We start from the raw sequence: 72,089 nt of genomic DNA, 5'->3' as shown, positions 1-72,089 counted from the left end.
GAGAGGCTTTAGATTTAAACCTAAAGTTCCCATTCCCGTTCATCGGGAAAAACGTTGTCGGGCTGAGGGATACGCTAGTGAAGGGGATAGTGATCAAACCAAAAGGTATAATTTGACCGGGGATCGTCTAAAAGACCGTCATGAGAAATCCTCAGATGAGGAGCGATCGAGCTCGTGTCGTAGCTCCACCGAAGATGACGATCCTAGGCCCGTTGTAGAAATTCACGAGATGTTTCATAAGGACAAGGAACAACGTGAAGCTCAGCCCCCGGCCGTTCAACCTGCTCAAAATGAAGTAGAGGCCAAAGTAGAGGCCGTTCCCAGTGTTGAATCTCGGGAAGGTCCCGATCCGGATTCAAATTTGAATCTGCCCACTGTCTCTGATTCTGCCACTCCTTCCGCTCAGAGTGTTTTGAGACCCAAGTCTACTGCCACATCTCGAGATCCTCCAGCTTCATCTTCTCAAGCCTTCCTGCGAACAGATGTTCTGTCTTCCTCCCGGGTCTCTAGATTAAAAGCCCCACCTCGTCTGCCTTTTCAACGTCCCAGTGGTTTTTGGGGGGCTATTCCCCGTAAGCCTGATCGCAAAACACTAGATCCTGCTGCTCTAGCGTTGGCCCAGTTAGAGCCTTTAAGTCCCTGGCACGTTGATTTTGTCCAGAATTTTACCTCTGCTGCCTTTTTCCCGAGGACTTAGATAGATTTAAGTTTAGCTTTGGTATACCCGAAGGGTATCAAATTATTCTCCCGACTGATAGTCAGAGGGTGAACAGTCCACCAAAGGGATTTTATCCCTTGTACTACGATGCCTTCATCGGGGGACTGCGTCTTCCTTTGCACTATCTCTTTGTCGATGTGCTAGATCACTATGGGCTTAGCCCATCTAACTTGAGCCCGAACAGTTGGCGAATCATGATCGGGTTCGTCGGCTTCTGCCATTCTTTGGGAGTCTTCCCAACCTTTGGCTTGTTTCATCATTTTTATTCTCTTCATCCTCACAGCCAACGTGGTTGGTTTTTTCTTTCAAAAAGAATATCTTCCTTTCAAGGAAACTTTCTTTTGAAGGACTCCCTCCCGTCCACCACCAAGAAGTGGAGGGAATTTTATCTTTTCTTCAAGCCACCTTCTCCCGAGCCTTTCCGTACTCAGTTCCAGGAAGTACCTAAAGAGAAAATTGAACGTTTAAATACCCCAGTCGTCCTATATCTCGAAGAGGAGAAATATGTCGACATCATTAACCAGGTGGACGACGATGAATTTGCAGTCCATGGGTATTCCATGGAGTATGAGTCGGCACTTCAGATATGGGGTTTCTCCCCAAGTAAGTTTTTGTTTTCATTGCTTTTCCTTCGTACATGCTGTGCTGACCTGATTATATCTTCTTTGTTTTGCAGTGAGTCATAACATTTCCAAGGATGATTTATTGGCTATGGCCCTCGGGAATATGGACGAGGCCAAAAAAAGAAAGCCTGTGTCGACCACCAAGACTTCATCCTCCGAGGTTTTGAAAACCAAAGCTCCCGGACAAAGCTCTGTACCTGCAAAGGTTGCTGCCCCTAAGGGCCAGGCTTCTTTGGAGGCTATGACAGTCGTGACCGAGAAGAGCCCAAGAAAGAAAGCTCCTGCTTCGGGAGATGAAAAACGAAAGGGAGAGGGACTTCCTCGTCCTCCAAAGAAAGTCCGTATTGACGAATCATTGCGCGAAGTAGCGCCTTCTTCTTCATTCAGTGATCCCGGCTTTGGGTCTGTTTTCGCGGACTCGGGATACGCCGAAAAATGGCTAAATCAGGCTACCAATAATGAAGATCAGCCTGTATCGAAGAACCTCCTGAATAGGGAGTTTTTTTATGAAGGATTCCGGTAATCATCTCCCGGGTCTCTTATTCTCTCCCGCCTCCTTTTTTGTATTCTCCGTCTAATCGTTTTCTCTTCAGGTACGTTACCGGAGCGGTTCATATCTTTTCTGAGTCCCTTCGCAGGGCTCGGGACCAGGCTAATCAACTAGCATTGGCCGAACAACTTCATGGGGAGTCGAACGTTCGGGCTAGTACCACTATAACTCGCGCGGACGAGGCGGAGAAGAGATTGAAGGAGGCCGAAGGAAAAATGGCCAAGTTGAAGAAAGAGAGGGACGACTTTTCCAAAAGTAAAGGTAAATACAAAGGAAATGTCAATGATCTTAAGAAGAAGCTCGGGTCCGTTACCGAGGAATTGAGGGCGTCTGAGGCTCTCTTGAAAGACGAGAGGGATGCAAACGTGCAGCTGAGGGACGAGATAGCAAAACTGAAGTCCTCGGGAGCGCAAATCTTCAGGCGAGATGTGCTAGAAACATACTTTGAGACCGAGGAGTTCAGGAAGTTATCGTTGGCCATTGATACTCCCGCCTTCAAAAGAGGATTGCGTATAGCTTTCAAGAAGGCATCAGAACAGACTGAATTCCCTCGTCCCAAGGAGTTGGAGAAACTTCTGGACCCTGTGATATATGATGAGCTCAAGCGTCCACGACCGGAAGGTCTTCCCGAACTCAAATTCTTCCCTTTCCCGGTTGCTACCGATTATATTGATCATCGTCCCCAGTCCCCTCCTGAGGAAGAAGTGGAGGAGGATAGAGAAGAAGAGGAAGCAGGTGCCAAGGAAGAGGCTGGTGAGTTTGGAAATGATGACCTGGAGAAGACTTTCGTCGAAGAGGAAGACAAAGGTTCCCCGACTGAGACTGCTGCAGATATACAGGAGTCCCTTGAGGGTGTGGTCGAGCCTACGACCGAAGAGAATCTTCCCGGAAGCCCTTCCGTAAAGATTGACTGAAGACCTTCCAGCTTTTTATCTTCCAACTTTTTGTCTAACTCTTTTTATTCCCAGACAATGTATCCTTTTGATGAATGAATCAAAGATGTTGCTGTTATAGCCTTGGTTATTTGTTGCATCCTTAAAAGTACAGTTAATTGAATCGGTGCGAATAGTCAAACGGGAATATCCCGAATGAGTTTTATCTTTTAAGAAAAAGATGTAAGTTCTTTTAAAAGGCGCAAACAAGTCCTTTTCAAAGGTGCAAATAACAATCGGGAAGGACCCGAATGTGTTTTATCTTTTAAGAAAAAGATGTAAGTCCTTATAAAAGGCGCAAATAAGTCCTTCTCAAAGGTGCAAATAACAATCGGGAAGGACCCGAATGTGTTTGAAGGACCCGAGTGTGTTTTATCTTTTAAGAAAAAGATGTAAGTCCTTATAAAAGGTGCAAATAAGTCCTTTTCAAAGGTGCAAATAACAATCGGGAAGGACCCGAATGTGTTTTATCTTTTAAGAAAAAGATGTAAGTCCTTATAAAAGGCGCAAGTATAAAACGGGATAGACCCGATAAGAATAAGAGCTACTGGTAGAACTTTCTTAAATTGGTGGAATTCCACGAACGATCGATCGGTTTCCCAGTCTCTATGTCTTTCAGTCGGTATGCTCCCGGCCTTGTTTCTTTATCTACCAAGTAAGGTCCTTCCCATGTTGGAGTTAACTTTCCTTGGTTCCTTGGATCTGAAGCCCCAGTTCATCTCAACACTAGATCTCCCGATCGGTATCTTCGACCTTTGACCCGAGAGTTATAGTGTTGTGCTGCTCTTTTTTTATACAACTGATTCCTTTTTTGTGCCCTTGTTCGGACCTCTTGCAAAAGGTCTAAGTTCTCCCTTAGGCCTTGGTCATTCGGACTTTCATCAAAAATGTCGTATCGTAACGATCCTGCCAACACCTCAACGGGAGCTAAGGTTTCAGTTCCATAAGCCAGGCAAAAAGGAGTTTCTCCAGTCAAGGTTTGTACCGTAGTTCTGTACGACCATAGAACACTCGGGAGCTCCTCGACCCACATCACCCGATTATCCTCCAATCTCTTCTTGATCCCATCTAGAAGTGTCATGTTGGTGACTTCTACTTGCCCATTGCTCTGAGGGTAGGCAACTGAGGCAAACCGATGTTCTATGTGGTACCGCATACAGAAGGATTTGAATCCCGCTCCTTCAAACTATTTTCCATTGTCCGTTACCAGGATCCGAGGTATCCCGAACCTATATATAATTTTTTCTTCGAAAAATTTTTCCATCTGTTTTTCTGTAATGGAGGATAATGGTTCAGCCTCGACCCATTTCGTAAAGTAGTCTATTGCAACCACCATGTATTCCCAATTTCTAGGAGCCTTCGGCAATTTCCCGACTAAGTCCATGCCCCACATTGCAAATGGTGTCGGGTTTGAGACGGGCATCATGGGAACTGCTGGTAACTTCGGGACATTAGCATGTTTTTGGCATTTTTCACATTTGCGAACATATTCAATAGCGTCTTTTTGCACGGTAGGCCAGAATATGCCCGAGCGCAATATCTTTTGTGCCAACGCCCTTCCGCCCATATGTGCGCCACAGATGCCCTCATGAATTTCAGCTAGGGCATAGTGAGCTTGGGATGGCCCGACACATCTCAAGAGAGGCTCTGTGAATGACCTTCTATATAGTTGGTCCCCGATAATGGTGAACCGAGCTGCCCTGGTTTCGATTCTTTTGGCTTCTTTCGGATCAGTAGGGAGAGCATCATCTCGAATGTATTCAACCAGAGGTGTTGTCCAGTCGGGCTCATTATTGATTTCAAAAGTTTCTACCTCTCGGATACTCAGGCTACTTAATTCTTCAATATAAACTGCCGAGTCCAAGTTTTTGTAATTTGCCAAGGATAACCGGGAGAGTTCATCTGACTTTTCATTCTCCTTCCTGGGTATCTGTCAATAAGTTACCCGATCGAAGTAAGCCTGGCACTGTTCAACCTTGGCCAAATACTTAGCCATTCTTTCATCCTTCGCATTGTACTCTCCCTTGATTTGATTGACAACAAGTTGGGAATCACTTCGTATTTCTAATTCCCGAACCTTTAGTGCTCGAGCCACTTGTAAACCTGCTATGACAACTTCGTACTCAGCTTCATTATTTAAAGCCGGGAAGTTAAATCTCAGTGCATAGTTAATGGTGAAGTCTTCAGGACTGCTGAGCATCAAGCCTGCTCCCTATCCTGAAGTACTACTTGAGCCATCAACATGTAGGATCCACAAGTCTGATGTTCCAGTTGTGTCCGCCTAATTCTCCCTTTGGGGCAAAGTACTTTCCACAATGAAGTCGGCCAATATTTGAGCTTTTATGGCCGTCCTTGGTTTGAACTCGATCTGGTACTCGCTAACCTCCACCGCCCACCCGACCATTCTTCCAGCTACGTCAGGTCTTTGAAGTATTTTTTTTAGTGGGAAGTTGGTTGGGACTGTTATCGGGTGCGCTTGGAAATAAGGCCTCAACTTTCGTGATGCCACAAGAAGTGCTAGAGCCTGCTTGTCAACATTCGGATACCTTGTTTCAGCATCTATGAGTACATGACTCATATAATACACCGGGTTCTAAGTTGCCTCCCCTCTTACTAGTACAGCACTAACTGCAGTTGGTGATATAGCTAGATATACTGTGAGTGTCTCCCCGGTTACTGGTCGGGCTAAAACAGGTGTTGTCCCGAGAGATGTTTTTAATTGCTCAAATGCCTGTTGGCATTCTTCCGTCCATGTGATCGCTCCCGAGTTGGATGTAGTTTTCAAAGCTTTGAAAAAAGAATTGCACTTTTCCCCGGCTCGGGAAATGAACCGGTTCAAAGCGGCTACCCTCCCGGTCAAACATTGGATTTCCTTTATTGTGACGGGTGGTGTCATCTCGATCAGTGCCTAGATCTTTTCCAGGTTGCCCTCTATTCCTCTCTGAGAAACCATGAACCCGAGGAACTTTCCCGAAGAAACTCCAAAGGCACATTTTTCAGGGTTCAGGCGCATTTGGTACGTTCTAAGCATAGTTCCTCGCATAGAACAAAATTCCATCGAAACTTGCGAAATTTCCACCGAAATTTTCCATTTTGGAAAATGCGAAACGAAACTCATGAGGACCAAAAAAAAGTCCTTAGTTTCTATCGAAACTGTCGAAATCTCGTCGAAACTTGTCGAAACCTCGAAACCTATCTAAACTTGTTGAAACTTGGTTCAACCCAGTTGGACCAGCTGGTTCATGAGGAAAAAAAATTCCCAAATTTCGTGGGAAACTTGGGAAATTTCGTGGGAAACTTGGGAAATTTCGGGGAAACTTGGGAAATTTCGTGGAAAACTAGGAAATTTCGTGGAAACCTGGGAAATTTTGTGGAAATTTGGGACTTTTTTCCTGTAAATTTTGTAGCTTCCCAAATTTTCAATTTTTTTGTTTATTTCATGTTTCCCCAAATACCCCCTCCATCAGGACTTCTCTGTCCAAAGTGCGTATTCCCTCAGGTTGGTTATCTACTTCTTTTAAGCATATTGATGACCACACTCATAAAGTTACAGTTGTCGATTAACTTGACAACCATAGGCATAAAATGTCATGGGATGTCTATGTTCGTTGGTTGGAGGAGAGGATGTTACAGGCATAGTACTACTCAGCTCATAGGATGAATCCACTCTTGGCACTCCTCTTAACACTAAGTTGTATTTTCCTTTATTGTCAACTATTTTGAAGTTAGAAATTATATATTGAATGTTATGTACTTAAGTAGTTAAGTTTATAATGTACTTTTGGACAACTCTACATTGATGTTATGTACATTGAATGACATATCTACATTGATTTTTTTAGCAAAATACAACAAATGCATTATTTATACTCTAATTAGCTTAAACACAGGATCCCACCCCAAAATACTCTCTAAAACCTGTCGAAACTTGTACGGAAAAGTCCTCGGTTTCCTCGAAATTTCCCAAGTTTCCACCTAAGTTTCCCATTTTCACCTGGTCGAAACTTGAGTTTCCCTCGAATTTTTTACCATGGTTCCTCGTGTCGGCGATATATCGTCATGTCGCTGGGGGGGCGACACGACACCCCCCAGCGACACCGATAATACCAGAAGTTGGCGATATATCGCCGACAAGTCGATATATCGTCGAAAAATCTACGATATATCGCTACATTCGCCATATATAACAGCCTTTCGTTTGTTTTTCGCCGATTTTTCGTTCGTTTTTTGCCAAAGTGAAGCATGAGCCATACTCAACATAATGTATAATGAATTGTAAACTTTAGTACATCTCTTCACTAATTGTGTATTTGTGTTCTCTTTGCATATTTACATTAGTTTATATGAATTTTCCAAACTTCCAGTTTTGTCCGCATATAGCCGGACATGTGCTAATTATAAACTTTAGGTTAGGTGGTGTTTTAGGTCAAAATAACACTCCCAATGTGTTTATTGACCTCAAATTAGGTTACACATCAAATTTCAGGTCCAAATGACCTAAAATACCCTTCGAAATAGGGGTTCGATTTTTTATCGAACGCTTGCCAAAAGCCTATCGACTTTTGGCGACTTGTCGCCGTGTTGCCAGGGTCCGACACGGCGACACGGGCCGACATGTCGGACCTTGGTTCTAAGTACATCAAATGTTTCTTCCAGGTCTGCTAAATGCCTTGCCCGAACCAAGCTCTTTACAAGCATGTCATCGACGTAAACTTCCATGTTCTTCCCGATATGCCGTTGGAAAATTTTGTTGACAGTTCTTTGATAAGTGGCCCCTGCATTTTTCAAACCAAAGGGCATCACTCGATAGTAGTAACTTTCCCGATCAGTCATGAATGAAGTGTGTTTCTCGTCCTCTCGACTCATCAAGATCTGGTTATACCCTGAATAAGCGTCCATGAAGCTAAGGACTTCATGCCCAACAATAGCATCGATCAGAAGATCAGTCCTCGGGAGGGGATAACAGTCTTTTGGGTAGGCTTTGTTCAAGTCTGTGTAGTCAGTACACATTCTCCATTTCCCGTTTGCCTTTTTGACCATCACTACATTGGCCAGCCAAGTTGGGCATTCAATCGGTTCTATGAAACCCGACTTCTCCAATTTCTCCACCTCGACCCTGATTGCTTCATGCTTTTCTATCGCAAAGTTCCTTCGCCTTTGGATGACCGGGGTAGCACCCTTCTATATCCAGAGTTTATGCTCTGCTACCCGTCTGTCTATCCCGGGCATGTCACTTGCCGACCATGCAAAGATATTTGCATTATCACATAAGAACTAAGTAAGCTCTTTCTTGAAATTTTCCGGGTGCTCCGAGCCGATGAACGTCCCTCTGTCGGGAAGGGATTGACTGAGTTGTATCCTTTCCAGTTTTTCTACAGGCTCTGCTCGCTGCATGTTTTCTTCGTCCCGATCATCTCGGATTTCAACATTCAGAGCTGTTCCCAAACTTTCTGGCCTACGCTTTTCCTTCAAGTAATTGGTGTAGCATTGTCGGGAAGCTGATTGATCTGAACAACATTCCCCTACTCCAGCCTCAGTCGGGAACTTTAGTTTCACGTGTCTTGGGGATACGACTGCCTCAAGCGCATTGAGTGTCGGACGTCCTAGGATCACATTGTATGCTGATAACTCCTTCATGACCATGAAATTGACCCGAACCAGCGTGTCTCGGGGTGACTTCCCGATCTTAAGATCCAAATGGATCGTTCCTTCAGCCACTGTAGAGGACCCTGCAAAACCATATAATGGAGTTGATGAAGGGGTTAGCAAATCATCAGCCAATTTCAATCTTTTGAAAGCTTCGTATGAAATTAGGTCAACGGATGAGCCCGTTTCAACCAATACTCGGTGAACTTCCCGGTCGGCTATTTTAACCTTGATGATTATCGCATTATCATGAGGTGCTATAACTCCATCCAAATCTGCATCTGTAAAGGTTATGGGTTCCGGACAGGCTGAATTTTGCCTCTTTTTAGGCAAGTGAACAGCCCCCACGAACTGGGCCTTTTGCTTTGCCTTCCAGATTGATTCCCCAGTTGGTCCTCCCATAATCACGTACACAGGTGTTTCTTCTTGATCCATTTTCTCCTTTCCCTTGTCCGCTTTTTTGATGGTTTCTTTCGGGCTAGGTGATCGGGCTCTCTTTTTTGGTTCTGGTGAGTAGGTACGGGACTTTCCTGATTCCCTCACATATTGGCCAAGTTTACCTTGCTGGATTAGCTTCTCTATCTCAGATTTCAGAATTCGACAACCATTGGTGTGGTGGCCATAGTCTTTGTGGAATCGACAGTACTTTGTCATATCCCGGTCCTCCGGTGGTGAGCGTAGCTTCCCGGGCCACTTTAAAGAACTCTTGTCCCGAATGTTCATCAGGATCTCCGATGGCTTTGTATTAAGAGGAGTATAACTCACTCTCCCTTGGTCGCGCTTCCACTTGCTTTTTGATCCCTGATTTCTTTCATTCGGGGAACTCTTATCTACATCCCGGTCAGCTTTTACCCGAGCATTTATCACTTCATAAACGCTGGCTTGCTTCTGGCATTTGCGTAACAGTGTCCCATACGTTTTGGGTTTGTCTGTTAGCAAGACTTCTGGAAGTCTTTGGTGTGTGATGCCGCTCCAAAGGGCACTGTACGCAACTTGATCATCAAGCTCCTCAATGTCGATGGCAACTTCATCAAATCACTTCAGATAATCCCGAATAGATTCATTTCTTCCTTGTCGTATGCCAAAGAGGCTATTAGATGTCTTCTTACTCCCGATTGCGCTTCAGAATCGGGCTGTGAATTTCTGAGCCAGCTCCCCGAAATTATTAATGGATCCCGGTTGTAGGCTACTGAACCATTTAATGGTTGGTCCTTTGAGTGAAGCCGGGAACGTTCTGCAGAGCAATTCGTCCTCCCGACCCAGTACAGTCATTCCTGACTTAAAGTAACTTATATGCTCTTTAGGACTTGTCTTCCCCTCGAATGGGGTGAATGTTGGCATGATGAAGTTCCTAGGAAGAGGCATGTTCATGATCTCATCTGAAAAAGGTTCTCGGTCAACCACGTCCAGATCCTCATCATGATCTCGATCCTCCAGTTTTCGCTCGACCTCTGCTACCCGCCTTCGAAGCCAATTCTGTCGTACTTCGTCTTCATCAGATTTGGCATGCTCTTTACCACGATGGTGGGTAGGTGCTTCTTTTCTTCGGGGATGTGCCCGGGACGTTGATACTCTCGATCGTGACGGCTGAGGTTGACTTTCTCCTTGGTGCTCCTTATCCTCGATCTCTTCCTGTCGACTCCTTTGGGGTAAAGACCCTGTCTTAGGTGGTATCGAAAGACGATCCAAGGCACTGATTCTCGTTCCGTTGGGAGTAGTTTGGCGTTTGCTTCATTCGGGATGAGCTTCCTTTTGTTCACGAGTTATTTTTAACCTCGGGATACGCCTTGCTCCCCGGGAGCCTTGTGCTGTCTTGAAAGCTTTCATCAGCCTTCCCGACTGGGTACTACGTCTCGGTCCTTGTTCGACTCCGATTTGGTGGACCAAGTTACGTAGCACTTCCTGCATCTCGAGCATACCCTTTCTTAACTCGTCCATATCAGCCATAATGGTGTGGCCTTGAGGATCCTGGGAAGTTCCTTCGCCATTCGGGTTCTCCAGAACCAGATTATCCTGATGTTGCTCTTGCTCTACATGGGTTGAAGGGTCAACCGTATCCTCGAGGATCATTCGATTATCCCCGGTGTTTTCTTGTCGAGAACGTCCATTAACTCGTCGCACCATGACTTCCAGATTTTGTCGTTCCCACAGACGGCGCCAAACTGATGCGGATCAATTATACTTCAGGATCAGACTGAGCCTCCTCTCGTATCCGGGATGATGAGTCCTGCAAGAAAGGTTAGATGCGGGCCGGCTTGTGTCCGGGGCAGCAGCCTCCGATGGCAAAGTCAGATAATGAACCGAGTCAGGTCTCGTGCAAAAGCTACACAAGATTATATTCAGTGTGTATTGGATGCTTACCGGAGGAGTATGTCTATGCTTTTATACTGTAAGTGTTACCTTTTATGTATATGGTAAGTCAGCCCGACAAAGGCCGTTATTTCTCCTGAGATCAAGCCTTTCTGCTATTGGTTCCAGCTCGATCTCCGACGGAGTTGACTTTCTCAATAAGGAATGACTGCCTTATTTGTTGAGCGTGATGTGCGCTTTGGCCAACTCAATCGGTTATGTCCCGATTGAGTGTGGAGCCCCACTCGGGCATAGCCCGTTGATATAGGAAGAATGTGCCAATGAGATGGCCCGTCTGGATCTGTTCATCAGTCCGGGTTACACCTGGTTGGGTATAAGCTTCCCGTATCAGGTATATATTCCTAAATGGTAGGTTTGCTTGAGGCTTTGGAAAATTGCATTGACTATCTAAAAGTGAAGTCTGACTGTCGACAACTAGTCAATGCAGTCTTGGATTCAATATCTGCTGTTCCAACTTGGATATTTACCTATTGTGGAAGATATTTTGTATTTTTCCACCGAATTCTTAGCTAGGTTTTAGATTTTGTTTCATCTCTAGAGGATCAGATGTTTATAGCCAATCTTCTAGCAAAGAAGGCCTTCTCAGTTTTAGGCCCAAGTTATTGGCCGTCTTCCACTAATTGGTTGCTTGAGCTTTGCTCAACACCTCTTCATCCTGGTTTGAATGAAGTTGTTGATTACCCAAAAAAAAAAAAGAGTATACATTGTTAAATGTGGTTTCTCACTGGTGCATGGACCCATAGCTTGTTTAGACATTTGATACTCACTTAAGAGAGAGAGAGAGGGGGGGGGGGGGTAAGGTAGCTGGTGGCTAGCAGCTAGCTTGGGGGGTGGGTGTTAAACGGGGTACCTTTTTATACTCAGATATATTTTGTCTTGAGTAGATACTTGTCTATACTTATTTAAAATAAAATTTGCAAAACAACAAATTTAGGCAATATTGTCCTGAAAATAATATGGAAATAGAAAGCTAAGAATAGCGGAAGTTTTATGGGTTGTAAGGGTAATAGACAGAAGGGCCTGGTAGCTCGGAGGGGTGAGAAAATCAGCAAAAAATGTAAGTGGGTTTGGGGTGATGGACCCTGATGGTCCCATATATCCCATGGGCTCGAAGGAAGATTGGATTGGAGGGGGTAGGCGTGGACGTGGGCGTGGGCGTGTGACGGCTACTTGGGGTTGGAGGGCACATAGGCTAAGATAGATATATATATATATATATATATATATATATATAATAGCCTTGATACGGTTAGGGTTGAGACTTGAGAGTTTGGGAGGGAGGGAGGGAGAGAGGGAGGCGTAGTAGGTCTGGGTCCAAGTTCTAGATATTTGCTTGGCGTCATGGTGCGTAGAGAGATTTTTCAGTAGGGGTGTTGGTTTCTGGCGAAGGTGGACCGTTCTAGAGAGGTGTATGTAGAAGATGGGTGAAGGGATTCCTTAAGGGTTAGGTATAAGAGGGTTTTAAAAGGGTATTTATGTTATTTGACTTTATGAGGGTAATATGGTCATTCTACTCATGACTTAACGAAATCATAGATGAAATGTTAGGATTGTGCAACTTGTAATTACTAAAGTGTACAATTTATAATTTAGGGCACTCAAACGTGCAACTTGGAGGTTAAACCTTACTAAAGCTTGTAATCTGTAATTTTTCTAAAAATAATTTTTTTTGTTTCATTTTTTTCGGTAGAAAACATATTTCATTAACTAAAATGAGTGTAAAAACCTAGCTAGCCTAATCAAGAATCTGAGGAGTGGATTGGGGCCAAATTGTGGCACTCATTAACGGTAGGGAGTTGGGATCACCTTGTTGTCAAGGGAGCGAGGAGCAGTATGTGCTCCCCAATGCTTCTTTCACCACAAATTTGAGTGGAATCCATATAAGACCCACAATAGGTTTTACCTTTAAGTTATTTTATTATTTAGAACAAATTACACTAGCACCTTAAAATGGAGGCCTTAAATGATGGTCACCCCATTTTATGTTTAAAAAGTACAAAGACCCCAAAACTGGATTTTCATTGGATATATTTGTCCAATTTGTTACTGAAAACCTTTTAGACACCATTTATTGTTGGGATATTTTTGAAAAACAATTATTTAACTATTTTCAATGATAAATTTGACAAAATATGTCCAATTAAAATTCAATTTTGAGGTTTCTATACTTTTTAAATATAAAGTGGGATGTCAGTGCTTTAAGGCCCCCATTTTGGGGTGAGTGCAATTTGCTCTATTATTTATTATTATCAAAATGTAAGCCCCAATAAAAATTGTGGTAAAAAAGAGTCATGGAGCACATACTGCTCCCTGTATAGAAGGCTTAAGCCGCTCAACGGTGGAAAAAGCTTGGGTCATGCGCATTACTGGTTATTAGATCCAAAATTTTGGTCTAGATTTCGATCTCGACCATTGAATTTCGATGGTCGAGATCAAAATTTTGACTGAAATTCCAATCAATTGCCCAAAATGTGTGGCTTGATAGACACAATCAACGATAGGGCTCTCCTTGCCAAGAGTCAGTGCAGGACTTTTTTTTTGGTAAAGAAAAAGAGGGGATGCAGTAGCCCCCGCTACACAATGTTTGGACTTTTTCGAGTGTGACCTATGCAAGCATTAGCCTTGTACACTACTAGCGCAAATGTTGATACCGTTAGCGGAGTCCCACCAGAGGCCTAGTATAGTGCTCAGGCTTGTACATCGTTTGTAAAACTTTGAAAGATATAATTTGCGTTATACTAAATTTTTAAGTTGGCGTTGACGTTAACGGTTAACTTGGGATCTTTGTCTCTAAAAGTAGGAAGGAAACCGACCGCTTCCCTCCACTCTCCTCCCCCCACTTCTACCATCTTTCTGATCGCTCCTTCTGCTCTTCTCACAACTGACAAAGTTAAGCATATAGAGTTAAAGATCAGGATCAGACAGAATGTGTGGAATCTTTGCATATTTGAATTACAATGTCCACAGAGAGAGAAGATACATTCTCGAAGTTCTTTTCAATGGGTTAAGGCGTTTGGAGTACAGAGGCTACGATTCTTCTGGGATTTCAATCGATTCCTCCGATCTAGCTTCAGTTTCTAACTCCCTTTGTCCTCTTGTTTTCCGCCAGGAAGGCAAAATCGAGAATCTCGTTAAATCTGTTTACGAAGGTAACTAACCACCTTTGATTTTTCATATTCGATCTTTCGATTTGTTCATTAGAATTTGGTTTCTATGTCTTTAGTTGTTTCTGGGAGAATTTTGGCATTAGATTTTAGTTTTTACTGTTGGTTTTAAAAAAATAACTTCCAGGTTTTGATTATTCTGATATGTGTAAAGCTTTTCGTTTCTGGGGTACGCAGAAATTTTTGGGATTCTTGGGGTTTACTTAGTATAATCTCAGATGTCTTTGCATAATTTTCTTTGATGTTTTTGAATTGACTTTGAGTTCAGCGGTAGAGTTTAGGATAATGATAATGCTGCTGAAGATGAACTAAATGTTTATGCTTACAGAGGTTGCTGCTACGGATTTGAATTTGGAGGAGTCTTTTCGTGTTCATGCTGGAATTGCACACACCCGTTGGGCAACTCATGGCGAGCCAGCGCCCAGAAATAGTCATCCTCAGTCTTCTGGTTCTGGAAACGAATTCTTGGTTGTTCATAATGGCATTGTTACCAATTATGAGGTAGACTGCGACCTTCTGTTGTTCCCCTTCTTCTTCTTCTTCCTGGTTTGCCTTGTAGAAAATGCACTGTCGCTCATCCTCTAGTTAATTGTATTCTTTGTTAGATTTTCCATTTTAAAAACAAATATCAGTGTTTAGAGAATGCGTCTAAATTTACTAGCTTAATCATTGGTTTTATGACCAAATAATCTAAGTTGGAGTAACTCATGCCTCACATGTTATAGTTGTCCTTATTTAACCTTTATTTCTTTGTTGAGCTTCTTCTTTTAACCTGTCAACCTAGATAACTGTGTCCAGTAGTCAAATATGATATCTTTGTTGGTATCATTTGGCTGGTAGAGCATAAGTACTTAGAAGGTGATTGTGGGTTGGAAACTGTAATTTGGTTTTATGGAATGACTGGCCGTGTGTAACTTATATGGATGAGTTCTAATTTACCTTCAATGTTCTTATGTAATTTTTCTTCAGAAAGGTATCACTTGGGAATATGCACTAACAGGTTTAATGTACCTCCAGTGGTTATGCATCACTAAGAGGGACTATCTATTGGAAGATGATTGATAACTCAAAAGAATGACGTGCAAACCCCAGGTCCTGTTACTCCTGCACAATTTATAATCTCAAATAGAACCTATTGAAGGGCAATGATCAACATTACGGCATCAAGTAGCTGAGATCTTGCTGATTACCTGAGCTATCATTTCTTGGAAGATGATAGATAAGTTTAAAGAATGACATGCGAACCCTAGGTCTTGTACCATTTATGATCTCAAATTGAACCTATTGGCGGCACTGCTGATGTCATGTAGCTGAGTTCTTCCTGATTACCTGAGCTATCATTTCTTGGAAAATGATTGGTAAAAGAATGACATGCAAATCCGTGGTCTTGTACCATTTATGATCTCAATCGAATCTATTGGGGGATTGCCGACATCATGTAGCTGAGATCTGAGCTATCATATTTCCTCTTCCTATGATTTTTCTTTATTTTCCATCTCTCTTTCCTTGTCTCATATTTTCATTTTCCTACTTTTTAATGGATTCATGTAGCTGAACGCTTTTAGTTAGGATAAAGTTGAGTTGTTGTTGTTGACTGGTGAGCACCATATTTTGGCAAAGCACATTTCCTTGTCCAATCTGGTAGCAATTTATGTTGTCTGTGGCTGAGTCAATTTGTGGTGAAGTATCATATTAATGCATGTGTTTTCCTAGCAGTATGTAGGCTCAATTTGATTAAGGGCCAATGCCAAGTTCTTAAATGGAACCAACTCGAAGTTTAGGTTGGCAAACGAAATTCAAAAAATAAACCCTAGGGAATTATGGTGTTTCAGTGGTCTCTGGTTTAGAGGGAAAGGTGAGGATCAGGGGTTCTACAAGGGTTGGTTAGGTGTTTTCTAGCTGGGGGAGATGTCCTAAAGGAAAACACTAAACAAGGGTGGAGCGGCAGCATATAATGAGTAAATATGCATTATAGATGATAATAAACAATGATCAAAATAATATCCTAAGCTAATATGAGAGACTATACAAAAATTTAATAGGGAAACATGGGGGAGGGAATCTACGACAACTTAACATGTAATCAAATGAAAATCTATAAAAGGTTCTGAAAATAATAAATGCTGTAGATACCTCTGAGAATATTTCCGAGATTGAAGACTCTACCCCTCCATATGCTGTGGATCTGGATGGTGTCAATGATCGTGAAGGATGTAGGAGAAGTAACTGAATCACCAAGGCGTGTTCCCAAGTGGATGGGGACTTTATCACAAATTTGAAGTCTCCAAGGAAGAAGAAAAAAGAACAGACCAAATCACTAAGTTTTGGCCAATCTAGCTAGGCTGTTTGGCCTTGTTTTGGTCTATTCACTAGCGCCTATCTGCTTCATTTTCCTTAGCTCACTCTCTTTAGCTTGCTGCAATGCTTGGTGCTGCTTCATTGCTCTTGTTTGAGGCACGGTTCGGCCTTGTATTCTCTCTCTTCTTCTTCCTTTCCTTTGGTAATGAATTTATGTATTCATTAAAAAAAAAGAAATTAATGCTGTCCTAGTTCCTAAAATTTTCAGCTAACAATAGAGAACAGCCAATAGATAGTGAAATGATCCTACAGTTGTCATGCAAATAAAATCGTACTATAAAAAGAATGGGAAATAAGTTGAGTTAAAGGTTAAACCTCTGGTCAGCAACATGTGCAATGACATAAGTAAAAGGGAGACAAGTATTGATGCAGTTAGTCAGTGTGGCTATAAATATTGACATGATTGCTCATTGAGCCAGGAATTAACCCATTGGTGGGTTCTACAGATATTAGGCTTCTTTCTGTTTTTGGGTTTATTGTTGTAATGAACTTAATTTATAAGCCCATGAAGGTTTTTTTTTTGGTGGGGGGGGGGGTTTGATGCTTGTTACGGAATTAGTAGTTGAATTCAGTATGAGTTTGATTAGGATATTCGATATTAGATAGTGTTGTGAATAAAAGAGTTCTTCAGTATGGTCAAGACTTACTCGTTTAGCAATTGTATTATGGAAGTGTATAAGAAACTAAGAAACTAACAAGATGGTTAGGCTGAGGTGCGACGATGGACACTTTCTTAAGACCACAGGCGACCCTAGTAGTGCTTCTGGGTTGAATGTGAATTGGCCTCCAAGATACAGCGGCTGTAGTTGCTTCCTATAGTAGACGAGCACTGCGTCTACTAATAGCCCATTAGAGTTCTTCAAGGCAGTGCTCAAATTGTGAAAGGACATCATATTTGTGGTTATTTAAGTTAAAATGAGAGAGAGGAATGAAACCTTGGAGTGATCCTCTATTTATAGAGGAATGAAACCTCTTGGTGGAGGTGTAATGATACCTTGGAGGGATCCTCTATTTATAAAGGAATAAAACCTCTTGGTGAACCATGAACCCTTGGATTGATCCTCTATTTATAGAAGAATGAAACGTCTTGGTGGAAGGGTACACCTCTTGGTGGAAAAGACATGTCTTCCCCAAGAGACACTTCTTGGGTTGAAGAAATGCCATATGCATCTATTAGTCTCAAAGAGACACCTATCTTGGGTTGGAACCTAATGGATATGGATCCTAAATGAATCAACCCATTCACTATAGTCCAACAGCTAAATGGATCAACCCACTTACCATATCCAATGGATATACAAGATCCTAAATGGATTAACCCATTTAACTATCCATATCCATAATAAATGGATACACAAATTATAGACTCGAATCAAGCCATGCCATTATCATAATCAACTGACCAATGAGGTTTTTTGAAGCTTATTTTCCTTCCAAAACCCAAAATTCCCCCACAAGTTTCAAAAAACATAACGGTAAACCAATAGAACACAATAATGATAAAATACAATCGAGGAAAGATAAAACCAGTAAAACAAACAAATCGAGCACTTTAGACTAATAGAATACTCGTCATATATGTCTTTTGGGCTTGAACATACCCTAGGTTTAGTAAATCACACCACAGAGTACGGGAAGTCAAACCTCTTGAACCTTTCCTCATTTGTGTGGTCGACTGCCTTACTAATTAGTATTCTTCCATTCGACCTCTCTGACTTATCCTTTTAATTTCAATTTGGACATTCATTTAGGCCCCGTCCCAGAAAAATTGCCCTTGAAATTATCTTTATAGGTTGCCTCACCTCTCTACATTCACTTTGGCTAGCCATCTAGTATGTACCGCAGTAACATACCCTCATATTAAATGAACTTCTTGGGTAACTAAGAGTCTTACAACTCACCCTCCTTTCATTGTGGTAAGTACTAATTATTATTATTATATTTTAATCTAACTAGAATATGCAACACTAGTAGCTAACAAGTCAATCAATGTTTTCGCTGTTACCCATTGAATCTAATTCTAGGAACTTCCTACACATAGGTTGGGTGTCCATCACCTAGACTCATGAATCACGGACCTTAAGCCTATTCCTTTAGATGTTGCTTGAGTAACCTTGATACTTGTATCTTTGTAGGCGTATCAGCCACATTCTCCTTTGACTTAACATAGTCAAAAGCAATGGTACCATCATTTATGTATTGTTTTATTAGGTTATGCATTAGAGGTATGTCTCTTTTTACCAGGACATTCCTCATTTTTTGCCTTTGCAATTGCCGCTTGATTGTCATAATACAAATAAATAGAAGGCATTAGTCTTGGCCATAAAGGTATACCTGATATAAGAATCCTAAGCTATTCAGCTTCTGAACCAGTTTTTTCTAAAGCCACAAAGTAGGATCTTGTTCAACAGGATTGTTTTACTGATTTTTGTGGTGGCTTTTTCTTATTTATCTGAAGGTCACATCTTCGTTCCACGCTCACTGCACCAATTGTTGGTTTTGGAAGGAAAATAAGTTAAAAAAAAAAGAATCATCGGTTGGTTGATTATGATGTGATGTGGCTTGATTTAGTTCTATAATTTGCATAATCCATTTATTAAGGATATTGATAGTTAAATGGGTTGATCCATTTGTTGAACCATTGGATATGGTAAATGGGTTAATATGTTTAGCTGTTGATTATGGTGAACGGTTCATTAGAAGACTCAAAGCAAAGACAAAAACAACTGAGTCATAATTGTGCTGGTCTGCAGCTTTCTTCTTCTCCGTTCGGTATGCCCACAGCTCTGCATCAGAGTCGCCCAAGTATGCAGGCTTGATTTAGGGGGGAAGAGAGGGAGAGGGTGGGGGGCAGGGGTGGAATCTGGACAGGTTATTGCTGATTTCTCTCTACTACCATTTATCTAAACAACCGCCAAAATTTTCTAGAACAGTATCTAGAGCAGTTGTGGGTCGACTCATGCTTGTATAGTCTATAATCTATATTACATGGTATATGTTTTTGTTTGCTAACAGTCATCCAACTTCATTTCTTCAATTTAAAATCCGTCAGTCACAAAGCATGAAACAATTTTATAAACACACAAATGGATATTTTTGTTTTTAGTTCCTCTTATGACAACCTTGAAAACAAAGTAATTTTGATGCATTAACTAAAGTTAGTGTTTGCTTATTGTAAATATCAGGTTTTAAAAGAAACACTACTTCGGCATGGCTTTACATTCGACTCTGAAACAGACACACAAGTCATTCCCAAACTTGCAAAATTTGTTTTTGACAAGGCAAATGAAGCAGGAGGTACTGGGAGAACAATGCCCTCTATGTTTTTATTCAGATTTTTGAGATTATGAATCCTTTTAAGAATGTCGACTGAAGTTGTTGCATCCCCCCCCCCCCTTTACAATGCATGAAATAGAAAATGTCACTGGAAAAGTGTAATGGCTTGCTAATGGCAGTTGATCTTCTTGTCTCCAAGGTTCATGTTTTATAGATGTGGGACAAACTTCAATGGAGGAACTCACAACTTTTTGTCTGGTCAAATTTCATATTGTAATCCGTACTAGAGATTGCAAAAGAGCCGGTTCGTAGTTTTATAATGTTGTGGATGTGCCATTTAGCTGTAATGGAACATTCATGGCATTTCTATAATTTTTGTAACTCGTGACTCACTTTTTAATTGAACTCACTTTCTTCATGTTTAGAGCTGTAACTTAACTGATAATATGGAACTACTCGGCTTTGCTGATCTAGAAATTTATGGCAGATATCACTGCCGTAAATAGGTTGTTTTGTACATCATTGACCAAATATTATATCTATGCTCATAAAAACACAGTGAGCTTTGTAGGTATATTGGATATATGTCTACCTCTGTTTTACCTTTCAAGTGGTCATACTGCAGATGATGAGAGTGTAACATTTAGTCAAGTTGTCCTTGAAGTCATGAGGCATTTGGAAGGAGCATATGCACTTATATTTAAAAGTCGGCATTATCCAAATGAGTTAATTGCTTGCAAACGTGGCAGTCCATTAATCCTTGGTGTCAGAGTAAGTTATGTCTGCATTCTAATTATCTTGATCTGGCAAATATTAAGCTTCTTTGACCACTCTTCTGTCTTCATTTAATGATATCATGAGTCATAAGCTGAAATTACATAGTTCAAGGCATCATGCCAGATTATATTTTCACGGGCCATGTATTGATTTTGGCTTGTGACAGTCAATTTATCCAGGCCTTCTCAAACTTCAAATCATGCTGAATATTTGTGCATGCTTTTTTTTTTTTGAAGCTTTATGCTTTTCCACCTTAATTAATAATTAATTTCATGCTTATTTGAATTTTTTTTTTAATTAACTGATCCTGGGGCTCATCTGGTTGCCCGTGCATTTATGGATTGGAAGACTGCAGCCAGTCTGAGCTTTCTTGGAGCCATTCCTATAATAAGTTCTTTATGCTTATGAGATTTATGATTTTCACTAACCATGACAGGAAGAACCTTCTTTACTATAGATTCTACTCAACCTATACTTCTGGAGAGAACTGTTAACTGAATTATAGACGCAGCAGCTTTTAGATTGGCTGGATAAATATGACTGGGTATGGAAAAATGGGCCCAAAAATATTTAACTCAAGATCCAGTCCGTAGAACAACACTTTGGGTTCAGTTTTCGGCCAGTATAAGATCTCAAACAGGGGTTTTGTCACTATTCACTGGTAGCTCCTAGTGAGGCCTCTAGCTGTGTTGTGACTTTTAAGGACTCGGACTAAGTAGTTAAGTAGAAGTTTTACGTGGAATCAATTGAGTATTAGTAATTATGAATCCTATGTCTATTCTACTGTTTTGCGGTGTCTAGGTTGTATGCAAATCCCCATGTTATAAAGTCGATTTGGTGGATTTTATTTGATTTTATTTTATTTTTTAATTCAGAGTTATGTGTGAACCTGCCCCTTCTTCAGTTCTTTCATCCTAAAATTTTTCTTTTTGATAAATTTTATTCCTTTCCTGTTGATCTGTTCTTGTTTCTTTCCCTCCTTTTTTCTTCTCTTCTAGTTGAGAACTCCTAAATTCTGTCACATCCACCTATCTTTTATTATCTTCTACTTTTCCCCGTTCTATCTTCTCACTGTTATCATTGCCTACTAATTATACAAGGATAAAAGGCAATCCAAATCAGAAATTCAGGTGAGATTTTTAGTTTCGTTACTTGTTAGTCTTACTTTAGTTTTTTCTACTATATCTAGGTATATATACATATTGTCCTTTATAATTCTCAAATATTAGACACTTCCTCTGTGTTATACCTTCAACTTGGCCTGTGCATCAGCAAACTCAAATCCTGTTAATTTGAAGTTAGCATAGTTGGCCCCATTGATTGTTGAGTGGGATGGAAACATTTCCAAGCCTCCACTCTGGATGGGAAGTTCTCGGCTTGGTTATAACGAGACCAACAAAATCTGTCTAACCTCACTTGTAGTTTATACTTTCTTCCTTAGTTGGAAAATATTAATTTGACGTCACCTTCATTAAGTCATCTACTTATTTCTCCTTCTCTTTCTTTGTATATTTACTTCTGTAGCTTTTGATTGGATCGAATGACATAATTTTGTTCCCTGCTGTTGCAATTACAGTGAGGCTCATTTCCCATTAACCGGTGCACGTATGATCTATAATCCAGCACTGTTCTATTCAATCTCAAGGGACTCTGCCTTTACTCCATAGGCTTCTCTCTCAACCCACCCTCATATTATGGTGGTTTTCAAATTGTGTGCTAAGTTTTCTTTGTGGACTGTTTTAATAAGAAGGGGAAAATTGCATATGTAGTGTATTATTGGTTGAGCTGGGCAACCAAATTTTGCTTGTGGCCTATCAGAGGGTTTCTTCCATCCATTTGTCAAAATGCCAAATTATTGTGTCCATGTGGCAAATGATAGTGGTGTATAAAAATGGGTTTATCATCGGCATGTATAAGACCTTTATTTATGCAGATTGATTGCTTATGCAATGATATCTGAAATTTTTTGGTGTTGTGTACATAATTTATTGTCATTTCATCCAAGTAACTTCAGCTCTTGTATATTGTTTTCCAGGAACTAAATGAGAAGTCAAACAGTGAACCACTTTATGATCCTAAGTTCCTTCCAAATAATGATGAGCCAAAGGAATTCTTCTTTTCTAGTGACGCCAATGCTGTTGTTGAGCACACAAAAAAAGTTTTGGTGATTGAGGATGGTGAAGTTGTGCATATCAAGGTGCCCTTGTTCTGGAATCTTTGCAATGGTTTTTCTTTTCTTGGTTTCATTTTCTTTTCTGAGTGGCCTGGTAGATTATTACTTCTGAAATTGATACACTGCAGTTATGTTTTAGTCACATTCATTGTCGAACTTTGGCCTTGGTGCAACGCTAATAGTTGATGCATTATGATCAAGTGGTCTTGGGTTTCAGTATCGAAACAGCCTCTCTGCAAGAGCAGGGTTAAGGCTGCATACATTGTGACCTTCCCTATACCCTGCAGTGGCAAGAGCCTTGTGCTTGTCAAACTTCTCCCCCCTGCCCTCTTAGGAAGCCATTCAATTGGACGTCATCTTCTTCATGATGTTGAGAATATATTGCCAGGATGTTCTGTAGTAGTACCTTTCCAGTTGGAGTTTTTGGTGGAGGGCCACTAAGGAGAACAGTGAAGCTTAAAGGAAATTACTGTTGATGGGAGAGATGCATAAGAAGAAAAAGGGAGAGGGGGTAAAAAAGGTTTGAAAGAGCCCATAGGCTACTTGAATCACAATCAACTTTTCCATTCTACCAATCTCTGACCTTCTGGTTGGTACTGGCATACATAAAATAGGAAGAGAAAAACCATATGTTGCAAAAACAGAATTAGACACATATCCAACTACAATTACTGTACCCATGCACTGTATTTCCCCCCCCCCCCCTTTTAAAAAGGGAAAAGCTACAGTTACATTACATCTTGTGCTTCAGATTTAACTCAGCAAAACCATTTTGCTGCAAATCGATGAGGCCACCCTACAATTCCAGAACGCGAATGAGGAGTCTCTGGTGCATCCCTTTCCAGCTCCAGCTTTATTGACCTGGGCCAAGTTTCCACTAGAGAGTACAATTGATCCTTTGCTGCCTTTGAAGCTAAGTAATCTGCTATTGGATTCGCTTCAAGAAAGCAATGCAGAACTTTCCATTGTATCTCTTTTGAGCTCTAAACATCTCTTCATGGTAAAGCATGACAGTTAATTCTTCTGTGTACCAGAACGACAAGTGCTGCCGAGTCGCATTCTATCCAAAGCCCTTCCCAATCCCACCTCCTTTGACTTTTTCAATACTTCGAATAAATGCCTCAAATTCTGCTTCGAAGTTGATCTTCACCCCTGGGAACACCTTGAACACCTATATCACCTTTGCGTTAGAGTTTTTAATCAACACCCTAAGCTAGGATCTCTTGCAAGGCTCACTGATTGAGCTTCCTATGTTGATCTTGAACCATCCTGCCTACCGTTGTATCTAGTACACCTCATCCGGTTTCCTCATGCAAGAGATCGTCATCAATACCCCCCCCATCCCTTTCACTTGGTGAAGAATTTTATTCTTATGTCACACCTCTCAGCTAGTTACTTTTGTATGCTAATATTATTCAGAATATGAGAGCATAAAAGTTAGAACTGCCTTCTATTTACAATTTTTATAATAATAATAGGAAAAAATATTAAATAATTTAATCAAGGTATCATTCTATGGCAACAATCAATTTACCCTCTATGTTTGTGCCTTTGCCTAGTATTTCCAGCAATTGCAATAGCTTCTTACTTCTTCATATTAGAGAAACAAGATTGTCTAGATACGATGGATAAAATCCCATCCATTTCTCGTATTGATGATTCCAGGATGGAGTTGTGACAATATTGAGGTCTAATCATGGAAAAGATAAACATAGTGGCAGCGTTACTAGACCAGCATCTGTACAACGTGCATTATCTGTTCTTGACATGGAGGTTGAGCAAATAAACAAAGGAAATTATGAGCATTACATGCAGAAAGAAATTCATGAGCAACCAGAGTCTTTAAGAACCACAATGAGGGGACGGCTTATACGTGAAGGTTCCTGCATAGCCAAGAGTGTCCTTTTGGGTGGACTGAAGGATCACCTTAAGACAATTAGGAGGAGCAGGCGAATTGTTTTTATTGGTTGCGGTACGAGCTATAATGCTGCCTTAGCTGCAAGACCAATTTTGGAAGAGCTTTCTGGTGAGCTCAAATAGTTATTGCAACAAGAAATATAAATTTAATTGAGGATGCTTCTAATATTGCTTAACCATCAACGCTTTTTCTGGAAATCAAAGGTATCCCTGTAACCTTGGAAGTTGCAAGTGATTTGCTGGACAGACAAGGTCCCATATACAGAGAAGATACTGCTGTATTTGTTAGTCAATCTGGTGAAACTGCAGACACATTACATGCTTTACATTATGCTCAAGAAAATGGAGCATTATGTGTTGGAATAACAAATACTGTTGGTAGTGCAATTTCCAGGAATACACATTGTGGGGTTCATATAAATGCTGGATGTGAGATTGGTGTGGCTAGTACCAAGGTAAAACTTTCTTTCTCTTTGATCATTAGTTTGATTGATATTCTGAAGTTTTCAATTCAATTTATATTGTGCTTTTGTTTTGCTTGCTTTTTCCTTCCTTGCTTTTGCTCAGGCATACACTAGTCAGATTGTAGTGATGGCCATGTTGGCTCTAGCAATTGGAGGTGATACAATCTCTAATCAAGCTAGAAGAGAAGCTATCATAGATGGTCTGGTTGATCTGCCAAGTACGTTTCTGTTGACTCATTTTTATTGTATTTTTTACAGGATAAACCTGGAACTTCCTATTTGTGACAAGAAAACATAGTACTTCTCAAGTCTTTCCATATAATGGTTTTTGGTATGCAGATAAAGTCAGAGAGGTTCTAAAGCTAGATGAGGAAATAAAGGATCTGGCAAATTTGTTAATGGCTGAGCAGTCCCTTCTTGTGTTCGGAAGAGGTTACAACTATGCAACAGCTCTAGAAGGTGCACTAAAAGTGAAAGAGGTCGCACTGATGCATAGTGAAGGCATAATTGCTGGTGAAATGAAACATGGTCCATTAGCTTTGGTGGACGAAAATCTCCCCATTGTTGTTATTGCAACTCATGATGCTTGCTTCAGGTGTGCTGTATTAATTATTAACATATTTTTTACTTGAGATTTTCTCTGTTGTTTAATTAAGACATCTTGGTAATTCTGACAGCAAGCAGCAGTCAGTTATCCAGCAGCTTCATGCTCGCAAAGGACGTCTAATAGTGATGTGTTCAAAAGGAGAGGCGTCATTGGCATTTCCCAGTGGATCTTGTCGTGTAATTGAAGTACCTCAGGTTGAGGATTGTCTTCAACCTGTAATCAACATAGTCCCATTGCAGGTATTTCTTTTGAGGTTTTTAGTTTACACTTTAACTTAATACATACATGCAGATATTAGTAGTTACTGTTGGTGTAGCCTCATTAGGATTGAGTGCGAATAGCCAAGATCTGTACAAGGACCAAAAAACTTTAGGAAAACTATGGGTTAGTTGAAAAATCAGTTTTAAGGTAACATGGTGTACCATGAGGTCAAGAAGAAAGGGTCTTGGTGATGAGAGTTCTGAACAAGATGGTAGGGTGTACAAAGGATTGTTTCAAGTTTCATAGAATCCCGGTGGCCTGATATATTAATTCTTGAATTGTCAGTTTGTCACAGGTTTTTATGGTTTTGGGGTTATGGTATTAATTTCTTGCTGTCAAGATCCAGGGTTCCAATGGTTGTATTGCTATGAAACTTGGAATGAACCTGGAGGGAGGTGAATGAAGATGATGCATAATGTTGGAGAAGGATGGATTGATGTAGATATAGGTTATTGGGGATGGGCTCTTGTAAGATCTGTCTGAAGAAAGACTGTTGGAACTTGGGGTTTTGTTGGTGGGGTGACCTCCAAAGATAGACAAATGGTAGCACTTGATTTTGGTTGCACTGCTGGGGGGGGGGGTTGGTATTTTATCTAACAAGGGCTCTTAGTAGTTTAGTTAGATTTTATGTCTTTATGTCATCATGCTTTACTTTTGGAATGCGTCTACAGTGTTAGACTTCCATTTTATTTCAGTATTAGGATATGATTGGGAGTCTATTTTTCTGTCTTGACATAATTGCATGTACTCAACAAAAGGGACAAGTTTGAAAATAGAAAGTGGATAATGGGCTTTGCTCAAGTTGAGTGTGGCATGGCTCGCTTTTCCCCTCCAACTCTGAGATCCTTCTTCGATATCTTCTGTTTCTCTAAGCGGCACTCCACCAGGAAGCTTCTGTTCACATGTGGCCCAAAGCTTATTGCTGTTTGGACTTGAAAATTCTATTGTTCAGCAGTTTATGGCTTCTTGCACAAAACATTTTTGAAACTGAGGGAGAAAATAGATATCATAAGTGTAATGAATATTAAAGGACCGTGGTACATTTTAGGTGTAGAACCAAAGCCAAGACTACTTGCATTGGACGATGACTTGGTGGTTATCGAAAAGTTAAAAAGCCCACCCATTAAAAAACCCACCCACTGCTAGAATATCGTGAGTTTACTATTCCTCAAGGCCAAGGATGAAAACAGATTGTTGAAATAACGACTTGACCAGATCTATCTAGCTGCTAGATTTTAAGCTTTTTATGAGGTGATTGGAGTTCGTCAGCTTCTTTCAAGAATGATATGGCCACTCCAGTGATTTCCTATGGCTAGGTGCCACGTTAAGATTTGGCAGTGCCGTTGAGGTCATTCATGAAGAACCTCATTCTTGAAGAAAATCTGTTTTCTTTTTGCCCATACTATTAGTGTTCCTTCCTTTTTCAGGAATGCTGTTGAGCGACATTAGTATGTCAAATTGTATTTGTCTGCACCTGATCTAATGTCTGGATTTTCTTATCTTGTTTTCCATTACTTCACCTTCTTAAATTGATAAATCAAGCAGATCTTGCCAGTCACTGATAAATCTCGTGTTTGGCTGCTTTTCCCTGGAAACCCTAGAATATTTCTACTAGACTAATTTAAAACTAGGCCCAGAAAACGTCTGAAGGTATAATACTATATCATTATATACCTTTTTAGGTAGTTCATACAAAAAATGCGCTTGGCATTCTTTCAAACCAATTTTATTTTCTGTGCACTATTCTATGTGAAGTATAATTTTACATGTCCCCTTTGTTCCTTGTCATCATTTTGGCAAGTTTTAAAAATTTCTTGACTAAACTCTTCTCATGGCAGTTGTTGGCATACCATCTCACTGTTTTACGGGGATACAACGTTGACCAGCCTCGCAATCTTGCAAAGAGTGTAACCACCCAATGACAAAGATAAGTGGTTTTCAACTAATGTAATCTCACATTGGCGTTTCGTAGTGTTAATACCTTCAAAGAACTCTGTATCTTTCTACTCATTAACCTGCTGGAATTTTTTTGGGCTTAATATCTAACTTCAGACAGTAACATTTGTGCAACATACCTTATTTGGGGTTTTGGGAGGATAAATCTAATGCTATCACTGTGTAGCACCATGGAATCATCACCCTTGAATTGATACTGCTGGAAGGTGTGAAATGAAACTTCTGCATATCAAACTATGTTTTCTAACTTTTAATTGATTATATTTCATTTGATAGTTTCTTCTTCCGATGTTATAAACCTGGCTCGTACTATTTGCTCAAACCAAGACTTGTGTAGGGGATGTGCAAAGAGGAAGCTATTTTTTTTCTCCACATTATTTGTTTTTGCCTTTTGAATAAGGGAGTTGAAACCAGAAGGTTGAAATTTAACAATCTTAAATCCTATCCAATCATTAACCTGCTTCAACTATTGGGATCTAATGACTTTTTTAGGATTGTTCAGTAACTTGGATCAATGTCTCAATGTTCCCAAACCTGCAATATTCAAGATGCAATAGGGCGTTGCCCTCGAATCCCAGTACAAACTTAGAAGCTGACCAGACAAGAAGACAGAGCACATGTATTGGGGGCTTGACCAAGACCTTACATGATAGGCTGTACCTGAATGATGATCAGGAATCCCCTGAGAGAACCCAGACTTGTGTCACCCCGGTGCATGCACATGTAGATGAAGCATATAATGTTGATAAGCTTGGGAAGATCTAGTACTGTTAACCGATTCACAGATCCAGCACCATATCTGTTGTGGATGAAATCACACGCACTGAGTAATTCGCAACACAATTCTCAGGGCCAAAATGCTCGGACCAATACTTATACTAGAGAGGAAATTCATGTCAGCTAGATTATTCGATGGCTCACATTGGTCAGGTTATTCTATATAGACCTCACCTACTCCTTTTGATGTAATGCTCGTTTACTTCCTACTAGCTCTTGGCTACTCAACTTGGTACTCTTAGAATGCAACCTTGGAGCAGTGTTGTTTCTGGTTTGACTTGCTTGCTGGAGACAGCTTCCTGATTACCTAGATTTTTTCCATACTCAATTGTCGGTCTCGTGAATAGGTTTTGGTGATCCATCAAGGTTCCATTCTGATTCATTCAAGAAGGCAAATCTAGATGCAACAGATAATAAATATAAACTCAAATCATACTAAAGAGACCCGGATAAGAATACAAAAGGCATATGGTGCAATGGTAAGGTTGCTCTGTTGTGACTTTCGTGGAAGTAGATTTTAGTTGAGAAATAGAGTAGGAGAAAGACTACACAGTTGGATTGTCAAATCCCACAATGGTGGGAGCTTCGTATATTGGGTGTCTCCTTGTCTAATTTTACTTGATAAAAATACAGGAAAACATTGTGCGTTTATAATCTTTTTAAATTAATTCATGTAACTAAAACAACGATACAATCTAGATCTTCACCCATTACAAATCAAAAAATAAGGAATCTTTCAACCGGGTGGATGAAAATGGTTCTACCTATGATTCAAACATTTGGTTCTACGTCACTGGTGCTTTGTCAAGCTCATTGAGTGTTTAAATAGTCAATTAAAAACACCTAGATGTATGTAAGGAAACTTTGTCGAAGATTCCTTTATCAGAAATCGACTCCTTTATAGTCTAGAACAGTTAGGCCTAATTTTCAATTCTTCTCTCTCTAGTGCACCTAATGTTTTTTTTTTTTTGGTAGGAAGTGCAACTAATGTTAATGAAAAGAAAAAGGATCATAGTATTTGAGCTAGAACTTCTAGGCGCGTTACAACGTCGCTTTCCTTAAGACGTAATTCGCCCTCACATCAAGGTGTTATGAGGTACTGCGAACCGTCTCCCAGGATACAAAGAAGCCCAACTTCGAGTTGAATCTCTTGAGTTTTGCTAAGCAATCGCAAAACTCAAGAACAGAGAAGACTTCGGGATTTTCTCTCTTGTACTGCTGTTGTGAAGCTAGACGTATATATAGGCATTAAGGTGCCTCTATTGAACAGTTCATGACTCTATTCGTATGGGTGCACCTCTATGTGGATTTTTATTTGCGGCAGCAGCTGCTGATTGCTGCCGACGGCTCTGATTGAGCCACAACATCAAAATGAAAATCAATGGTTGAGATTTAAACAATAAAAGGTGATTGTAAATATTGATTTTCTTTTTCACACTTTAATCCTTAAAGTTTTACCAATTTACAATAACAGGTCCTTCATTCACCCGATACCCAAACCCTCTCTCTCGTTTTTTCTTCCCCACACCGACGCTGTGATTTTGGAAGCACGATTCCGAGAAATCAGGGCACTCCGGAACCCCACCGTTGAAGGTCAGCAATCGTTGGGGATTCATCATCTTCAAGAATGGTCCCTTTCCATTGTACTAGTTACTTGAATACAGTTTCTTCCTGTTGTAATCCACAAGCTCTCCAGTTGTAAATATAATTTTCCTGCGTAAATGTAAATGGGTTTTGATGAGCATTTAAGTTGGCCATATGTGGGAACAGGCACTTTCAATTCAATTGATCTCTTGGGGTTTAGACCATGGCTAATTGTTGTTGTATTCTGCAAGACTGCAACCAGTAAAATCAAATTTTTTTCTTTATCAGATAAAATTTCAAGCTATTTCTGAGGTAATTTGACGTCATTTGTCCCTTTGCATCAGACAAGCTATGGGTTCTGTATAGCCTCAGATATCCATATATGCTTCATCAGTGACTTGCAAAGTAAATATACCTTAAGGAAATACTGAAGATCTAAAATTAGCTAAATGGACTGGCTCTAGCTTCAGCGAAATCCAAGGTCTTCAACGTGTGATTGGTCTGATATCATGATTATTGGCCGAGGTGATGGATTATAGTAGCTTTTGCGGGGATTTAAAAAGAGGAAAAGAAAAAAAAAACGATGAATCGCCGACGATGAAAGGGACCATTCTTGAAGACGATGAATCGCCGACGAGTGCTGACCTTCAATGGTGGGGTTATGTCACCGGAGTGCTTGATTTCTCGGAATTGTGCTTCCAAAATCACAGCGTCGGTGTGGTGTGGGGAAGAAAAAACGAAAGAGAAAGGGTTTGGGTATCAGGTGAATGAAGGACCTGTTATGGTAAATTAGTAAAACTTTGAGGATTAAAGTGTGAGAAAGAAAATCCATATTTACAATAACCTTTCATTGTTTAAATCTCAGCCGTTGATTTTTATTTTGATGACGTGGCTCGATCGCCACAAACGCCCACAGCCCACGCCGTGCGTGCGTGCGTGCGCTCGGACGGTATACCGTCCTCACTCATACACTGCACACACATTGGCGTGTCTCATTATTATAAGTTAGAGTTAATAGGTGGTACCTATTAATTAACCTGGATTCCGACACCTCGGTTTCCAATGTGGGACTATATAATAATACACTTTCCTAAAATAAATAAAGAAAAGTTTTTCGCACTTACAAATCCAATAAAATGAAACATATTTTATTATATTAAAAATAATACAACAACTAAAACATGGGTTCACATCCTCTAGGGTTCTCATCTCTTACAATTCCCTGTAATTCCTATTTAAGATTGTGACACGTGACTGGCAGTTAATTATCTAAGGGTCATGATTAGAATCCAACTAAGAATTGAACCTTATAAATCCCTAAATTTTAGTTTTGAGAAAAGAGAAGACACAAAATTGGGAGAAAATAAAGGATTTATTAGATTCAATTCTTAGTTGGGTTCTAATCATGACCTTTGGATAATCAATTGCCATGTGTCACAATCCTTAATAAGAATTGTAGGAGTGAGAATTGTGGAGGATGTGAACCCATGTTTTAGTTACACAAAATTGGGAGAAGGATTGAAAATTAGGATTGGCATTGCATGTAATCTGTTTTACTCAATATAATCGTCTTACAGGTCTTAAATATGAAATAAATTACTAATACAGAGAATTTTTTCTTAAGGACAAGGCATCAATAAGTCAATTTTATCAACCTTATACATCTTGCAAAACCCTAACCTTATTCCAAGGCTTTGGGAATCAATCTATCCTTGTTTCTTCTCCATTAAGTTATGAGAGTTGCATATAGAAGCTGGTTCCAAGTATCAGGAACTCCAGCAACACACCAGTGAGTACAGTCCATATGCTTAAAGCCATTATAACTGCTTGGATGTCCATCCTTTCCTTTCTCAGTTGTGATGTTAAGAAAATAAACCGGTTTTGACAGTTTACTCAATACTTGGTTCAATACTATGTTTGCTTCCGGCGAACCACCCGGGTTCGTTGATCCAGTGAGAGGTTCAGTTTGCCTAAAATAGTTCATTGCTCCTGGCTGATTCTACTCTATGCCACTAAAACATGCAAACAGGACATGGAAGTAGAAAATTTTCAAAAGCAAGCAAATAATACACTAAGATGGTTTGGGATGGACAAAACTGGTTTGAATTTACATGTTTACTTCGTAATGGGATGGAGAAATTCCCTGGAAAAACACTTTGGTATGGGCCGCCCCCACCCCCCCCCACACACCCAACCCCACCCCCCCTACCCCCCCCCCCCCCACACCCACCCCACCCCCACCCACATCACCCCCCCCCCCCCCCCCCACAAACAAACCCCCCCCCACCCCAACAAAAAAAACCCACAAAAATCAAAAAAAAAAAGAAAAAAAAATTATATTAGCCTATTTTTATATTTTTTTTTAAAAAAAAACCCCCACCAAAAAAAAAAAAGTTGACTTTGAGTTTACAATACTGTTGCGTCTAGAACTTCTTCGAGAGCCGGATATTGGGATGACCACCTTAAGAGCTCTTCAACCAAGTTGGAATAACTGGGATGCCTGCACACACAAAGAAAGCCAGAACGGTCCAGCCTAGTTTTGGCCGGGGAACCGCCTCCGACGCTCAAGTCAGCCTAGGCAACAATAATGGCTCTTGAGAGAGTTCTCAAGAACGTAATGAGTAAGTACTCAGATGAAAGTTCTCGTACCTTTCTCCATGTAGGAGGTGGGTTTATATAGAGGTTACCTGGAGGCGGCGATTCCTTAAGTTCCGGATCGATAGCTGAGGAGTGAGTGGAGTAGTGGAATAACGGCTCCTTCTTTGTCGCACCTGATAGTGCCGTTATGCTGACTCACCTCCCCAATTCTCGAAATAGATATGCTGAGTGTTTATGCGTAACTAACTCTTCTTGACTTGGTCAAGAGAGTCTTCTGAGAAATGCTAGAGTTGGATATAGATATATATTTTTCCCAAGTGTGGCACTCGGGACCCTTCTCCAAGGAAGAAATGAGCCTGCCCAAGAGGGAGGTTTCTCTCCCGAATGAGGCCCTCGGGACCTTCTTCAAAGATGAGGTGAGCCATCCCACATGGGAGGTGTCTCTCCCGAATGAGGACCTCGGGACCTTCTTCAAGGAAGAAATCAGACAGCCCAAAGGGGTGCATCTGTCCCGAGTGAGGCACTCGGGACCCTTCTCCAAGGAAGAAATCAGACAGACAACCCAAAGGGGTGCATCTGTCCCGAGTGAGGCACTCGGGACCTTTATGAGGGAAGAGATGCACCAGCCCGAGGGAGGTGTATCTCTCCCGAGGGGGGGACTCGGGACCTTAGTTCCCCACAATAGAGCCCCCCATTCCGTGCGATTGACTTCTCGAACGTATGGAATGTTACTCCCAGGCTTCTTAGAAAATTTCCTTTCTTCTTGGAGAGACTTTAAGACGTCGTCTTGAATGATAGCCATTATTTCTCCAAGGCCTTCGTAACTCCCAACCATCGTACTAATTCACATTTACTGCTGCTTCTGATATGCGAATGGTCATGTTTTCTCAGCCGTTGATTTACTCGATCATGGGCCATTTGATTGAGATCTTGAGTCCCTCAATCTCGACCGTTGTGTCTGTTCATCGTTGGTCGTTGGATCGCGACCTTTCATGTGCCAGATCTCAACCGTCGCTTTGCTTGATTCACAGCCGTTGGATGTGTCTCTTCATCTTCCTCCTCCTCCTCCTCACTATAAATAGAGGTTCAATCCTCATTTTCAATTTTTTGCTTGCAAATTCCCTCTGAAGTCCCCTGACTGCGTTGCTTGCTTTCTCCAACTCGCTATTCCAATCTTCAAACCAGTAAGTTTTCTCTAACTTTTCTTCATTTCTTTCCTTTGTCATTTCTGCATTATGGATAATTTAAGAAAAGGCGAGGAAATAGCCCGAGCCCCCTCCCGACTGGAGGTCTCGACTGCTGAGATCTCCAGTCCCGAGTCGTTTTCCCGAACCCAATCCATGCATTATTCCAGTGAAAATGCTTTCTCAGGTTCTTCTGACTCTCGTATTGTGAGAGCAACTGCTGACTTAGCCAGGGACAACCCTCTTGACCAAGAACCTCTATGCTCCGATTTAGGAACAGACTTAGTCAACCTTGGTCCTTCTGTGAATTCTTCGGATGAGCAGGAGGTTGATAGTATTAACCAATCTCCTGGTAAATTCCGAGTGAGTCAGAGACATTATTCGCCTCGCCCACCCCTTTCTCGTCCTCGGGATTGCCGCAATCGCTAGCCACCTTTTATTCTTTCTGAGTTGCTTTCCGAAGAGGCAGCTCTCGAAGAAAGGAACAAACCCAAGACGCCTTCTCACATTGACTATAATCTCAAGTCTTCGGGTCCAGAATTCTATCCCGGAGATCTCAACCCAGATCATCTCAAGCGTCTAAGGGATTTCTGCGAAATTCCAAAGAGTTATCTCTTCCAGCTCTCGTCTTCCTCTAGTCGAGTTGGAGAGCCCCCGAATGGGGCTTTCTCCATTTATTATGATGCTTTCTTAGGAGGTCTTCGCCTTCCAATTCAGAAAATTATTGAAGACCTTCTCGTTCATTACAGAATTTCTCCCTCCAACCTTATTCCAAATAGTTGAAGAAGTGTTTCCTGCTTTGTTGGTTTCTGTCATAATGTTGGAGTCAAACCAACATTCCCCCTTCTTCAGCATTTCTTTGAAGTTAAGAGTCAATCAAAAGGGGGTTGGCTCTCTCTTCTTCGTCGGGCAACCGACGCTGTGGACTGGTCAGGCAACATCATTTTGCCGGGATCTATGCCTACCTCCACCAAAGGGTGGAGACATCACTTTTTCTTCTGCCAGCCCCGGTCCCGCCGCCATTCCCAACTACTTTTGTGAAGAAATCTAAGTCTGATCTTAAAGAACTCAATAATCTCATTGAGTTATCCGCCGTCGAAGAAGCGGCTTTAGAAAAGATCATCCAAGTTGGCAGAGATTCAGCCGCAGTTCACGGATATTTATCTGAGTATCCGTCGGCTCTTCAGTTGTGGGGCTTTTCTCTGGGTGAGCCCCTTCTTCATTGATATTCTTCAATTTTGTATATTTTTCTTATCTTTGCACTTTCTGACTTTCTTCGTTTGTTGTCGCAGTGTCTAGCAAATTGGACATCGACGCTCTTCGGGCACTTACCACTGGGAATATCAAGGAAGCTTTCGCCCGAAAGCCAGTGAAGAAAGGTAGTGCTACAAAAACTAGTCCCGCCGTCCAGGCTCTCGGCGCTCCTGGCTCGTCCAAGCCTTCGGGGAAGAAGACTGCTAGGAAGAGTTCCTCTCTGGGAGGAGGGCCTCCAGAGATAAGTGTTCCCCAAGCGTCTCCATCCAGCCGCTCGGGCAGGCCTTTGAAGAGGCCTTGGGAGAGTGAGAAGGCTGCAGAGGAGGACTCCCGAAAGTCCCCTATTTTCGTTCCCGGATGGGATCTGACCTCATCCGACACAGTGCTGGGGGACTCAAATGCTGCCAGGTCTTGGCTTCTTGAGGGGATGATCCCTTCGGACCGAAAGCATCTGAAGGATCTTCCATATGACAAATTCTATGCCAACGCCTACAGGTAATTCTCCGTCCTTAGTCCTTTATAGTTCTCCAAGTGATTTTTGTAACATGGTATTCCGTATTTTCTCCAGGTTCTTCTCTGGAGGGGCGCATTACATGGGCGAGTGCATGATTCGTTCTGAGCATTTGAAGGATCAGCTTCGAGAGCTGAAGGCAGATCAGGAACGAAGCGTCGCCGACCTCTCTGAGTCTATCAAGACTATTGGGTCTCTGAAGAAACGAGACGAAGAGAGGAGCTTGAAACTGAAGGAGATGTCCAGAAGCAAGACAGCTCTTAAGGAGGAACTTTCTGAGGCCAAGGAAAATTTGGAAGAGGCCCTTCAAGAAATGGAGAAGTTGAAGCGCGAGAAAGCTGAGATGGAGACTATTTCCATGCAGCTTCGTGAAGAAGTCCGAGCTGGTAAACTTCCCGTCAGTGCCGATGAGGTGCCCGAGGTTGTCCAGAAAGAGATCATCACTTCTTACCTCGGCACTTCTTAGTTCAAGAAACTCCAGGTGGCTCTCTCTGCTTCTACCTACCGCCTCGGGCTTAATGATGCTTTTACTGCCGTTCTCCGACGGGTAGATATTCCTAACCCGAAGGAATTAGGTGGAATGCTAGACGGTAGAGTTTATGAGACTCTTGAAAGAGCCGTACCCGAAGGGATTGAATGCCAAGAACCTTTCAGCCCTCCCGATCCTTTTCTCTATGTTGATGACGATCAAGAGGTGGGCTCTGGAGGGAGTCTTGAGAAAGAAACTCCTGGTGGCGATGGGCCTGGTGAAGACAATCTTCCCGAATTTGGGAATCCTCCTGAGAATTGAAAAACTTCAACCTTTTCTTGCTTCCGTTTCTGAGAAACTTTGAAGACTTTGAACTTTTGCTCTTGCTTTTTGGAATTTCATAAACAGTGTTGAATTTTGCGCAACTTTGCGCTTTCTGTAATATTGGTCCTTGTGGCCAAATGTTTTGAATAGTAACTTAACTTGTAGTTGTTTTCTTCAAACTGAGGCATTAAACTTCTTTGTTGACTGGTCCCGAGTGTCTTCCCAGATCATTCCCCTAGAGTAATGCCTTAGGGTTGATTATGTTTTGATTTCTCACGAGCCTTTATTACAGATGGTCCCGAATATGGTCCCGAATGAAGGTCTTGGAGAGTAATGTATCTCATCCAAAAAATTCCATCTCATGAGAGTCTCACTTGGACTTTCACAAGAGGTGGGGAAATGCTCCCGAATGGCTACCCGAGTGAGGTCCCGAGTGTGACGCCTTAGAAAAAATTCCATCTCATGAGAGTCTCACTTGGACTTTCACAAGAGGTGGGGAAATGCTCCCGAGTGGCTACCCGAGTGAGGTCCCGAGTGTAACGCCATTGAATTATTCCATCTTATGAGAGTCTCACTTGGACTTTCACAAGAGGTGGGGAAATGCTCCCGAGTGGCTACCCGAGTGAGGTCCCGAGTGTAACGCCATTGAATAATTCCATCTTATGAAAGCCTCACTTGGACTTCATAAGAGGTGAGGGATTTCTCCCGAGTGGCTACCCGAGTGAGTTCCCGAGTGTAACGCCTTTGAATAATTCCATCTTATGAGGTCTGCATTGGACTTTCACAAGAGGTAGGGAAATTCTCCGAATGGCTACCCGGTGAGTTCCCGAGTGTACGCCTTTGAATAATTCCATCTTATGAGGTCTTGGACTTTCATAAGAGGTGGGGATTTCTCCCGAGTGGCTACCCGAGTGAGGTCCCGAGTGTAACGCCTTTGAATAGTTCCATCTTATGAGTCTGCTGCTTGGACTTTCATAAGAGGTGGGGATTTCTCCCGGGTGGCTACCCGGTGAGGTCCGGTCGGTGTAACGCCTTTGAATAATTCCATCTTATGAGAGTCTGCATTGGACTTTCACAAGAGGTAGGGAAATTCTCCCGAATGGCTACTTGAGTGAGTTCCCGAGTGTAACGCCTTTGAATAATTCCATCTTATGAGAGTCTGCATTGGACTTTCATAAGAGGTGGGGGATTTCTCCCGAGTGGCTACCCGAGTGAGGTCCCGAGTGTAACGCCTTTGAATAATTCCATCTTATGAGAGTCTATCTTGGACTTTCATAAGAGGTGGGGGATTTCTCCCGAGTGGCTACCCGAGTGAGGTCCCGAGTGTAACGCCTTTGAATAATTCCATCTTATGAGAGTCTACATTGGACTTTCATAAGAGGTGGGGGATTTCTCCCGAGTGGCTACCCGAGTGAGGTCCCGAGTGTAACGCCTTTGAACTATCTTAGGTTCTTCGTTGACTTGAAGAGCGCTCCTGGGTTCTTAAGCTTATCAAGAATTCTCCTGGGCTCTTCGTAAGAAAGCTTTTGGGCTCTCGTGAAGAAATGCTCGCGTCTTCTTCGCTATAACTTTCTTTTCAAGAAAAAGGATGTCAAAAAATTGAGACATAGACTTTATTGAGAATCAAATGGTCTTTCGACTTGGTTGCAAATGCTACATATCTGGACTAACTCTACTGATAGAATTTTCGAAGATTCATGGAATTCCAAGTTCGATCAACTGTCTCGCCCGTGGCTAAGCTTTTTAGCTTGTATGTCCCTGGTTTTGTCTCTTGTTCGACGAGATATGGCCCTTCCCATGTGGGTGAGAGCTTGCCTTGATTTCTTGGGTCGGATGCTGCAACTTTGCGGAGCACTAAGTCACCCGCATGATGTCTTCTATTTTTTACCCGAGCATTGAAGTATCCAGCTACTCGGTTCTGATATCTTTGATTCCGGTATTCTGACATACTCCGCACTTCGTCTATTAGATCAAGATTGCTCTTCAAGCCTTCTTCGTTTGCTTCTTCATTGAAGTCTATATATCTCTTTGATTCTGCCAATACCTCTACTGGGACAAGTGCTTCTGTGCCGTAGGCTAGCCGAAAAGGTGTTTCTCCCGTAGGAGTTCTGGCCGTGGTGCGATATGACCAAAGGACACTTGGTAGTTCTTCAACCCATTTGGTCCGACTGGTCTCCAGACACTTTTTTATTCCATCCAAAAGCGTACGATTAGTTATCTCAACTTGCCCATTGCTCTGTGGATACGCCACAGATGAAGTCCTATGTTCGATGTGATATCTTTCACAAAAATTCTTGAAGCCAGCTCTGACAAATTGCTTTCCATTGTCGGTTACAAGGATCTTTGGGATTCCAAATCTATAGATGATCCTTTCTTAAAAGAACTTCTCCATTTGTTTCTCAGTAATGGATGAGAGAGGTTCGGCTTCCACCCACTTAGTGAAATAGTCGATTGCCACAACCAAATATTGTCTATTGTTGGCGGCCTTAGGGAGCTTTCCCACCAGATCCATTCCCCACATGGCGAAGGGAATCGGACTGGAGACAGATGTAAGAGGGACAACCGGAGTCTTCGGAACAGATGCATGAAGTTGACATTGTTTGCATTTTCTGACATAGTCCGCGGCATCTTATTGAATGTTTGGCCAATAAAGGCCTTGGCGTATTATTTTATGGGCCAAAGCCCGACCTCCCAAATGTGCTCCACATATTCCTTCATGTACCACGGCTAAGGCATATTGGGCTTGAGAAGGGCCAACACACTTTAGAAGAGGCTATGTGACTGATCTTTTATAAAGCTGTTCTTCAATAATGGTGAACTTCGCTGCTTGATTTTTAACTGCCTTAGCTTCCTTGACGTCTTCTGGGAGGATATCGTTCTTCAAATATGCTATAATTGGGTTCATCCAACTAAGCTCTTCTTCAATATCCATCGCCTCGGCCTCCCGAATGCTAGGAATTTCTAACTATTCAATATAAACGGCTGAGCCTAAGGTCGAATATTTGGATAAAGCCAACTTGGATAACTCATCTGCTACTTCATTTTCCTTTCTCAGAATTTGCTTTATTTCAAGATGATCGAAATAATGGCAACAATCATCAATTTTGGCTAAGTAATTTGCCATTCTTGTTTCCTTTGCCTCGTACACGCCACGAACTTGATTCACGATCAACTGAGAGTCGCTTCGGACTTCCAATTCTCGGACTCTTAGGGCTCGGGCAAGTCTTAGTCCTGCTAGTAGGGCTTCATACTCGGCCTCATTATTAGAGGCTTTGAAGTTGAATCTTAAAGCATAATGAATAGTGAATCCATCCGGGCTGATAAGCATTAGCCCTGCTCCACTCCCCGAAGAGTTGCTCGAGCCATCAACATGCAAAGTCCATAACTCTGGACCGGGTGAATTTTCAACTCCCGAACTAGGCATGCTATTCTCAAGAATAAAGTCGGCCAGAACTTGTCCCTTTATGGCTGGACGAGTTCTGTACTCAATTTGATATTCGCTTAACTCAATAGCCCATGTGACCATTCTTCCGGCTAAGTCTGGTTTCTGTAGTATTTTCTTCAACGGGAAGTTGGTCAAGACTACAATTGGATGAGCTTGGAAGTATGGTCTGAGTTTCCGAGATGCGATTACAAGTGCTAAGGCTTGTTTATCCACATCCGGATATCGTGTCTTGGCATCTATTAAAACATGACTTATGAAATAGATAGGGTTTTGTGAAGTACCTTCTTCTTTTACTAAGACCGCGCTTACTGCCGCTAGAGAAATGGCTAAGTATGTGAATAATTGTTCTCCCGTTGAAGGTCGGGCTAAGAGAGGTGGAGTCCCGAGCTTCTCCTTCAACTTCTCGAACGCTTTCTGACATTCATCGGTCCATAAGGTATCCTTTGCCTTCTCGAGCTCTTTAAGAGCTTTGAAGAAAGGCAAACATTTCTCACCCGATCGTGAGATAAATCTGTTTAAGGCTGCTACTCTTCCAGTTAGGCATTGGATGTCTTTAACCGTCCTTGGTGACTCCATCTCGAGCAAGGCTTTGATTTTCTCCGGGTTTGCCTCAATTCCTCGTTGGGATACCATAAACCCAAGGAATTTTCCGGAAGAAACTCCAAAAGCACATTTCTCCGGATTTAGCCTCATCTGGTATGTTCTCAAAGTATCAAAGACTTCTTCAAGATCTTCCAGATGACTTCTTCGGACGATACTCTTTATGAGCATATCATCCACATATACTTCCATATTTCTTCCTATTTGGTCTTTGAAGACTTTGTTTCCCATTCTTTGATAAGTGGCCCCAGCATTCTTCAATCCGAAGGGCATTACTTTATAAAAGTAACTTTCTCGATCCGTCATGAAGGCCGTATCCCTTTCGTCCTTGGGATTCATCATAATCTGATTGTATCCCGAGTAAGCATCCATGAAGCTCAATACTTCATGTCATGCTGTGGCGTCGATCAAAAGGTCGATCCGGGGAAGTGGATAGCAATCCTTGGGGCATGCCTTATTCAAATCTGTGTAATCCGTACACATTCTCCATTTGCCATTAGCTTTCTTCACCATTACTACATTCGCCAACCAAGTTGGGCATTCTATTGGTTTTATGAAACCCGATTGCTCTAGTTTCTCCACTTCGGTTCTGATGGCAGCATGTTTCTCGAGCGAAAAATTCCTTCTTTTTTGGATCATTGGAATTGCATCGTCCCTGATCCATAAGCTATGTTCTGCAACTCTTCGATCTATTCCGGGCATATCTTCGACCGACCATGCGAATACATCTAGGTTGTTCCGGAGAAACTCGATCAATTCTTCCTTGAATTCTTTAGGTTGTTCCGAACCGATCATAGTCCCTCTCTCGGGAAGATCCGGATGAAGTTGAATTCGCTCAAGTTTTTCGACTGGTTCGGCTCTTTGCATAGCTTCTTCATCCCGGTCATCCCGAATTTCAATACTCATTGTATTGCCCGATCTCTCGGCCTTTTTGACTTTCTTAAGATAATTCACATAACATTGTCTGGAGAGTCGCTGATCAGAAGAGCACTCCCCGACTCCCGCTGTGGTTGGAAACTTCAACTTCATATGTGTTGGAGAAACCACCGCCCCTAAGGCATTGAGAGTTGGCCTCCCGAGTAAGACGTTGTAAGCTGAAAGGTCCCGAACCACCATGAATGTTGCTTGGACGACTGCATCCCGAGGGGAGGTCCCGATCCTTAGATCCAATTGGATGGTCCCTTCGGATATGGTGGACGACCCGGCGAACCCATATAAGTAAGTCCCGCATGGAGTCATCATCTCGTCCTCAAACTTCAATTTCTTAAATGCTTCATAAGATAGTAAGTTGGCGGAAGATCCCGTGTCCACAAGAACTCGGTGAACTTCACGATTTGCCAACTTCACTTTGATAACTATAGCATCGTCGTGAGAAGTGACGCCCTTGAGATCTTCGTCGGTGAAGGTTATTGGATCTGGGCATAAGTCATTTCTTCGTTTTCTCGGCAACTGCATCGATCCAACGAACCGTGCCTTTTGCTTCGCCTTCTTAATGGATTCTTCCGTTGGATTTCCCAAAACAATGTAAATGGGGGAAAATTCCCGAGTGTCGGGTTTCTTCTCGGGATTCTTATCTACCCTCTCGGGACTTTTGGATCTGAGTCTTTTTGTTGATCTAGGTGGGGACTTCTCTCGATCTTGTCGGCTCTTCTGAAGATATTTTTCAAGATGCCCTGCTTGGATGAGTTTCTCGATCTCGACCTTGAGATTTCTGCACTCATCCGTATGGTGGCTGTAGTCTTTGTGAAAGCGGCAATATTTCATCATATTCCTATCTTCGGGTTGGGCTCTTATCTTACCCGGCCATTTCAAGTTTTCTTTATCTCTGATCTGTAACAAATTTCTGGACCTCTTAGTATTAAGAGGTGTAAAGTCCCCATTGGCGAATCTTTCTTTCCAACCTCCCTTTTTATCATCTTTCGCCTGAGCATTTGAATTCTGACCTCTTTCTCCATAATTCTTCTTTTCCTTCATCCCTCTTGTGGACTCTTCTCGGGCTTCGATAACTTCTGCAACCGTTGCTTGCTTTTGGCATTTCTTAAGAAGTGCTCCATAAGTCCTCGGCTTATCTTGGAGCAATACCTCAAGTAAACGTCTTTGGGTTATTCCACTCCATAGCGCATTGTACGCTACTGTATCATCCAATTCTTCAACTTCAATAGCCACTTTATCAAATCTAAGAAGATAGTCCCGAACAGACTCATTCGGTTTCTGCCTTATGGCAAAAAGGCTATCTACTGTCTTCTTACTCCCGATGCAACTTCGGAACCGGGCAATAAATTTTCTCCCGAGTTCTCGAAAGTTTTGGATGGATCTTGGCGGTAGGCTAGAAAACCATTTTATCGCCGGGCCTTTGAGAGATGCCGGGAAGGTTCGACACAATAGCTCATCTTCTCGGCCAATAACAGCCATGACAGATTTAAAATAACTAATATGTTCTCGAGGATTGGACTTACCTTCATAGGGAATAAATGTCGGCATGATAAAGTTCGGTGGAAGAGGTGCTCTCATAACTTCTTCTGAGAAGGGTTCTCTGTCAACCACGTCATAGTCGTCATCCAGGTCCCGATCATCAAGCCGTCTCTCCATGGCATCTAATCTTCTCCCGAGACCATGAGCCTCTTGACGCTCTTGAGGAGACCGAACACTTCCGAGATCAGAATATTGGGAAGTTGGTCCATGAGAAGATCCATACTGACTAACCGTCCCTCTCGGGTCATTAGATCTAGAATGGACTCTTCCGTGGCTTTCGCCTTCTTGTTCCCGAACTCTTTCATTTCTGCGCTCCCTTCTGGGTAAGTCCCGAGTCTGTCTAAGCCCAGCCAAACGATCGAAAACACTTCCCCTCGTCCGATCTCCTCGGGGAAGTGGTTCTTCAATACGAACTCCTTGAGATCTTTCTCCAACTCATTCGGCTGGTCGTCTTGGTATTCTGGGATTTCTCCTTTCTTCATTCACCGGACGTTGCCTATCCCGAGTCTGACGGACGGCTTCACACCTTCATCCCTCTTGGGAATTTTTGGGGGGTCCGGATGGTACCCCGATTTGATGGACTAAGCCTCGAACAACTCCTTGGAGTTCCAACATTTTTTGTTGGACTTCTCTTTGCATATTCTGCAAATCGGCCACTGTCATTGGAATTGGAGGTTGACTCGAACTGCCTTCTCCAAATGGAGTTGGAATAGTTAACGGGGGATTCTCCGGAACTCCTTCTTGACCTTCCTCTGGAATAGGAATTTGTCGATCTAGAGAAGGGAGAGTTTGTTCTTCAACACGTCTGTTTTCTGTCTCCCTTTCTCTCGCTCGAGTGAGAATTTGAGAACTTGTCACCGGAGGTGTGGTACGTCTCGCCATGACTTTCTGTGATGTTTCCCACGAAGGGCGCCAATTTGTTGCGTCTAGAACTTCTTCGAGAGCCGGATATTGGGATGACCACCTTAAGAGCTCTCCAACCAAGTTGGAATAACTGGTATGCCTGCACACACAAAGAAAGCAAGAACGGTCCGGCCTAGTTTTGGCCGGGGAACCGCCTCCGACGCTCAAGTCAGCCTAGGCAACAATAATGGTTCTTGAGAGAGTTCTCAAGAACGTAATGAGTAAGTACTCAGATGAAAGTTCTCGTACCTTTCTCCATGTAGGAGGTGGGTTTATACAGAGGTTACCTGGAGGCGGCGATTCCTTAAGTTCCGGATCGATAGCTGAGGAGTGAGTGGAGTAGTGGAATAACGACTCCTTCTTTGTCGAACCTAATAGTGCCGTTATGCTGACTCACCTCCCCAATTCTCGGAATAGATATGCTCAGTGTTTATGCGTAACTAACTCTTCTTGACTTGGTCAAGAGAGTCTTCTGAGAAATGCTAGAGTTGGATATAGATATATATTTTTTCCAAGTGTGGCACTCGGGACCCTTCTCCAAGGAAGAAATGAGCCTGCCCAAGAGGGAGGTTTCTCTCCCGAATGAGGCCCTCGGGACCTTCTTCAAGGATGAGGTGAGCCATCCCACATGGGAGGTGTCTCTCCCGAATGAGGACCTCGGGACCTTCTTCAAGGAAGAAATCAGACAGCCCAAAGGGGTGCATCTGTCCCGAGTGAGGCACTCGGGACCCTTCTCCTAGGAAGAAATCAGACAGACAACCCAAAGGGGTGCATCTGTCCCGAGTGAGGCACTCGGGACCCTTCTCCTAGGAAGAAATCAGACAGACAACCCAAAGGGGTGCATCTGTCCCGAGTGAGGCACTCGGGACCCTTTATGAGGGAAGAGATGCACCAGCCCGAGGGAGGTGTATCTCTCCCGAGGGGGGGACTCGGGACCTTAGTTCCCCACAACAAATACTAACTAAAATAGTAATTTTTTCATCTTTTGGAGATTTTTAACCCTAAAACTAACTCTACGGACACTATTAGGCAACCATTGTCCATATTTTTTTTCATTGCTTTCATGGTTGTCTAATGTATCGGTCTTATATTAGTTTTAAAGGTAAAAATATCCAAAGGGGATATATAGTCACTATTGTGGTTAGTCTTGTAAACTTAAAGTTAATCTAGTTTGTTAATTGAAACATGAAGTGACTACTTTTGTAAAGAGACACCTAATAATAGCAAATCATGTGATTATTCTTTAAATTTTTTATCATCAAGGGTGCTGAAATTGAAATTTGGCATGTTCAGAAGTTTACGCAGTTGTTTAGTTTCTCTTTGGTCCCACCATTGCCCAAGTGTTGAAGACCAAAGCGTCCATGTCCTTCCATATCTCACTGCTCTTTATTGAATCAAGTTTCAAAACCCGGCCAATTTTTCCTTCTTCGATGTCTACCAAGTAATGAGATAACATTAACTGTGTAATGATACATTGAAGTCTTTGCAAATTTATTTGTTAGGTACTCGATGGATACACCAAAAAGTCTAAGACGTGTATGAAATGTATTTAAATCAAGTTCTTTAACCTATCTCATATTCAACAAACGAAACACCATTACACACTAATTCTTCACAAGGTTGAACATATCGTAAGATTTATAATTGTTGCATGTATTAGGTGCTTTATAGTCTTTTCAGTCTTTTATGGAATATGGGTGTCTTATTTAAGAATTAACATAATCTTTGTCCATATCATTCATTCCATTATAATCCACAAAATTTGTAACCAATATGAATCACTTGATGTAAACAAAAAACTTAAGAGACATGTCCTTTTTATTTACAAGACTAAGAATCAATGACATAAGAATCATGAGACTGAATCAAAAACACATTAGTGTTCTAAAATGAAGATGTTCTATTCTAGTTATGGTGAGGATGATTGCAAGTTTGCAACCCAACCTAGGTGGGTCTTTTTCTTTTAGCAGCTTGTTTTTCGTTCTCTCTCCTTCCCCACCTTTCATCTTTAAAATCCCAATGTGTTTAAACCGGATTTTGCTTGGGAGCAGTTCCTACGTGGCACTGCTCCAAGCAGCGTACGGTGAGGATTAAATCTTGGTTTTTCATTAAATCCTCACTGTAGATATTACCCATGTGCAACATTAAGTGGTAGTCACTCGGTTTACTTGCTTTAACCCGAACCAATTCGGTTCAAACCAAACGAAATATTAAAAATAAAAATCTTCTTTCCTGTTTCCTCCCAACCAAAATCAAGACTCTTTGGATCAGTTCATCTGTGTTCGGGCGGGAAGTCGAAGAGACTCTGCAAATCAATCGTTCTTCATCCCAACTGCTGAACTCTCCAACATTGCAGGTTCTCCTCATTTTTCTTTTAGATTTTCTCTTTCAATCTCCCTCTTTCAAAATCACGACTGTTCGGATCATTTCATGTTCTGGCGGAAGTCGAAGAGACTCTGCTGCATTTTACTAAGCGAGGTTGGGTGCCATCCACCTACAAATCAATGGTTCTTCATCCCAACTGCTGAACTCTCCAACATTGCAGGTTCTCCTCATTTTTCTTTCAGATTTTCTCTTTCAAAATCACGACTGTTCGGATCATTTCATCTGTGTTCGGGCGGGAAGTCGAAGAGACTCTGCTGCATTTCTTGAGTGAAGCTGGGTGCCATCCACTTGCAAATCAATCGTTCTTCACCCCAACTCCTGAACTCCCCAACATTGCAGTTTCTCATCATTTTTCTTTCAAATTTTCTCTTTCAATCTCCCTCTTTCAAAATCATGACTGTCCGGATCATTTCATCTGTGTTCGGGCGGAAAGTCGAAGAGACTCTGCTGCATTTTACTGAGCGAGGTGCCATCCACCTACAAATCAATCGTTCTTCATCCCAACTGCTGAACTCTCCAACATTGTAGGTTCTCCTCATTTTTCTTTTAAATTTTCTCTTTCAATCTTCCTCTTTTTTGTTTTTGCGGTTTAGATTGCAACTAGAAAGTGATTGTTTTGATCGTCGTCAATGCAGAATCGTTGAAAGTTTCAGGGATTTCAATTTTTTTGTCAAGAATTTCAGCTTCTTTTCGGCTCTCTTCTTTGATTTTATCTCTGCTTTTAGTTGTCTTTCCAGCTCTATTAACTGCAGACAGAGAACCAATCAAGTAAGGAAGACTCAAATCAAATAAACAATGAAATGCTGCAGCATTATATTGGTAATTATAGTCAAATTCCAGCATAAATTCTACAAATTAAAACTAAAGATTGAAAGGCGATATAAACCTTGTTCTGCATCAGCTCTGCTTCTTCTTTAGCAACCCTTGAAGCCCTTCTCTCTACAAGCAATCTTCCTCTTAGGCACTCTACAGTCCTCAGATCGTTCTCTCCTTCCACATTCTTTTCCCTGAGAGAAAACCCACAACAAAGAGGTGATAGTAAAACCAAAGAAAAAAAATTGTAATAATAAATTTCTGAGTTACATAAGAAACCCACCTCCATTTCTTCCCTGCATTATCACAGGTGAGTATATACCCACAGTCTAAGAAGTGATTGTTTTGATCGTCGGCAATACGAAACCCCTATACGAACAGAAATAAACCTGATTGAGCACCTCTGTGTCAAACCGTCTGAAAGCTGTCAAAGATTCCAAGCTCTCAGTAGTCAGATCTCTGTGTCGCTTGCAGTCGCGTTCAAGATCGAAAGAGGAAGATGAGAGGTAAAGGGGGTTTTGAAGCATGGTTCGAATCGGTTCGGTCAGTTCGCTGGTTCGTTCACCATCTGGTTTACCTTATAAAACCGCCTCAGAGTCACTTAAGTGCATGAATTTTGCATGTGGATAAATAGAACGGTGAAGATTCATGAATCTGACCAAGATTTAATCCTCACCATACGCTGCTTGGAGCAGTGCCACGTAGGAACTGCTCCCAAGCAAAATCCTGGGAAAACAAAGAAAAACGGGGCCGGGCAGTTATGGTTTGGGTTGTGGAGGATTAGAAGAAGAATAGATAGGGTTGTGGCTGGTTTAAACGGATTTTGCTTGGGAGCAGTTCCTACGTGGCACTGCTCCAAGCAACGTACGGTGAGGATTAAATCTTGGTTTTTCATTAAATCCTCACTGTAGATATTACCCATGTGCAACATTAAGTGGTAGTCACTCGGTTTACTTGCTTTAACCCGGACCAATTCGGTTCAAACCAAACGAAATATTAAAAATAAAAATCTTCTTTCCTGTTTCCTCCCAACCAAAATCAAGACTGTTTGGATCAGTTCATCTGTGTTCGGGCGGGAAGTCGAAGAGACTCTGCAAATCAATCGTTCTTCATCCCAACTGCTGAACTCTCCAACATTGCAGGTTCTCCTCATTTTTCTTTTAGATTTTCTCTTTCAATCTCCCTCTTTCAAAATCACGACTGTTCGGATCATTTCATGTTCTGGCGGAAGTCGAAGAGACTCTGCTACATTTTACTAAGCGAGGCTGGGTGCCATCCACCTGCAAATCAATGGTTCTTCATCCCAACTGCTGAACTCTCCAACATTGCAGGTTCTCCTCATTTTTCTTTCAGATTTTCTCTTTCAAAATCACGACTGTTCGGATCATTTCATCTGTGTTCGGGCGGGAAGTCGAAGAGACTCTGCTGCATTTTACTGAGTGAAGCTGGGTGCCATCCACTTGCAAATCAATCGTTCTTCACCCCAACTCCTGAACTCCCCAACATTGCAGTTTCTCATCATTTTTCTTTCAGATTTTCTCTTTCAATCTCCCTCTTTCAAAATCATGACTGTCCGGATCATTTCATCTGTGTTCGGGCGGAAAGTCGAAGAGACTCTGCTGCATTTTACTGAGAGAGGTGCCATCCACCTACAAATCAATCGTTCTTCATCCCAACTGCTGAACTCTCCAACATTGTAGGTTCTCCTCATTTTTCTTTTAAATTTTCTCTTTCAATCTTCCTCTTTTTTGTTTTTGCGGTTTAGATTGCAACTAGAAAGTGATTGTTTTGATCGTCGTCAATGCAGAATCGTTGAAAGTTTCAGGGATTTCAATTTTTTTGTCAAGAATTTCAGCTTCTTTTCTGCTCTCTTCTTTGATTTTATCTCTGCTTTTAGTTGTCTTTCCAGCTCTATTAACTGCAGACAGAGAACCAATCAAGTAAGGAAGACTCAAATCAAATAAACAATGAAATGCTGCAGCATTATATTGGTAATTATAGTCAAATTCCAGCATAAATTCTACAAATTAAAACTAAAGATTGAAAGGCGATATAAACCTTGTTCTGCATCAGCTCTGCTTCTTCTTTAGCAACCCTTGAAGCCCTTCTCTCTACAAGCAATCTTCCTCTTAGGCACTCTACAGTCCTCAGATCGTTCTCTCCTTCCACATTCTTTTCCCTGAGAGAAAACCCACAACAAAGAGGTGATAGTAAAACCAAAGAAAAAAAATTGTAATAATAAATTTCTGAGTTACATAAGAAACCCACCTCCATTTCTTCCCTGCATTATCACAGGTGAGTATATACCCACAGTATAAGAAGTGATTGTTTTGATCGTCGGCAATACAGAAAACCCCTATACGAACGAAATAAACCTGATTGAGCACCTCTGTGTCAAACCGTCTGAAAGCTGTCAAAGATTCCAAGCTCTCAGTAGTCAGATCTCTGTGTCGCTTGCAGTCGCGTTCAAGATCGAAAGAGGAAGATGAGAGGTAAAGGGGGTTTTGAAGCATGGTTCGAATCGGTTCGGTCAGTTCGCTGGTTCGTTCACCATCTGGTTTACCTTATAAAACCGCCTCAGAGTCACTTAAGTGCATGAATTTTGCATGTGGATAAATAGAATGGTGAAGATTCATGAATCTGACCAAGATTTAATCCTCACCATACGCTGCTTGGAGCAGTGCCACGTAGGAACTGCTCCCAAGCAAAATCCCAACTTTGAAACACTAGTATCTATTAATCTTCTACCATAATAGACTAATCCCTTTCCCTTATCTTTGCTGTCAATTCATGGTCGAATTTTACAATTCAAACATAGTTTCACTGCCACGACTCTATTCTCCTTTTTTTTGCAGGGGCCAAAAGTTCACTAATGTCTTTATCTCTAGCAAAGCATTTCTGGATTCTTTTAGTCATAAAAACAAGAATGTTTTAAAGGCAGGAAGGAAGTAATTACCCGTCAGGGACAGGAATGTCCTTCAAGCTCAATCCACGGAGTCCACATGCTTTTCTTAGAGCTCTTCTCCAGTTGTCCACCATCTCTGGCTCGAACAACTCTTCGTGTAGGCGAAAAGGCTCTTCAAAACACCCCTTTTGACGCTTTAAGTCCGATATATCGACACCCATGAGAAAAACAGGAATTACATGTTGGCCAATCTTTTCTCTGCATTCCATTATCAAGGCATTCTCTTCAAGGCACCTACTTGAAGAAGCATAGTTCCTGGAATAGATAATGATGGCGATTCTTAATTCTGTGATTCCCTTCACGAGCGTCGGAGAGAGACGCTCTCCTCTTTCCATGTTTCCGTCGTCGTTGAACGTTTTGATGTTGGCTCTCTCCAGTGAAGCCTGTAGTTTACTTGCAAAATTACTCCCAGCTGATTCTCCTTCTTCGTAACTCAAATATACACTGTAATTCCATCGAGGAGAAGCGAAAAACCACGGAATCAAGGTGCGAGGTGCCATCGATCTGAAGCAGAGTCGTCTTAGATCTTTGATCGGAAGAGGAGAGTCGCAACCACTTAGTTCTGTTTTGTCAAAGTTACGTCTTCTTGACGGGGTCGGAAGTTGCTTGGAAGCTGCGCAATGCACTGTGCTGCGAACGGTCGGTCTCAACCGGAATTCCTACCTTAGACCGTTCATTTTCAAAAACAGTGTTTTGCGCGTTAGGCAACCCTAAACCATTGCAGGGACCTGAATTCTAAATCCAAATATTATCCAACCCCTTCCAAGGCTTAAGAACATTCAACCAAAGTCCTATTTTGCTGCAAACACATAGCTGTTTTAGTGGTTGAAACCAACATCTCTTAGTGAAGTTCTCGTGGGTTTGATTCTTGCTGAGGCATATTAATATCTCAATCCGGCCTCCGGCTTCATAAAGCCCCTTTGAACAAATAAAATAGTCCTATTTTGCTAGGGTTCTTTCAAACTCGACCCTTCCTGATTACGGTTATGTAAGTCGGAGTGATGGACTAGCTCTAAACTTAACCCTGATGTTTTACCATGGACTAACTCTTATCTTAACTTAGGCTCTTTTTTGTATGAATTCTTATTTTCTATTATGCCTATTAAAAGAAATAAGTAGAAGAATTCATTATTGGCAAATAATGAAAAAAGGTTTTGGTGAATTTTGTCGAAAATTAATTGTGGAATGAAAAATAAGTTTGGTGTCAAAATAAAAATTGTTAGAAAATAATAGTGAGCAAGTGATAAAAGAAGGAAAAAGTATGGTTTTTATAAAAAAATAAATAAAAATAAATGTGTATTGATTATTTTTACTCCATCTTAACTATAAAATTTTAAATAAACTTGTGCATAAATGAAGAAAATGAAATTCTCACCATAATCCATAATAGACAAAAAAAATTTATTATGAATTTTGGAAGTTTTTCTATTAGTTTAAATAAAAATAAAACTGATAATAGATGCTAAACAACTTAAAATCATGAAAAAAACCTCATAATTGAGAATGATAATTGATAAAAAAAAGAGCCTTAGTCTTGATATTTAGCTATTCTTTACTAATTAAACATGCCTACATGATCTGTTCTATTACTTCTCTATGAAAACAAAATAACAAGTAAATTTGCCAGCCATAATTATATTTTACCAAATAATTAACTATTGATATGTTAATTTTAGAAACAAATGAATATTACTCCTTCATAAATAGTTTTTAAACTTTTCATATTACAAAACCCAATGATTGGAGTAAGTGAATTTACTTTCTATTCATTTATTTATTTACATCTATAGACCACCAATAAAATTATTGTGGAGTCACTAGCAGATTCACATCCTCTACAATTCTCACTCTTTGCAATTTTCTATAATTCTTATTTAGAATTGTGTAGCAGTTAATTATCTAAGGGTCAAAATTAGAATTCAATTATGAACTAAATCTAATAAATTCATAAAATTAAGCCTCCATAAAAAAGGAGAGACAAAATTATGAGAAATTTTAGAGATTTTAATTCTTAGTTGGATTTTAATTGTGACGTTTGGATGAGTAACTATCACATGTTGCAATTCTATATAGGAATTACAGGTAATTACAAGAGATAGGAATTATAAAGGATGTGAATCCGTGGTCTCTTTAGTTACTTGAATTGGATTATAGTCATGGTAGTGTGTCCGCGACATGTCGCTGGGGTGACGATACCTCCCAGCGACATGATACAAACAACTTATCGTCGAAATATCGCGATAAATTTCGAAAATATCAAAAATTTAAAAATATCTAAAATGTCGAAGAGAGAGGGGAAAAAGATGTCGGTTATGTCTCTCCATATACCACACCGCAGATCGAAGAGAGATTCTGAGAGAGGGGAAGAAACTATGACGGTGACGGGAAAAACGATGGTGGTGACCGGTGATGGAAACCATGGCGGTGACCAGTGACGATTATGGAGTCTGAGATGTAAAGAAAAATCTTGTGCTCTCTCATCTCTACGATCTCTTTGCTGCTCTCATCTCTGCGATCTCTACCGTTCTCTCTCTCCTGCAAACTCACGCCTGCAACCGAAAATTGCCCTTCTAACTGGGGTTTCCATGGTAAGGATCGATAGAAAGAGCAACGACTTAGGCTTTGATTTCGGCCGACATATCGCGATATGTCGCCATGTTGGTGGTTTTGCCAGCCACCGACATGGCGACATAGAACGATCATTCGGTCCTTGATTAGAGTATTACCCGTTTACCAGCTTGTGTAAAGTCAGGTTAAACTTCGGCTGGACTTAAAAAGACAGTCTTTTCTACTTAAAAGGTCCCAAAAAAATTTAAATTAAAAAAAAAAAGAAAAGGCAAAAAAAAAAAAAGAAGAATAAGCAAGCAAGCAAGAAGATGAAGAAGCAAGCAAGAAAGAAAGAAGAAGAAGCGCGTAGGTGGTAGGTAATTACCCAGGAACATCTTCTAAACTCCAGCCGCGGAGTTGACCGGCTGCTTTAAGCGCTGACCTCCACCTCTCCGCCGTGTCTCGGCCGGAGTATTCTTCCTGCGACCCAAAAGGCTCTCCAAAGCTTCCCTCCAGGCACTGCACGTCCAATGGATCGAAACCGTCGAGGAAAACTGGAAAGACCTTGAGCTCATGGTTTTCCCAGCGTTCCATGATCAGGGCGAGTTCTTCTAAACACCATCTCGAATTAGCATAGTTCCTTGAAAATATGATAATGGCGAATCTGGATTCCTTGATCGCCTTTTCGAGCGCTCCAGCGATCTCCTGTCCTATTTTAATTTTCTCATCGTCTTTGAATGTTTCAATCCCTTTTAAGGCCAGGGCTGCGTAGAGTTTACTCGTGAAGTTGTGCCGAGTGTCCACTCCTCTAAAACTCAAGAACACATCAGGCCGTGAAAAGGCGGAGGATGAGAATGAAGCAGACGGGACATCACTGCAGGCAGCCATCGATCGTCAGGAGAGCAGATTAGTTGCAGTGATTACTTTGTTCCGAAGAAGGAAAGTGCAAAAGCTGCTACCGAATCAAGAACGATGAGCCATTGATTCAACGACGACGCGACTTCTTTGCTTGTTTCCGTATGCTGTTTTTTCACTTCATTTTTTTTTTGGGAGAAACAAAATTACTCGGCAACTTCGTGCCATTTTAACTAAACTTTATTCGGTCTTTTTTTTTTTTTTTTGGCTGTGTGGTTATAAAAATATAATTTATTGAGGGAACAAAACCAAGGACACAGGGAAACAAAGAGACTTGTTAAGAAATAGCACCTAATTGCAACGAAAATATACACAAGAAAGAAAGAACTATACAAGACACCAGATATACTTGGCTCGGTCGAATGACCTACATCAAGGATGAGCAGTGAACTCATCAAGCCATACAACAATCCAATAGCAAAGCAAGGTTACAGCCCTAAGATCTTAAGGTAAGAACTCTATACATGGACCAAGAGAGAAAACAACAAGACTAAGGAATGATTACACTTGAAACCGTAGACAACCGAAGCTTATTCTCCCTTCTTGCGCAGAGCCAAGAACACCACAACACCAGTGCCTTCAATGCAACAATAGCAGATGCTATTCAACCACCATGATAGCATCGCCCAAGAAGAAGATGAAGAACTAGGGCTTAATCGAAACACCACTCGCACCAAAGAGCAAGAACTAAACCTGTAAATGGATGGCCGAAATCCGCCTCCAAATTGGCATTCATATTCGTTTAAGGGTATCCGTATCTGAAATTTTTCTTACCGGAAAATATTCGTATCCGTCCGCTAAGCAACCGGATTCGGATTCGGATAATTGCTTATCGGATAGGATAATATCCAATTTATCCGGATAGAATAAAGTATTTAACATTTTTTCTTTAAAAATAGATGATAATCGGATTCGGATAGCGGTATTTGGTAATCGGAAATTAAAATTTTATAATGAAAAATGTAAAAAAGTGACAATTATCAATCAATAATCGGATATTTTATCGGATCGGATTATTATCGGATATCCGATAAAGTTTTGGATTCGAATTCGGATGCCTTCTCTAAATTTTTGCTGGATTCGGATTCGGATTCGGATACACCGATTCGGATACTGGTGTATCCGAGCAGAATCCGGTCCATTTACAGGTCTAGCAAGAACCAGAGAGAAAGAAGAAGAGAGAGAGAGAGAGAGAGAGAGAGAGAGAGAGAGAGAGAGAGAGAGAGAGAGAGAGAGTGACTCGTATGAGAATGATACGATAACCCTAAACCCCCCAAAAATCCATAGTAAACACATAATAGGGTTGAAAAGACTAATATGCCCCTCTAACAAATACATAAGACATACTTAGTTCTAGGGAAAGGCAAAATGACAAATATATCTCTGTTTACATATACAACATTCTCCACTTTGACTCTACTATTTTGACATTACATGCACCTGAGAGTCAACACAAACTCATCAAATAAATATAAAAAATATAAAACAAACTATAGAGATAATAACTTTAACATTGCCCAAAGCAGACTTAAACTTATTAACAGGTACTACTTTGGTCATCATATCTGCAGGGTTAATAGAAGTATATATTTTACACACATCAATGAGACCCTTAGCAATTATATCTCTAATGAAGTGCAATTTTACATCAATATGCTTTGTTCTTTCATGAAACACACTATTCCTAGCAAGATACAAATCACTTTGGGAATCACAATAAATAAGAGAATGCAAATCATGAAAATCAAGCTCCCCAAAAAGCCCCTTAAGCCACATGCATTCCTTAACAGCTTTAGACAAGGCAATATATTCAGCCTCAGTGGTTGAAAGTGCCACCACATGTTGGAGTGTGAACTTCCAACTCATCAGATTCCCACCAATAGTAAACAAGTACCCAGTTATGGATCTTCTTTTATCCAAATCAACAGCGAAAATCGAGTCACAATACCCAATAATGCTAAGCTTATTAACATTAGAATTATCATGAACAATCTTATAAGATGCAGAATTTTTCAGATATCTTAACAACCACATAACTGCATCCTAGTGTGAATCACATGGCCTACTCATGTATCTACAAATAAAACCAACTGAATAAGCAATATCAGGCCTACAACAAACCATAACATACATGAGACTACCAACACATTCTTGATATGATCTATCAGTTACAGCAGCATTAGAATCTATTCTAAGCTTAAAATGAGCACCAAGAGGAGTCTTAACAGTTATAATATTATCATTTCCAAACTTGTTAATAAGTTTATGAATATAACCAACTTGAGACAAGGTCAAAACACCACTAGGCCTATCCCTATGAATATCAATGCCAAGAATTCTTTTAGCAGGCCCTAAATCTTTCATTTCAAATTCAGATTTCAACATAAACTTAAGTTTACAAATCTGAAATTTATCCTTTGATGCAATAAGCATGTCATCAACATAAAGCAAGAGATAAATGAAAGAATTAGGACTAAACTCACAATAATAAATACAATTATGATAATAGCTTCTCTTGTACCTATTCTTGAGCATAAATTCATCAAATCTTTTATACCATTGCCTATGTGATTGTTTTAAACCATAGGATATCTTTAATAACAAACAGACCTTATTCTCACTCCCCTTAACAACAAAGCCCTCAAGCTGAACCATATATATTTGCTCATCCAACTTACCATTCAAGAATGCAGTTTTAACATCAAATTGTTCAAGTTCAAAATCAAAGATAACAACAAGGGCAATAAGCACTCTAATAAAAATATGTTTCACAATAGGTGAAAACACTTCATTATAATCTATTCCCTCAATTTGAGAATAACCCTTAGCTACTAGTCTAGCCTTATATCTAGGTTGTTTTACACCAGGAATACCAGCCTTAAATTTAAAAACCCATTTACAACCAATTAGCTTCTTTCCTTTGGGTTTATAATCTGGTAACTCAAATCAAAGTTAATATCAGATTATAAACACAAACTAAACATCAATTTCATATATCTAAGTTGTTTAACATAAAAGCCCCAAACTGTTTTCAAGAAACATAACAGCCAAACCACTTTTCAAGTTAGTCCTCAAAATTAAGTCTCAATTTCAAGCAATAAACAGGGGATTTCATATGTAAACAATTAGACATATATACAAAAGCCCTAAACCAATTTTAGTAATCCCTAAATTAGGGTTTCGGTCAAAGTTAGGGTTTAAGAAGTAACAGTGACCAAACACTCAAGATGATTGCAAACGATAGCATAAACAACAAAGGTTAACCAGAGACTAGCAGAAAGACCTTCGATCGAAGTAAACAAGGTCATACAAGAGGTAACAGATCAAGTCCAGAACCTAAACTAATGCTCTGATACTAAAAACTGTTAAGAAATAGCACTTAATTGCAGTTGAAATATACACAAGAAAGAAAGAACTATACAAGACACCAGAAATACTTGGTTCGGTCGAATGACCTACATCCAAGGATGAGCAATGAACTCATCAAGCCATGCAACAATCCAATAGCAAAGCAAGGTTATAACCCTAAGATCTTGAGGTAAGAACTTTATACATGGACCAAGAGAGAAAACAACAAGACTAAAGAATGACTACACCTGAAACCGTAGACAACCGAAGCTTATTCTCCCTTCTTGCGCAGAGCCAAGAACACCATAGCACCAGTGCCTTCAATGCAACAATAGTAAATGCTATTCAACCGCCATGAGAGCATCACCCAAGAAGAAGATGAAGAACTAGGGCACAACTGAAACACCACTCGTACCAGAGAGCAAGAACTAGAGAGACAGAAGAAGAGAGAGAGTGAATCGTATGAGAATGATACGATAACCCTAAATCCCCCAAAAATACATAGTAAACACATAATAGGGTTGAAAAGACCAATCTACCCTCTAACAAATACATAAGACATACTCACTCCTAGGGAAAGGCAAAATGGCAAATATACCCCTGTTTACATATACAACAAGACTGTAACCAAGGAGAGGAATTGAAATGGGCCAATATATAGGAGACTGTAACTTTATTTCGCCATTTGGTCTAGGTAAAAAGTAAAGTTTTTTTATATAGGTCTCTTTAGTAGACTATAAACTAATGTTGGGTTTCTTTAGTGTAATATATTATGTGTGAGTCTCAACAAACTAACACCTTTAGTCTTTGTTAAACATATTCAAATTTCAAAAGTGAAGGGACCAAAATACCCCATCAGGTTTATATGTATATATACTTGTTACTAGTATCAGAGCCACGCCTTGGAAAGGATTAATGTGACTAGGGTGACTCACCCTTGTTCCGGCTTTCTCTCTGTACCCCGTGACCGTATTGTCACTATTCACCTATAAGTCCTCGAGACTATCTGTACTCATTCTGATTTACCTATGAACAATTCTCCATAAATATAAATCTAATTTTCTATAAAATTGCATGGATGTACGCTGCCGCTTGCACCTCTGTTCAAAATTTTCTTTAATATGGACGGCTTTACCTCATGATATTGTCTTTTCTTATTCTTTTGTTTATTTCTTTTTCTGTGCTGCATATGGTCGGTTCTACCGCCTATTTTCATTGCATGTATTTGTTAATATTCTCTTAGTTTTTCTGTTCATTTTTATCTATTCTTCATTTTGCTAAGTCTTTAAGTTGATCACTCTGCCTAAGGTGCATAGACTGCAATAACTCCTTGTTTCGGGCAAATGGTGTAAGTCACAGTTGCCCTATTCAAGGTATTTTCATTTTGAATCCTTAGTCTAAAAGACCCATAGATTAGAAACGAGCAAGAAGTATGTCTTTCCGTACCTTCGATGGAACTGGCAGCAGTTCTAGCAGTAATGTACTGCATGAAGAAGAAATAAACAAAGACTTTGAACAAAAAATGATAAACTCGACTCCACCTAGAATCAAAGACAGAGAAATTTATGAACAATCTTTATTCTCCTTTAAAATACTGTTAAAACTGCTGAACAAACTATTCAAATCTCCTCAAATCTTGAAGAAATTCAATTATTAAATCCTTCTTCTCTTCACCAATTAAAAAAGGAAAATTACGCTTACATCCATATTGAGTGTATTCAAATTGCCGTTAAACCTTTGCAATGTAAAGGTTTAGGCACCTCTATTCTCTTGGCCCTTCAAGACCAAAGATTCTTAGAGTTCAATGATTCTCTTCTAGATGTCATTGAGACCAGCCTTTTCCAAGGACCTATCTATTTCAACCATTTCCCTAATACCACTATAAGTTTAAGTGATAAAAATATTTTAAAATCTGTGGTAATCAATTTAAAAACCCATAAATACAACATGCTTGAAGGGCATATAATTGTAGAATTTTCTGCAGTAAAATGTAAAAAAATCCGTAGCAATAGCCTATAACTTCGGATTACATGTGCTTTAATATCCATCGTTACAGGCTGCGTCGCAAACACAGTAGCTACATATAAAATACCGCACGTACAAGATTGTCTATAGCTACGGTTTTTTAGTCACGGATGTTTCCATAGTTATATCTATAGATGCACATTGTTAGTTGCAGATGTTTCTGCATTTAACTTCTTGCTATATGTATTATAGCGACAGATGTTTCCATGGTTATATATCCTCTACCTGCAGAAAATAACTGCGGATTTTTATGCATCTACCTTATAGCTACGAAAAATATAACTACAAAAGTTCTACATCTAACTTCTAATTGCACATACTGTAGCGACGAATGATTCCACGACTATATATCCTCTGGATGCAGAAAGTATAACTGCAAATATTTTCCTAGCTAAGAAAAATATAATTGCGGATGTTCCACATCTGATTTCTAGTTACATATATTGTAGCCATGGATAGCATATGCCCTTGTATGCTGACATTTTGAGGCATTTTTAACAAATGCCAGCATAAGACGTCAACAACATTTGTTCAATAATGCCATCATAATGAGTATATTTTTTTTAATTATTTTGTATTTAATCAATCGGCTTATTTAATCGAATACAAATAATACATCTATTTCATAAGAAGCATTTTATACAAATGAAGATCTAAAGTAATGATATTGATGCTTACACAATTCTTAAATCACCTCCATTTAGGGTTCCAATAGCTATACAAAATCCCAAACATCAACATGAACATATTACCACACACCCTGTTCCAATCAAATTTCCTAAGACTACAGTAAAACTCAGGTTGCACAGCCAATACACCGTCGTTCAACTTTGATAGAGCCAAATTTCGGGGTGGGACTCTTAATTCAGCATAAGTTTGTCCAATTTCCTCCTCTTTGCTTTTGGACTACTAGGAGAAAAATTTTCTCGTGACCAACTATTACTTCTGACTAGTAACTCTAGCATACAAGGTCCAGCTCCCCCTTGGTAGTTGTGGCATTGATGGAATTGAAGCAATTGTTGCACCAACTTTAATTAAACCGTTAATCAATAACACATCTTTGATCAGTTAAAGACATTTTAACCTCTCCTGCAAAATAAAACACAAAAGCACGTCCAACCACTTAATCAAATGGCTTCCTAATAAAGGGAACTAAAACTGCAACAAGAACTTGCCGAAACCAAAACAACTCATATATTCTTTACCTTGTCTATATATGCGTGAAATAAGATAAAACCTTCTCAATGTCCATGGTTTTGCTTTATGAAATTGCCACTGACGGTGCAACCTCTAATGGCCTGTCATTTGAGAATCAATTCCTGCACTGATTTTTATACCCAATCGCCGGTCAGATATTTCCTCAATTTTATATAAATTTTTAATATAGTTTAACGAAGAGGTTAACAGAGGGATAAGAAAAAATAGAAATATACAAACTAATTGTGCTTAACCTAATTCTTGAAAGCTTCAAGCAAACTAGGAATATATATATATATATATATATATATATATATATATATATATATATATATATCATACTACTATAATAAAAGCATGTACTCTACCTTTTTCGTAAATCTTTTTCTGTCCTTTGCTGTCCTTAGAATTTTTCTAAATACCAATAATGTTGTAGTATTTGTTATTTCTTGAGTTATTTTTGCAAGGATAATTTGGACATTGTATCATGAATTATTATGAATTTATCCATAATTTTAATCCCAATTTCTCTCGTGACCTCTTTCAATCTCTCTCAAACTCTGTCGCTCTCTATATCCCTCTCCCTCTCGAACTCTCTCTGAATCTCTCTATAAATCAGCACTCTCTCTCTCTATATATACTTTTAATATTAATATCAGGATCATGTGTGATTCCTCTTTATGGTTTATCTATCTTCTGCTCGTTTTTTTTTAGTAATCAATCTTTTGCTCGTTCGAAATTTGAAATTTGAAATTTGAAATAAGTGTAAGTCTAATTACTTGATTACGTGATGCTTATTTTAGTTACATCCGCTCATTGTAGATGTGAAGCCTAGCAAAATTACATATTTGGATGGGTATTAACAGAATTAACGCCAATTAAGTATTAAAAATCAGTAATTTTGAACTTGGATTTTGGTAGGTTCTTTAGTGGATTGCAGAGGGATTCGTCTATCCGTGGTTCTTAACGCTCGTGAACAATCATGTTTCTTCTTGATTGATTTGACGACGGGAGTCCTTGCATTGCTCGTCACTGGTGAATATCTTGTTTCTAGGGCTTGATAATTTTGGGCTACTCTCCTTCATACGATGAAAGATCAGTTCTATATATGTTCTTCCTTCTTGGTGATTATTTCTCTTGTATTTTTTCCCTCTCCTGATTTCCTTGCACAATTTAAACTAATCCTAATATTCTGTACTGTATCCCTGTCGGATTTTGTTTGGAGGTGGTGCAAAGCGTTGATTTGCCAGTAATTTCTCTTTGAATCAGACACCATATTGGTTGTTTTTCCATTATGGACCTGAAACTCGAATCCCTCTTTTTTTTGGATACTTTGCTTTGCCTTCATTTAGGCGTCGCATTCCAAGGCGGCAAGGTAGCGAAGACATAAAGAAAGCAACGATTTCTTTTTGGTAAAACTCCACTTGGCAATGGTCTCTTTCTAAATCCTGAAATCGCTTACCATGGCCTCTATATTTTGAACTTTTTAATTTAATTATGAACTGGAGCACTGATTGCTTGAAAAGCTTGTTTTGTTTTATTTTGTGACTTCGTTTGTAATTTTGTCGAATCTTCCCAAATCGGATAAAGAGAGGGTTGGTGAGGTAGAGATCTCAAGCTAGAGTTAACGTCTTTTACTCCAACTATTCAATTTTAGTTAGAATTCCACAACTAAAGCTCCAATGTTTAGGTACTTTTTTTTCTTTCTTCTGGTGACCATTTAGGTACTTTTTTTCACCTACTTGAAAAAGAGGTTCCATGGAAAAGAAAAATACAAAATTAAATAATTAGTTGCTCTTAGACTTATTAGGTGCCTACATTTTAAAAATTATTGTAGAAGATGGTACAACAATTGATCTGATTGGTAATGCATTTTAGTGCTTGATATTATCTAATAATTAGTCATCCTTTGTTACAATAATAACTTATTCTAATCAAGGTTGAAGATACAAGGCAACAATTTTCCTGTTCGATAGACTTAATGATTTTCGTTTCCCTCTTAGAGAAGATTCAAGATTCAATATCCAGTGATTTTATTTTAATTTGGTTTATATAATTTCTTGTATTTGCATAAATTAATAACTTCTGAATTTATGCATTACAATTCCACAAATAATTCCATTTAGATTAATGAATCTCTTGAAGTGTTTTATTTTTTACATATGTCTTATTAAATTGCATTACTCAATTCCTTTTTCAGGGACTCAATATAACCATGTACCCTATTAGAAAGCATCTATGCATACATATGGAACTTACCTCAAGCTGTCCAACATTATCAATAATTTGTCTCACATGATCTGCCCAGCACTATTTTCAATTAAACTTTATGCGCAAAAAAGAAGGAAGAAAATGCTCATTGATGTACAAGTGATCTCCAAGATTTAAAAACTCATACTACAAGGTCAAGAGTTTGACCCTTCATAGGGTTAAGAGTGAAACCTTGCTGTATATGTATAAAGCTACCCCAGCAGGATTTAATCGAGGTACGCATAAATTTTGGCTTAAAAAAAAAAGAAAAAATTAACAACACTTTGAAAAGGTAGCAGTCACTTGACAACACTTTCTTGAAGAAGAAAAACTTCTTTACAAGTTCAAGACCAAACATCCATAAATGTGTCACTTAAATTATAAATTATTTATATGAGTGAAATTTGATTACTGAACCTGGAATTTTCAAAAGAAGAAATTTAATAAATTGTCATGCAATTTAAGAAATCTTATCACCCTTTCTAAAATTGGTAAATTTTATTGCTTTAGTTATGTTATTCTTCATTTTCTATTTTTTAAATTGAGATTCAATCTTAACAAACCAACGAATTGCCATCATTAGGAATTGATTACTCATGTTATATATTTTATTTTCTATTGGTACAAAACTCTACAATGTACAGTAAAGCATACTAGGCTCTGTTAGCACCTTTTAGATTTTATAGCCGAACTATTTCATATTTTAAAAGGATTTATGTTAAAAATAAATAACGAATAAAATAAAATAAAAAACAAAAACATATCCAAAAGAATACATAAACATCAAAAATTTTCGGTCATATATAAATATCAAAAGAATTTCAATGATGCTTGCTTTATATATCTTGTTTACTATTTGGGGTAAAGCCCCTTAAGGTAAATCATTATGCACTTGGAGTACCTCTTAGATATCAAAATCAAAAAAAATTAATACATTGAAATAAGAAAAAGAATACCTAAGCATTATAATGACACTAATGAGTTACTATTATTTAAATTAAGCAATAACCTTAAGAATTGAATAACTAATGTTATAGACATAAATTAATGACTTCGAAAGTCATAAAATAAAATGATGTTTAATATAATTATTTTCTCATTTGTTTTTTCAAATTTATAGTTGCTTCAATTTTTTTCTTTCAATTTTATCCCCATATATCACTACGTGCATTTGCACGTACGTTTTTTTACTAGTATATATATATATATATATATATATATATATATATATATATATATATATATGAAACCTTAGTATCGTTGTGTTATATTCCCAACTATTGATCTTGAAACCTTTCCACAAATTAGAGATATAGAGATCTGGTGAGAAGAGAATCCGGTCCTTTGAAAAACCCTCTTGTCAAATCCTAGATAGAAACCTAATTAATGCTTAAACTTGCTGCGAAAAAAAAAAAAAAAAAAAAAAAAAAAGAAGAAAACACAAACACAAACCATCTTTCAGTGATAGATTGTAAACCCTAACATCATCAAATTGGAGATAAATCTGATAAGTTGTAGAATACTGAGAGAGTTGTCTAACCTTTTTCGCTGGTGGAGACTCACTCTGTCGTGTTATATTTCCAGCCATTCATCTTGAAACCTTTCTACAAATTAGAGATATATAGATCTAGTGAGAAGAGAGTCTGTTCCTCTGAAATATCATGGATTGAGTTTTTTCAATCCTTAGGAAGCAGACATTTCTACATTACCTTGGATCAATCTCACGGCCTCATTGAAGAAAACCACCAAGATGAAATAGTTGCTACGATCTCCATCTTTGTTTTCAGTTACTTTCTTTTTATAAAAGTACTATAAAGGTATTAGAAGAAACCTATTTTGTGGGAAGAATTGCATTTAAGATTTTTCAATATTTAATTTAAGCGGGAAAGTGTATTTTTCGTTTTTTGGTAAGTAATGGGAAATATTCTCTTCAATATTTTGGGATTAAAAATACGTATTCCATACATTTCAATGTACATTTATTTTTTTATTAAAATAATCATGGTATACTTCTATAGTAAGAATAAATATGTTTACTACAATTTTTAACTGCAGTTTTATTTCTGTGGCTAAAAAGAAATTGTTATTGCAATTACAAATACTGCAATTATTATATAAAATATATTACTACAATTCGAAAATGCAATATTATTTTGGTAGTTAAAAAAGTCGATGTTGTTACACTTTTGATTCCGCAACATTAAGTTCCACATATTGCAGTTTTGAATACCGTAGTAAAAAGTAGTTTATATTACTATAAATTTTAGTTACACTTTTAAAACTACATTTATAAATGTATTTGTTATTACAGTTCTTACATACTGTAACAATAACTGTTTTATATTACTACACATGGAAAACTGTAGTTAGAAGAGACTTGTAGCCTCAGTTAAAAAAATCATAACTAATTATCTGTAGTTATATGCCCTTTTTGTTGTAGTCATTGCTGAATCAATTCTCTTGGCTCTTGTATACCGCATCCAATATAAGGCTTTGAGAACTTCAGCCCCTAATGCTTTACGGCAACCCTTGACCAGAGGAATCTCGGAATTCCATGAAGGAATCTCGAGTCATTCTCGAACAATTAGACCAAAATGTGTTACTTGGAGTGAAGTCATCTTCCTTGAAGATTGGCACATCCAAGCCCAAAAACTTGAGATCCAAATTCCTCCAAATGTCAAGCTTGATAAAATAACCTAGGATGCTGATGGTCTTGTTACTATCAAATTTGATAGATCTAACAAATCCACGACTCCTCATCCTGGGAGTTCCAGAACCTCTATCTCTTCCTATAGAACCCTCCATCTTGAACCTAAGAGAGCCTCATGCTGAGTTACTGCTGCTTACTGACCAAATAAGGCTCTCTCTCATGGAGACTCTGAACTTACTGAGTTAATGCTGCTTCTTTCAAAGTATCTATAGGGGTATCTGGTGGAACACAGAACTATTGAACAATTAAATTTTACAAATTCAAACCTTCAACCATTAGTAATCAATTGAATAGGATTGAAAACCACATCCATTCCAACTCTCAGTCAACTAAGACCATTGATGAACCCCCAACTAAACCCCATCTGGTTGAACCCTTATTCAGACCCTTCCAAATCCCTAAAACTCAAGCTAAACAATTAAGCAAAACTGAAATGCTTGAACAAATTGAGTCAAGGTTCAGTATGCTTGTTATCCCTGAGACTCCGGCACTTGCTAGATCATCCGACTCAGCAAATCCAAATGACTTGGGATGAGAGAGAATCAAATACTGAATCTGATGATCAAATTCTAAATTTAGATTATTTCATCCAACCAATTAAAAAGAACCCATTTCTTATTCCCAATTACCTCAATATTATCTCAGACCAACCTATCTTGATCTTCTAATTGAAGAACGGGGTCGTTACCAAGCCCAATATCAATATGGAACTATCTACGAATGGAACGTAGATGGTCTCACTGAATACCAATTAATGAATAAACTTCAAGAAATGACGATGGTGGCAAATGCTTATCGTCTCAAGGAAACCAATGACCAGGCTGTTACCATGGTTTTAATAGCTGATTTCACTGGTCAATTAAAGGATGGTGGGATAACATTCTCACTATTCCTCAACAACAAAAAATTTTAAATGCTATCTAGAAAAATGAAAATAATCAACCAATCTTAGATAGCAATGATCAACCAATTTCTGATACTGTTAATACATTAATTTATACTATTGTCAGGCACTTTATTGGAGACCCTTCCAGGCTCCAAGACAGAAGTTCTGAACAACTAACAAATTTGAAATGCAGACAATTGACAAATTTTCGATGGTATAAAGATATTGATGTACCCAGGTCTCAATTCACATTAGCATTAGGTGATTAACTCATATTAATTATCTATTGAATCAAATGAAATACGCAACCTATAAACCCTAACCTAGTCAAGCCAACCGATCGTGTGATTTAACAAGAAATTGGAAGCAAGAAGAAGAAGAGACACAGGTGTTTGATGACGGAGTTCGGCATAGCCTACTCTCCGGGATTCAGGTATGAATCCAATCCACTATATGATTTGGGAGATTACAGACCTAGAAGAAGAAAGAAAGGAATATGAAACACCTGGTATATGCAACCTCTGATCTTCAAAAGACCATCGAGTGTTCACCTCACTCCAGCGATCAAAAGCCCTCTATTGTATTCACCAAGAACCAACTAGAACCAGAGATACAGGTGACCGAAGACGAACGCCATGGAAGACCTCAAGTAGCTTCAAGAACCCGTAGCAGAGGAATAACCCAAAAATAAGAAAAATGAATTGCATACATCGTGCGAGCCAACCCTAGACCCCTAATATAACAAGGTATGAACCATAAGAACCAAACCGGTTCGGTTCATAACTAAAACAGGTACAAATTACCAGATTAACCCCAACATTCTCCCCCTTAATCTGTATTCCCCAAAAAACTAACTATAGTGAATTGGATGCGACCGTCATCATCCACGTATACCTGCACACACAAGACAAAAGAAAAACACAGTACAAAGCAAATAAAAAATATGCAAAATACCTAGACATATACTAACTATGCAACACTAAGGACTCCATGCAGATACACCATGCAACAAACTGCACCAGGTAGAGAAAACCCTAAACATAACTCATAACTCATAACTCACTCATACAACTATGAAGAGCACACATGCACACACCATGCATATATCTCAAAACTGAGATAAACAGAATAAGAGTTATAAAAATTTGGGCAGCATCTCCCCTAAAACTGCAACATATGCAAAAAAAACCTGATAAACAAACACAAACATACTTGGACATCACCACACCATAGATAAATGAAAACAAGTATACAATCTCCACAAAAGATAATAACCCACCATATAGATTTACTCATGCTAACCAAAGCATAATAAATATATGAATTAAAACAAGTAAGACTTTAAACAAGAGACAAGTATAACTTCAAGAAATCCATGGTGATATCCAAAACCAACCTAGATTAACAGAACCTTACAACATCAACAGATGAACAACATGGATCCTGACATAATTGACAATGTCAATACAGCCCATAAATCTACAAATGCTTACAATATAAGCCAAGTCAAGTCTAAAACATATCACATGATACATAAGAGAACTTAACCAACTAGAGAAAAGAGATTTAAACAATTCAAATATAAAAAACATAACAAGTAAGCATAAATCTCTCCCCCTCAATCAGTAGATTCCAAAACTTAGGAAATTCCTAACAAATCCATGTATTTTCATTTCAAATTCTGATTTTAAAACCTTCCCAAAGGAATACAAACATGCAATCAATATGTTAAACAACATAGATGCAGATATAAGACATAGAAAATGAAATGAGAAACTAGAGGTAACTGTCAACCTAAAAATGCAAATACAATGCAAAAAATTCAACCATCAAGTCTTATATATCAATGCCAAGGGTATTCAAATGAAATCACAACAGAATTCATTAACAAGTCATATTTTCAAACTTAGTTGTTAAAATGCCTAAAGAAGTTGCAAATCTTTCTTCCTTCCACACTAAAGTAAAGAAAGACAACAAATATCCAATTACCCATTAAAATAATGAAGAGAGTAACTCAGGATAGCAAACATTCTAATAGCCTTACATTTAACCAACAAGATGAAAATATTCTAAATAAACCCAAATAGACAATAACACTTCCTCAATCCATCACTGGCTTACTACCACCACTCAAACCAAGACCTCTTCACCCACTCACTACACATGACGGGTACAAGTCACAACTAGACACATCTAGGTCACCTAGAGTAGAAACCATACCAGAGATAAAAGAAGTAAACTCAATAAGACTTGACAACTCTGACCAACCAGACCAGACTCAATGACCACATAAAAAATATAACTGCAAACAAGACATAATCTAACCAATAAAACTGGTGCAAGTCATCTTACCAGACAACTCAATAAATCTGACAATAACTACTCCCAAATCAAAATCATACAAGCTGACAAATCATATCCCCTGAATCTCATGTGAACCCCAACTTGTGAGGACACACCCTCTTGACAACACCTATGTCAAGACCAGCACCAATGCTGAACTGGAGAACAAACATCTCCCCCTGGAGACCAACCTCTCCAAACACTTGACAACACTGTGTCAAAAAACTAGCACTCATGCTACACATGGAGACTATACCTCTCCAAACACCAGGGATACTTCTAATGCTATACCAAGTGAAATAGGAATCCTCATGTGTAACCAACTGTAATAAACAGTCTCAACACCACTGATGAGCACATTTATGTGTGAAATCTTAGGGCATAAAGCATGCATTTTATACACTTAGAGTGGAGTTACCTTGGGTTTTATGTTGTTTTTGCAGATTTTAGGACTTTTCAAGATTTAAGCAAATATTTGGAGTTTTGGGCTTGAATCATGCTATTTTACACGTCAAGAAGTCCATTCAAATTCTCAAATGCGAAAATGGGCCTGATCTGAAGCATGATGGGCTAGAGATGTGTGATTATGGGCCAACTCCGAAATATTGAAGAGATAAAGACGGCAAATTTGATCTATGGCTGAGATTTTAAATCAAATCTACAGAGATATTATTGAGAAAGTCCAAATGGAAAAGAGTCCTTGCATACTTCAATATCTTATCTCTTATCTTGGATTTAATTAAAGAAAGAAAAAGAGGAAAAAGAATTATATTCAAAAAGAAAAAGAGGAAAAATCCCGTTTTTGAATGCCTCTGTCCAGTTTCGATCAAACCCTTCATCGAACGGTCATCTGATGTCCGATCGTGCTGATTTTTGGAGGAGAGCTTCACAACTACTTAAAACTCAAATCCAACGGTGGAATTATGCATCTGATTTCTCTAAGTCAGCGCGATTACTACGTCAAAACCCTAATTGGTTGAGTCAGATAGAAACCCTGAGTTTTATTCAAATCCAGCTGTGCTTCATATCTCATGTAAACTCTATAAAAGGAGAGCATACTCCATCAAAGGAGAAGATGTTCTAGAGCTTAGTAGAAGCATTCTTTCTTCTCTCTTTAGTTTATTAAGGTTTTCTCTAGTTTTCTTTGCTTGCATTAGTGAGATTTAAATTTCTAGATTCAATATTTAGGTTTAATCTTTTTATGTAATGCAATTCAAGTTCAAGCTTCAAGTTCAAGTTTCAATTTTTTTAGATTCGTTTTTCTCTGGGTCTAGCAATTGCAGATTTAGATCATTCTAGATTTAGATCTGGTTGTTAGGGTTGGTTGAGATTCGAATCGTTTGTTCAATTCGCAAGTAAGTAACCTTCTTTATTAATCTTCTCTCCTCCCTCCATTCCCGCTTCTACCTACCCCTCCATATTCCCTTTTCATTTTATTGCTTTGTTTATTACTTTGTTATTTACTTTCTGCCTATTCATTCATTATCTCGGACCACATAACCGGAGCAAGCCTACAGTCGTGCCTCTGCTTCTGGTGACGGGTGGTGTTGCATCTGCATTTTAGCTATTTCCTTTTCCTTTTATTGCTTTGTTTATTTCTTTGTTTATTGCTTTGTTTATTGCTTTGTTATTGTTTGCATTTTTTTTTCCTGTCTTTTATTTATGCATTGATTGTGTTTAATTTATTTTTCGTTTCAATTCGATTGCATTAGACATATAGATTATGGTCGTTTAGTTTAGTTAATTAGTTAACAAAAAAAGTGAATCATTCCACTCTCGCATTACTATTAAGAAGTTCAATTCTAAGTGGCATATCTCCCTGAGATCGACCCATTAGCTACACAATACCGTGCGCTTGCGGTTACTTTTAAAAATTCACAAACAAGTTTTTGGCGCCGTTGCCGGGGAGGTATTAGTCCACTTTATTTTTCTAATTCTTAGGTAAATCGAAGTGTTTAAAAAAAAAAAATCAAAGATATTACTCTTAACTTGAGTAGAAACAAAAACGTATAGTAGTCCCCACTCTACTGCAGAATCCATAGGATTCGATTGTAGGTGGCTCCGAAGACTATACGGATTCCCTTGCTGTCAAACCTATACAACGCTCAGCTATACGGCAACCTTACAGCTTTGGAATCATTGTTTCAATCTTTGTGGTGGGGAAATTCACTACTTCTCCTTTTGTTTTTTTTATTAATTTTTTCTTCTCTAGTTACTTTATTTATTTATTTATTTTTTAAATCACTCTTTTGTTCAATATGTTTAGTCTTGTTTAATAGGGAAACAACCACAAATAGAAAAAGAAATCAATATGCTTGAGGAATCTTTGGATTTTCCTAATGATGTAATTACCAACTTTGAGATTGATTTTAATTCTGAATTTCAAGAATGTATGGATATGTTGGATGATGATAGTGAAACTTTCTTTTCTGAAGTCTTAAATTTTCACACACCTTTGGAGCCTATTGAACCTCTATCCATCTCCATCTCTATTCCCAAGCCTTCAATAATTGAACTTCCTCAGCTAGAATTGAAAGAGTTGCCTTCTAATTTGAAGTATGCTTTATTGGAACAAGATAATACTCTTCCTGTCATTGTTGTCTCTGATTTAACTTCTGACAAAGCAGAAGAGTTGATCACACTGTTGAATGATAATAGAGAGGCATTGGGTTGGTCTATGACTAATATCAAACGTTTAAGCTCTTCCATTGTACAATCTCATATTCATCTTATGAAGGATGCCAAATATTTTAGAAAACCTCACCGTATGCGTATTTTCTCTGACATTGTGAAGGTTTTTCTTAAAGTCTTTAGGGATGACTTTTCTATTCATGGTTTTTCTTATTTGGAGTGTCTTTCCCATCATACATTGATATTGAAGATAAGACTAAAGCTTCCCGTGATAAACATATCTTGACTAAAAGCTATACCCCTCACTTGTCTTCCTTGTTTAGCATGCATGCATTGAGGACATTGCATTACTTAAGTGTGGGGGGGTATAGCTACGTTGTAGATTTTAACTTTGACTTTTGGTTATTATACATATTCTTTCAATTTCTATGATGTGTGAAATGAGAGTGATTTTGGTACCCATCATGAACACATAAAAACCCTGTTAAGAGGAAGGTAACTTGTATATATGTTGAGATGAGACTTTCCTTAGAAAAATAAAAGGCCCTTAACTTAAGGCGTTGAACCATCTATGAGTTTTGTGGGTCCTTGTTTCTTTGGCTAGAAGTTGAGATCAATTTTGTGTATGGCATGACAAAAGAAGAAAGAAAAAAAAAGAAAGAAAAAGAAAAAAAAGAGAGTAGAAAGTAAAAGTTGAATTCCTTGGAACTAGACAGGGCACTCCGACTCAGGAATCGAGGTGACTTGATCGAAACTCTTCGGAAGGAGATTATTGAAAAGAATTCTCGCATCACTGTCTATGTGGGCATATGCAAAGCAAAGCTACAAAGTAACTTGGGTTTCTGGTGTCTGCTCCACCATATCATTCAAGCCAACCGTAGTGGAGTAATGTAGAGTTCACTACTCAAAAGAAAAAAAAAAAAAAAAAAAAAAAAGAGGAATAAATACAAGTGTCATCAATGCCTTGGTAAAATTGTTTGGTCAAAAATACTTCAAAACTTTAGTCCTTGGTCCCCTTACTTTATGAGTGGTTTTGCTTAAAGGAGAGGTGTACTTGAAAGATATAAGGTGAGTCATTGATTGAGATATGTGCTAAGTCTCAAGAATCAATATGGGGTAATAAAGTTCAAGTGTGGGGGATCTTAAATCAATTGTGAGAAA

At 39.6% G+C, this 72,089-nt stretch overlaps 2 protein-coding genes and 1 pseudogene across 2 annotated transcripts; 1 reads left to right on the top strand and 2 right to left on the bottom strand.

Annotated features, from left to right (window-relative positions):
• The first annotated feature begins 13,607 nt into the window (after positions 1–13,607).
• LOC148999139 (glutamine--fructose-6-phosphate aminotransferase [isomerizing] 1-like) lies at positions 13,608–27,875 on the top strand. The gene is made up of 11 exons (XM_089141441.1): positions 13,608–13,988; positions 14,332–14,504; positions 19,547–19,658; positions 20,263–20,408; positions 22,450–22,611; positions 24,253–24,613; positions 24,709–24,959; positions 25,072–25,186; positions 25,308–25,563; positions 25,646–25,814; positions 27,675–27,875. The coding sequence occupies exons 1-11, from the start codon at positions 13,766–13,768 to the stop codon at positions 27,756–27,758; spliced, it is 2,052 nt and encodes a 683-aa protein (XP_088997567.1). The 5' UTR covers positions 13,608–13,765; the 3' UTR covers positions 27,759–27,875.
• A 22,188-nt stretch (positions 27,876–50,063) lies between these two features.
• Positions 50,064–50,576, bottom strand: LOC148999138 (toll/interleukin-1 receptor-like protein). Its single transcript, XM_089141436.1, has one exon. It carries the CDS (start codon positions 50,574–50,576, stop codon positions 50,064–50,066), a length of 513 nt encoding a protein of 170 aa, XP_088997562.1.
• Positions 50,577–53,004: 2,428 nt separating this feature from the next.
• On the bottom strand, positions 53,005–53,511 carry LOC148999137 (toll/interleukin-1 receptor-like protein pseudogene; annotated as a pseudogene).
• Positions 53,512–72,089: the final 18,578 nt, after the last annotated feature.

The sequence above is a fragment of the Hakea prostrata genome, unplaced genomic scaffold (assembly GCF_041222555.1).
Source record: "Hakea prostrata isolate BN-2017 unplaced genomic scaffold, UWA_Hpros_2 contig_35, whole genome shotgun sequence".
NCBI lineage: Eukaryota > Viridiplantae > Streptophyta > Magnoliopsida > Proteales > Proteaceae > Hakea > Hakea prostrata.
Note: the sequence above shows the minus strand (reverse complement) of the source record. Positions and strands in the feature narration are given on the sequence as shown.

What these genes read in the sequence shown, in the direction of transcription:
- LOC148999138 (XM_089141436.1), bottom strand. Translation starts at nt 50,576, where the DNA reads ATGGCACCTCGCACCTTGATTCCGTGGTTTTTCGCTTCTCCTCGATGG.
- LOC148999139 (XM_089141441.1), top strand. Translation starts at nt 13,766, where the DNA reads ATGTGTGGAATCTTTGCATATTTGAATTACAATGTCCACAGAGAGAGA. An exon ending in CATTAATCCTTGGTGTCAGA is followed by an intron (nt 20,409 to 22,449) that starts GTAAGTTATGTC and finishes ATTGTTTTCCAG; the next exon opens with GAACTAAATGAGAAGTCAAA. An exon ending in TTGGTGTGGCTAGTACCAAG is followed by an intron (nt 24,960 to 25,071) that starts GTAAAACTTTCT and finishes GCTTTTGCTCAG; the next exon opens with GCATACACTAGTCAGATTGT.